This window comes from Nerophis lumbriciformis, linkage group LG18, assembly GCF_033978685.3.
Source record: "Nerophis lumbriciformis linkage group LG18, RoL_Nlum_v2.1, whole genome shotgun sequence".
Taxonomy (NCBI): Eukaryota; Metazoa; Chordata; class Actinopteri; order Syngnathiformes; family Syngnathidae; genus Nerophis; species Nerophis lumbriciformis.
In genome coordinates this window covers 19,404,957-19,477,045 of record NC_084565.2, presented here as the reverse complement: position 1 = coordinate 19,477,045, position 72,089 = coordinate 19,404,957, and the positions used below count along the sequence as shown (strand labels likewise).

At 38.6% G+C, this 72,089-nt stretch overlaps 2 protein-coding genes across 2 annotated transcripts in view; both read right to left on the bottom strand.

The window, feature by feature from the left end:
• Positions 1–19,614: 19,614 nt before the first annotated feature.
• On the bottom strand, positions 19,615–49,636 carry lhx4 (LIM homeobox 4). Its single transcript, XM_061977799.2, has 7 exons — positions 49,547–49,636; positions 42,890–43,213; positions 39,709–39,880; positions 35,036–35,238; positions 29,511–29,665; positions 28,025–28,196; positions 19,615–20,723 (listed from the first exon to the last, which is right to left on the bottom strand). The coding sequence occupies exons 2-7, from the start codon at positions 42,966–42,968 to the stop codon at positions 20,335–20,337; spliced, it is 1,170 nt and encodes a 389-aa protein (XP_061833783.1). The 5' UTR covers positions 42,969–43,213; positions 49,547–49,636; the 3' UTR covers positions 19,615–20,334.
• Positions 49,637–68,609: 18,973 nt separating this feature from the next.
• Positions 68,610–72,089, bottom strand: part of qsox1 (quiescin Q6 sulfhydryl oxidase 1) — an 88,084-nt gene continuing 84,604 nt past the window's right edge. The window contains exon 13 of the mRNA XM_061977798.2: positions 68,610–71,152. Within this exon, the coding sequence (XP_061833782.1) occupies positions 70,362–71,152 (791 nt within the window). The 3' untranslated portion in view covers positions 68,610–70,361. The remainder of the gene's footprint in view (positions 71,153–72,089) is intronic.

Below are 72,089 nucleotides of genomic sequence, written 5' to 3'. Positions count from 1 at the left end.
TGACTCATTTTCTTGTTGGTTGTTTCTTTATATAATTCAGCAAAACACACAGGAATCAATATCACTTAGGTTTGGGTTTGCTCTGGCCCAACCTAATGCTGCACATTCTCGCATACAAATGAGCATATACATATAAGTATGCTGCCAGGTCATTTCATTGGACTTTCATACGTTGTTAATCACTAGCATCTTTGCATCCAAATGGTGAATAAATACAAACCCCGTTTCCATATGAGTTGGGAAATTGTGTTAGATGTAAATATAAACGGAATACAATGATTTGCAAATCCTTTTCAACCCATATTCAGTTGAATGCACTACAAAGACAAATATTTGATGTTCAAACTCATAAACTTTTTTTTTTTTTTGCAAATAATAATTAACTTACAATTTCATGGCTGCAACACGTGCCAAAGTAGTTGGGAAAGGGCATGTTCACCATTGTGTTACATGGCCTTTCCTTTTAACAACACTCAGTAAACGTTTGGGAACTGAGGAGACACATTTTTTAAGCTTCTCAGGTGGAATTATTTCCTATTCTTGCTTGATGTACAGCTTAAGTTGTTCAACAGTCCGGGGTCTCCGTTGTGGTATTTTAGGCTTCATAATGCGCCACACATGTTCAATGGGAGACAGGTCTGGACTACAGGCAGGCCAATCTCTTTTACTATGAAGCCACGCTGTTGTAACACGTGCAGAATGTGGCTTGGCATTGTGTTGCTGAAATAAGCAGGGGCGTCCATGAAAAGAACGTTGCTTGGATGGCAACATATGTTGCTCCAAAACCTGTATGTACCTTTCAGCATTAATGGTGCCTTCACAGATGTGTAAGTTACCCATGCCTTGGGCACTAATACACCCCCATACTGGCTTTTGAACTTTGCACCTCGAATGGTTCTTTTCCTCTTTGTTCCAGAGGACACAATGCCCTCAGTTTCTAAAAACAATTTGAAATGTGGATTCTTCAGACCACAGAACACTTTTCCATTTTGCATCAGTCCTTCTTAGAGGAGCTCGGACCCACCGAAGCTGGCAGCATTTCTGGATGTTGTTGATAAATGGCTTTTGCTTTGCATAGTAGAGTTTTAACTTGCACTTACAGATGTAGCGACGAACTGTAGTTACTGACCGTGGTTTTCTGAAGTGTTCCTGAGCCCATGCGGTGATATCCTTTACACAATGATGTTGCTTTTTGATGCAGTATCGCCTAAGGGATTGAAGGTCACAGGCATTCAATGTTGTTTTTCGGCCATACCTTGATTTCTCCATATTCTCGGAACCTTTTGATGATATTACAGACCATAGATGGTGAAATCCCGAAATTCCTTGCAATAGCTCTTTGAGAAATGTTGTTCTTAAAGTGTTGGACAATTTGCTCACGCATTTGTTCAGAAAGTGGTGACCCTCACTTCATCCTTGTTTGTGAATGACTGAGCATTTCATGGAAGCTGCTTTTATACCCAATCATGGCACCCACCTGCTCCCAGTTAGCCTGTCCACCTGTGGGATATTCCAAATAAGCATTGTCTGTCTTTTTTGCCACTTGTGCCAGCTTTTTTGAAACATGTTGCAGGCATCAAATTCCAAATGAGCTAATATTTGCAAAAAATAACAAAGTTTACCAGTTCGAACGTTAAGTATCTTGTCTTTGCAGTCTATTCAATTGAATATAGGTTGAAAAGGATTTGCAAATCATTGTATTCTGTTTTTATTTACCATTTATACAGTGTGCCAACTTCACTGGTTTTGGGTTTTGTACCTAGACACCTCAACTGACCATGTGGTCAAAGAGAGCCACATTTTCCTTTCCGCTTTTTAATGCAATCTGAACCATTATTAAAGCTGAAAAATTAGTTTTGGAATATAAATAATAACAGCTTCCAATTAATTAGGGACCGCAATGTCCCTTTGGGACAGAGGACCCTATTGTAATTGTAAGGTTTTATTATTATTATTCCGCCGCCTCTTTGAGCTGTAATTTGACCCCCTTAACATGCTTCAAAACTCACCATATTTGACACACACATCAGGACTGGCGAAAATTGCCATCTAATAAAAAAAAAAAAAAAAAAAACACAAAATTGCGCTCTAGCGCCCCCTAGGAAAAACACATACAAAAGTGCTTGTAACTTAGACCTAGATTTCATACACTGACATCCTTCAGCAAAAATCAACAGGAAGTTGGCAATTCCCCCTTCAAAACAAAGTTTCGTAAAAACAGTAATTTTTGCAAAAATTGCGATCTAATAAAAAAACCCAACCCCAAAACTCAAAATAGCACTCTAGCGCCCCCAAGGAAGAAAACACAGACACAACTGCTCCTAGGAAGAAAACTCAGACAAAACTGCCTGTAACGTCCAGTAGGAATGTTGCAGAGACATTAAACGAAAACATCTATGTGGTATCATTCAGACCTACATTTCATATATTGACAACCCCCAGCAAAAATCAACATGAAGTTTGCTATTCCCCCTTCAAAACAAAAGTTTTGTAAAAACCGGTCACCTTTTTTCAAACATTATCTCCTCTGAGCGCGTTTGTCGTGTCGGCTTCAAACTAGCACAGGAGAGAGATTAAACCCTTCCGATTAAAAGTTGACCAAAGAGTTTTAATTACTGCTCCGGTTTGGATTTTATGTGCCGTCAAAGTCGGTCCCGTCCATTGCTGCTTGCAGCTTTAATTCTCCCTTCCTTTTTGTGGTCCACATCAATAAAAAGGCCAGTACCTGTAATTAGAGCATTTAAAAACAATGGCCAGTGTCTACACAACCATGTATTTCAAGTTCAGATGAGACGTACCAAATCTAGATTACTAACACGTTTTGTACAAAGCGCTTCACAATTATTTACCAGCACGGGGGATTAGCGATACAATCTGCTTTAAGAGTGACAGGATCAAGCATCTGTTTGTTTATTCAATCCTGTTTTTTTTCCTGCTCATGCGTCTTTGTGGTGGCCCCCGTCCTGAGAGAGCATCAATCACTGTTAACTGACCCTCCGCTGTCCGCCTGTGCTACTAAATGGATCCCCACAATTGAATAGAGCCCCTAAGTGTGTGGTAAATGCTCTCAATGGCTAAATGAATTTGCGGGTTAACTGTCTCTAAAGAGCGTTTCGATAAGGCCAAAATAGCACAACAGCACATACGCTATATTGCCAAAAGTATTTGGCCACCTGCCTTTACTCACATATGAACTTGAAGTGCCATCCCATGGTATTGTCCAAAATGTTTTGGTATCCTGGAGCATTCAAAGTTCCTTTCACTGGAACTAAGGGGCCAAGCTCAACTTCTGGAAAACCAACCCCACATCATAATTCCTCCTTCACCAAATTTCACACTCGGCACAATGCAGTCCGAAATATAGCATTTTCCTGGCAACATTCAAACCCAGACTGGTCCATCAGATTGCCAGATGGAAAAGCGTGATTCATCACTCCAGAGAACGCATCTCCACTGCTCTAGAGTCTAGTGGTGACTGGCTCTACACCACTGCATCCCACGTTTTGCATTGGACTTGGTGATGTATGGCTTAGACCAGTGGTTCTTAACCTGGGTTCTATCGAACCCCAGGGGTTCGGTGAGTCGGCCTCAGGGGTTCGGCGGAGGTCAAGACACACCCGACTCATCGTGTAAATACAAACTTCTCCTTATCAGCGTATTACGGATACTAGTAATTTGTTATGAGTTTATGCACTGTGTTGGTTTTGTTCTTTGAACAAGGTGATGTTCATGCACGGTTCATTTTGTGCACCAGTAAAAAAAACATGGTGACACTTTAGTATGGGGAACATATTCACCATTAATTAGTTGCTTACTAACATGCAAATTGGCAACATATTGGCTCTTAACTAGTCATTATTAAGTACTTATTAATGCCTTATTCGGCATGACCTTATTATAACCCTAACCCTCTAACCCTGACCCTAACCCTCTAACCCTAACCCTAACCAAATAACTCTAAATTAAGTCTTTATTACCGTATTTTTCGGAGTATAAGTCGCTCCGGAGAATAAGTCGCACCGGCCGAAAATACATAATAAAGAAGGAAAAAAACATATATAAGTCGCACTGGAGTATAAGTCGCATTTTTGGGGGAAATTCATCTGATAAAACCCAACACCAAGAATAGACATTTGAAAGGTAAATTAAAATAAATAAAGAATAGTGAACAACAGGCTGAATAAGTGTACGTTATATGATGCATAAATAACCAACTGAGAACGTGCCTGGTATGTTAACGTAACATATTATGGTAAGAGTCATTCAAATAACTATAACATATAGAACATGCTATACGTTTACCAAACAATCTGTCACTCCTAATTGCTAAATCTCATGAAATCTTATACGTCTAGTCTCTTACATGATTGAGCTAAATAATATTATTTGATATTTTACGGTAATGTGTTAATAATTTCACACATAAGTCGCTCCTGAGTATAAGTCGCACCCCCGGCCAAACTATGAAAAAAACTGCGACTTATAGTCTGAAAAAGACGGTACTTAGAATATGTTCCCCTAGTGTCCAAATAACTCTAAATGAAGTCTTTGCTACTTACAATATGTTCCCCATACTAAAGTGTTACCAAAAACATATAACTTTGTCTTGAATTTGAAAAAAACCAAAAACTATTTTTCACTAAAGAAGGGTTCGGTGAATGCGCATATGAAACTGGTGGGGTTCGGTACCTCCAACAAGGTTAAGAACCACTGGCTTAGATGCAGCTGCTCGGCCATGGAAACCCATTCCATAAAGCTCTCTGCGTACTGTACGTGGGCTAATTGGAAGGTCACATGAAGTTTGGAGCTCTGTAGCAACTGACTGTGCAGAAAATCTTTGCACTATGCGCTTCAGCGCCCGCCGACCCCTCTCTGTCACTTGGTGGCTGAGTTGCTGTTGTTCCCAAACGCTTCACTTTTCTTATGATAAAATTGACTTTGGAATATTTAGGAGCGCGGAAATTTCACGACTGTATTTGTTGCACAGGTGGCATCCTATGACAGTTCCACGCTGGAAATCACTGAGAGCGGCCCATTCTTTCACAAATGTTTGTACAAACCCCGTTTCCATATGAGTTGGGAAATTGTGTTAGATGTAAATATAAACGGAATATAATGATTTGCAAATCATTTTCAACCCATATTCAGTTGAATATGCTACAAAGACAACATATTTGATGTTCAAACTGATAAACTTTTTTTTTTTTGCAAATAATCATTAATTGCCAGCAACACGTGACAAAGAAGTTGGGAAAGGTGGCAATAAATACTGATAAAGTTGAGGAATGCTCATCAAACACTTATTTGGAACATCACACAGGTGTGCAGGCTAATTGGGAACAGGTGGGTGCCATGATTGGGTATAAAAACAGCTTCCCAAAAAATACTCGGTCTTTCACAAGAAAGGATGGGGCGAGGTACACCCCTTTGTCCACAACTGCGTGAGCAAATAGTCAAACAGTTTAAGAACAACGTTTCTCAAAGTGCAATTGCAAGAAATTTAGGGATTTCAACATCTACGTAAGCGGCATGGCCGGAAACCAACATTGAATGACCGTGACCTTCGATCCCTCAGACGGCACATCAATCTCTAAAGGATATCACCACATGCGCTCAGGAACACTTCAGAAAACCACTGTCACTACATACAGTTTGTCGCTACATCTGTAAGTGCAAGTTAAAGCTCTACTATGCAAAGCGAAAGCCATTTATCAACAACATCCAGAAACGCCGCCGGCTTCTCTGGGCCCGAGATCATCTAAGATGGACTCATGCAAAGTGGAAAAGTGTTCTGTGGTCTGACAAGTCCACATTTCAAATTGTTTTTGGAAATATTTGACATCGTGTCATCCGGATCAAAGGGGAAGCAACCATCCAGACTGTTATCAACGCAAAGTTCAAAAGCCAGCATCTGTGATGGTATGGGGGTGCATTAGTGCCCAAGGCATGGGTAACTTACACATCTGTGAAGGCACCATTAATGCTGAAAGGTACATACAGGTTTTGGAACAACATGTGCTACCATCTAAACGCCGTCTTTTTCATGGGCGCCCATGCTTATTTTAGCAAGACAATGCCAAGCCTCATTCAGCACGTGTTACAACAGCGTGGCTTCGTAAAAAAAGAGTGCGGGTACTTTCCTGGTCCGCCTGCAGTCCAGACCTGTTATGAAGCGTAAAATACGACAACGGAGACCCCGGGCTGTTGAACGACTGAAGCTCTACATCAAACAAGAATGGGAAAGAATTCCACTTTCAAAGCTTCAACAATTAGTTTCCTCAGTTCCCAATCATTTATTGAGTGTTGTTAAAAGGAAAGGCCATGTAACACAGTAGTGAACATGCCCTTTCCCAACTACTTTGACACATGTTGCAGCCATGAAATTCTAAGTTAATTAGTATTTGCAAAAAAAAAAAAAAAAGTTTATGAGTTTGAACATCAAATAGCTTGTCTTTGTAGTGCATTCAATTGAATATGGGTTGAAAAGGATTTGCAAATCATTGTTTTCCATTTAACATCTAACACAATTTCCCAACTCATATGGAAACGGGGTTTGTAGAAATAGTCTCCATGCCTGAGTGCTTGATTTTATACACTGGGCCAAGTGATTAGGACACCTGATTTTCATCATTTGGATGGGTGGCCAAACACTTTTGGCAATATAGTGTACATTTCATGTAGTGCTCCTCTCTGAGCTGCCACCTTAACGTGGTAGAGGAGTCTGCGTGTCCCAATGATCCTAGGAGCTATGTTGTCCGGGGGCTTCCATGCCCCCTGGTAGGGTCTCCCAAGACAAACAGGTCCTAGGTGAGGGATCAGACAAAGAGCAGCTCGAAGACTTCTATGGAAATGCAAGAACCGAGACTCAGATTTCCCTCGCCCGGACGCGGGTCACCGGGGCCCCCCTCCGGAGCCAGGCCCGGAGTTGGGGCACGATGGCGAGCGCCTGGTGGCCGGGCCTGTCCCCATGGGGCCCGGCCGCGCACAGCCCGAAGAGGCAACGTGGGTCCCCCCTCCAATGGGCTCACCACCCATAGCAGGGGCCATAGAGGTCGGGTGCAATGTGAGCTGGGCGGTAGCCGAAGGCAGGGCACTTGGCGGTCCGATCCTCGGCTACAGAAGCTAGCTCTTGGGACGTGGAACGTCACCTCGCTGGGGGGGAAGGAGCCTGAGCTAGTGCGCGAGGTAGAGAAGTTCCGGTTGGATATAGTCGGACTCACCTCGACGCACAGCAAGGGCTCTGGAACCAGTTCTCTCGAGAGGGGCTGGACTCTCTTCCACTCTGGCGTTGCCAGCAGTGAGAGGCGACGGGCTGGGGTGGCAATTCTTGTTGCCCCCGGCTCAGAGCCTGCATGTTGGAGTTCAACCCGGTGGACGAGAGGGTAGCTTCCCTCCGCCTTCGGGTGGGGGGACGGGTCCTGACTGTTGTTTGCGCTTACGCGCCAAACAGCAGCTCAGAGTACCCACCCTTTTTGGATTCACTCGAGGGAGTACTTGAGAGTGCTCCCCCGGGTGATTCCCTCGTTCTACTGGGGGACTTCAACGCTCATATTGGCAACGACAGTGAAACCTGGAGAGGCGTGATTGGGAAGAATGTCCGCCCGGATCTGAACCCAAGTGGTGTTTTGTTATTGGACTTTTGTGCCCGTCACGGATTGTCCATAACGAACACCATGTTCAAGCATAAGGGTGTCCATATGTGCACTTGGCACCAGGACACCCTAGGCCGCAGTTCTATGATCGACTTTGTAGTTGTGTCATCGGATTTGCGGCCTCATGTTTTGGACACTCGGGTGAAGAGAGGGGCGGAGCTTTCTACCGATCACCACCTGGTGGTGAGTTGGCTGCGATGGTGGGGGAGGATGCCGGACAGACCTGGCAGGCCCAAACGCATTGTGAGGGTTTGCTGGGAACGTCTGGCAGAGTCTCCTGTCAGAGAGAGTTTCAATTCCCACCTCCGGAAGAACTTTGAACATGTCACGAGGGAGGTGCTGGACATTGAGTCCGAGTGGACCATGTTCCGCACCTCTATTGTCGAGGCGGCTGATTGGAGCTGTGGCCGCAGGGTAGTTGGTGCCTGTCGTGGCGGTAATCCTAGAACCCGTTGGTGGACACCGGCGGTGAGGGATGCCGTCAAGCTGAAGAAGGAGTCCTATCGGGTTCTTTTGGCTCATGGGACTCCTGAGGCAGCGGACAGGTACCGACAGGCCAAGCGGTGTGCGGCTTCAGCGGTCGCGGAGGCAAAAACTCGGACATGGGAGGAGTTCGGGGAAGCCATGGAAAACGACTTCCGGACGGCTTCGAAGCGATTCTGGACCACCATCCACCGCCTCAGGAAGGGGAAGCAGTGCACTACCAACACCGTGTATGGTGCGGATGGTGTTCTGCTGACCTCGACTGCGGAAGTTGTGGATCGGTGGAGGGAATACTTCGAAGACCTCCTCAATCCCACCAACACGTCTTCCTATGAGGAAGCAGTGCCTGAGGAATCTGTGGTGGGCTCTCCTATTTCTGGGGCTGAGGTTGCTGAGGTAGTTAAAAAGCTCCTCGGTGGCAAGGCCCCGGGGGTGGATGAGATCCGCCCGGAGTTCCTTAAGGCTCTGGATGCTGTAGGGCTGTCTTGGTTGACAAGACTCTGCAGCATCGCGTGGACATCGGGGGCAGTACCTCTGGATTGGCAGACCGGGGTGGTGGTTCCTCTCTTTAAAAAGGGGAACCGGAGGGTGTGTTCTAACTATCGTGGGATCACACTCCTCAGCCTTCCCGGTAAGGTCTATTCAGGTGTACTGGAGAGGAGGCTACGCCGGATAGTCGAACCTCGGATTCAGGAGGAACAGTGTGGTTTTCGTCCTGGTCGTGGAACTGTGGACCAGCTCTATACTCTCGGCAGGGTCCTTGAGGGTGCATGGGAGTTTGCCCAACCAGTCTACATGTGCTTTGTGGACTTGGAGAAGGCATTCGACCGTGTCCCTCGGGAAGTCCTGTGGGGAGTGCTCAGAGAGTATGGGGTTTCGGACTGTCTGATTGTGGCGGTCCGCTCCCTGTATGATCAGTGTCAGAGCTTGGTTCGCATTGCCGGCAGTAAGTCGGACACGTTTCCGGTGAGGGTTGGACTCCGCCAAGGCTGCCCTTTGTCACCGATTCTGTTCATAACTTTTATGGACAGAATTTCTAGGCGCAGTAAAGGCGTTGAGGGGATCCGGTTTGGTGGCTGCAGGATTACGTCTCTGCTTTTTGCAGATGATTTGGTCCTGATGGCTTCATCTGGCCAGGATCTTCAGCTCTCACTGGATCGGTTCGCAGCTGAGTGTGAAGCGACTGGGATGAGAATCAGCACCTCCAAGTCCGAGTCCATGGTTCTCGCCCGGAAAAGTGGAGTGCCATCTCCGGGTTGGGGAGGAGATCTTGCCCCAAGTGGAGGAGTTCAAGTACCTTGGAGTCTTGTTCACGAGTGAGGGAAGAGTGGATCGTGAGATCGACAGGCGGATCGGTGCGGCGTCTTCAGTAATGCGGACGCTGTATCGATCCGTTGTGGTGAAGAAGGAGCTGAGCCGGAAGGCAAAGCTCTCAATTTACCGGTCGATCTACGTTCCCATCCTCACCTATGGTCATGAGCTTTGGGTTATGACCGAAAGGACAAGATCACGGGTACAAGCGGCCGAAATGAGTTTCCTCCGCCGGGTGGCGGGGCTCTTTCTTAGAGATAGGGTGAGAAGCTCTGTCATCCGGGGGGAGCTCAAAGTAAAGCCGCTGCTCCTCCACATCGAGAGGAGCCAGATGAGGTGGTTCGGGCATCTGGTCAGGATGCCACCCGAGCGCCTCCCTAAGGAGGTGTTTAGGGCATGTCCGACCGGTAGGAGGCCACGAGGAAGACCCAGGACACGTTGGGAAGACTATGTCTCCCGGCTGGCCTGGGAACGCCTCGGGATCCCCCGGGAGGAGCTGGACGAAGTGGCTGGGGAGAGGGAAGTCTGGGCTTCCCTGCTTAGGCTGCTGCCCCCGCGACCCGACCTCGGATAAGCGGAAGAAGATGGATGGATGGATGGATTTCATGTAGTGGACAAAACCTGAGCAGCGTTTAACCCAAAAGACAATCCAGCTTTATTTTCCTCATATAGATTTGACTGTACACAGTTCATACCATTACACAGAAGGCATAAATGAATCATTTCAGTGCTCTCCTTTACATCTTTTGCAAAGACACATGGCAATAATAATAATAATAATCATAATAATAATATTAAATAGCACTCAGCAAACAAGACCATCAACACATTGTCAAACTGTACACCATTTACAACAATTTAGATGCAAAAAATGTTGAGGCAGACTTACTGTAACGGAAGAAAAACAAATCAACGGATGTGGTGATGATTTTTTTTTTTTTTTTTTTTTGAGGAGATCCGCCCCAAAAAATAAGTGAAAGTACAAAATGATCTTTTTGATTAATCTCTCTTTGGGTGTCAAAATAAACAAGAAGTTGCAAAGTTTCCGATTAGAAACGTGATTACACTGTAGTGTAACCAAATCTCACCTTTAATCTTTAAATAATATTTCTGAACATACAACGTGTCAAAAGAAGCCTTGAGCAACGCAAATAAGTGCAATAAAAAGCAGTTTTGTTATAATAATAATAATAACGGTATACAGTACCAGTCAAATGTTTAGGAACACTTCCCCATGTTGTTAAATGAGAGGGTTTGTCCAAACTGGTCTGTGTACATTCCCTTCATTCTATTTAATGCAAATTAAAAAACTAAATTAGGGCCGTTTTTCCATTTTTATTATATACTGCATATTTGAAAACAAACAAAAAAGGGTTGATTTTTTATTAAAATCCTGCCATAAAATTGGATATTGTGCTGTTTTACTTTTATGGATTTTTGTTTTTCCAGATTAACAGAAAAATATGTTCATCCAAAATGCAAAAATGCACCTGTGTGATGACAAATTGAATCAGAAGCAGTATTTTAGCTTTTCCTTTGGCATGTTTTTAGTATAATCTTTGTTGAGCATCTTTGTTGTTTTTAAAAAATAGAAAAAATGGCCCGAAATTAGTTTTTTGATTTGAATTTCCATCCATCCATTTTCTACCGCTTGTCCCTTTCGGGGTCACAGGGGGGGTGCTGGAGCCTATCTCAGCTGCATTTGGGCGGAAGGCGGGGTACACCCTGGACAAGTCGCCACCTCATCACAGGCATTTAAAAATTGGAAATAGAACCCGTGTACCTTCCGAAGAACAAAGATGTTAGCCTTATGCTAAAAAAAAAACAACATGCTAAACACAAAGGGAAAGCTGAAATACTGCTTCCGGTTCAATCTGTCATCACACAGCTCAACACGCATTTTTGCATTTTGGATGAACATTTTTTTCGATTTTTGTGTTTATCTGGAGAAATTAAAATCCATAAAAGGAAAACAGCACAAAATCCAATTTTATGGCAATATTTTAATGAAAATCAACCCCTTTTTTGTTTGTTTTCAAATCTGCCGTATATAATAAAAATCGAAAAATTACCCTAATTTTGTTTTTTGATTTGCGTTTCAGAATTGGAAATAGAATGAACAGACCTCAAATGTTCAGGAACACTTCCCCATGTTGTTAAATGAGAGAGTTTGTCCTTCCGTTCATTCTATTTCCAATTCTTAAATGCAAATTAAAAAACAAATTTTGGGCCATTTTTTTCATTTTCATTTCTGAAACAAAAATTGGACAATTATTTAATTACACTTTTTTAAAAGCGCAATAGGACTCCTGCTGAACAAAGATGTTAGCGTTATGCTAAAAACATACTAAACGCGAAGGAAAAGCTAATATACTTCTTCCGGTTTGTCATCACACAGATAACCACGCATTTTTGCATTTTGGATAAACATAAATTTGATTTTTGTGTTTACCTGGAAAAATAAAAATCCATAAAAGGAAAACAGCACAAAATCCAATTTTATGGGAATATTTTAATGAAAATTAACTGTTTGTTGTCAAATTTGCCATATTTAGTAAAAATCGAAAAACGGCCCTAATTTAGTTTTTTTATTTGCGTTTCAGAATTGGAAATAGAATGAACGGAAAGGTACACGGACCTCAAATGTTTAGGAACACTTCCCCACGTTGTTAAATGAGAGGGTTTTGTCCAAACTGGTCCGTGTACCTTCCCTTCATTCTATTTCCAATTCTGAAACGCAAATCAAAAAAATTAAATTAGGGCCGTTTTTCGATTTTTATTATATATGGCAGGTTTGAAAACAAACAAAAAGGGGTTGATTTTCATTCAAATATTGCCATTAAATTGGATTTTGTGCTGTTTTCCTTTTATGGATTAATTTTTTTTCAGATAAACACGAAAATGTGTATTATCTGTGTGAGGACAAATTGAACCGGAAGCAGTATTTTAGCCTTTCCTTTGCGTTTAGCATGTTTTTAGCATAACGCTAACAGTTTCGGACCATTTATTCTATTTTCATTTCTGAAACAAAAGTTGGACAACTATTTAATGACACTCTTTTATACATAGGACTCAATAGGACTCCTGCTAAACAAAGATGTCACCGTTATGCTAAAAACTAAAGCTAAAATACTGATTCCGGTTCAATTTGTCATCACAAAGATAACCACAAATTTTAGCAAATTTTTTTGCGTTTATCTGGAAAAATTAAAATCCATAAAAGGAAAACAGCACAAAATCCAATTTTATGGCAGAATTTGAATGAAAATCAACCCTTTTTTGTTGGTTTTAAAATCTGCCATACATGATAAAAATCGAAAAACAGCCTTGATTTAGTTTTTTGATTTGCGTTTCAGAATTGGAAATAGAATGAACACGGACCTCAAATGTTTAGGAACACTTCCCCATGTTGTTAAATGAGAGGGTTTGTCCTTCCGTTCATTCTATTTCCAATTCTTAAATGCAATTTAAAAAACAAATTTTGGGCCATTTTTTTCTATTTTCATTTCTGAAGCAGAAGTTGGACAATTATTTAATTACACTTTTTTAAAAGGGCAATAGGACTCCTGCTGAACAAAGATTATGTTAAAAACATGCTAAACGCGAAGGAAAAGCTAAAATACTGCTCCCGGTTTGTCATCACACAGATAACCACGCATTTTTGCATTTTGGATAAACATAAATTTGATTTTTGTGTTTACCTGGAAAAATAAAAATCCATAAAAGGAAAACAGCACAAAATCCAATTTTGTGGCAATATTTTAATGAAAATCAACCCTTTTTTGTTTGTTTTAAAAACTGCCATAGATAGTAAAAATCGAAAAACGGCCTTGATTTAGTTTTTTGATTTGCGTTTCAGAATTGTAAATAGAATGAACGGAAAGGTACACGGACCTCAAATGTTTAGGAACACTTCCCCACTATGTTAAATGAGAAGGGTTTTGTCCAAACTACCTTCCCTTCATTCTATTTCCAATTCTGAAACGCAAATCAAAAAAATTAAATTAGGGCCGTTTTTCGATTTTTATTATATATGGCAGGTTTGAAAACAAGCAAAAAGGGGTTGATTTTCATTCAAATATTGCCATTAAATTTGATTTTGTGCTGTTTTCCTTTTATGGATTAATTTTTTTTCAGATAAGGACAAAAATGTGCATTATCTGTGTGAGGACAAATTGAACCGGAAGCAGTATTTTAGCCTTTCCTTTGCGTTTAGCATGTTTTTAGCATAACGCTAACAGTTTCGGACCTTTTTTTCTATTTGCATTTCTGAAACAAAAGGTGGACCACTATTTAATGACACTCTTTTATACATAGGACTCAATAGGACTCCTGCTAAATAAAGATGTTACTGTTATGCTAAAAACTAAAGCTAAAATACTGATTCCGGTTCAATTTGTCATCACAAAGATAACCACAAAATTTAGCAAATTTTTTTACGTTTATCTGGAAAAATTCAAATCCATAAAAGGAAAACAGCACAAAATCCAATTTTAAGGCAATATTTTAATGAAAATCAACCCTTTTTTGTTTGTTTTAAAATCTGCCATATATAATAAAAATCAAAAAACGGCCTTGATTTAGTTTTTTGAGTTGCGTTTCAGAATTGGAAATAGAATTTAAGGAAGGTACACGGACCCAAACTGGTGCACAGCAGCATTAATGTGCAGTGCTTTTCTCCCAGCATTCACACAACCAGTAGCTCCTATCTAGATGACGATTGCCATACTTTACTTCTGGTCCAGAACCTTCCAAAAGGAAGCCCCGGAGTGAAGCGAAAGGTGTCTGTGATGCACCAGCGTGTGCTAATCCCTCTGACACAGAGGCCGGCCCGTTAGACAACAGGCTGACCACACATCTGGCCTCCCAGTAAGTAGGTTGATACTGCAGATAGCGCAGAGTAGATTACCCAGAGAAGCCCTCGGATCAGACGGGAGAGAACCACACAAAGGCAGAGACATTTTTCATTAAAATAAGTGAGAACTTTTGAGGTTTTCGTGTTATGCGTCACCATGAATACTGTTTCGTCTCAGCAACACCATCAGCCTGATCACTCTGTTCCTCAGAAACAACCAGGCAAGAGGTCTAAATCTGGCCCACTGAGTCATTTTGAGGGTGTCTTGCCAAATTGAATACAGTCCAAATTCATATTGACCTCTTTCAATTCAATCCTTGATGGTCTGTCATGTTATCGCCACATTTCTGAATATGGTGACATGGGGCTAAACTCCCCACTCATGGTGTTGCTGTATACCTAAAATCGCTGTTTTGGGCCTGAAGACCATTGGTATATTTTCACCTCAGCATCAAGGGTTGGGATTGGGGGTTTAAATCACCTAAAATGACTCCCGAGCGTGGCCACTGCTACTGCTCACTGCTCCCCTCACCTCCCAGGGGGGTGGAACAAGGGGACGGGTCAAACGCGGAGGGTAATCTCACCACACCTAGTGTGTGTGTGAGACTATCAGTGGTACTTTAACTTCACTTTAACTTCGGCCCTCAAAGGCAAAAAGTCTGGGCAGCCCTGAACTCAACACATTTGTTTTGTTTCCAATTATCTGACAAGTAGTGTTTTTTGTTTTCTTGTAATACCAGATGAATATAAATATATATATATATATATGTTTGGATTATATTGCAACATTTTTACTTTTACGATCTTTTTATTCTTGTGACATTGCAAGTTTTTACTGCAATTTGTGTGTTATTTCCTACTCTTTTATTACCGTAGTAATATGGATTACCCGGAAATTATTTTTTTAATACTTCACTTTTTTTCGTGTGAGTGCTGAGAGATCACTGTGAGTCACCAAGATGAAATTCCAAAGAAAGTAAGACATTTGTCAGAGACGGGTTTATTGATCGTTTAATTGATTGTTGATCATTTGCTGATCAAGCATGTCTTAAAGTTAAACTAAAAGTTTTTTTTTCCTTTTTTTTTTTTTTTAATTGAGACAAAGATTATTTATGTATTGGCCTAGTGGTTAGAACAAGGGTCCCCAAACTACGGCCCGCGGGCCAGATCCGGCCCCCCAGCATCCAAAATCCGGCCCACAGGAAGTCCCAAGTTAAAAAAATTATTATTATTATTATTTTTTATTTTTTTATTTTTTAATCTTTCCTTTCTAATCCATTTTCTACCGCTTGTTACTCTCGGTGTCTCCTAGCCGCTCAGGCAAATCATATCGTCTAAAAATGAATTTTCCCATCGATAACGTGACAATGTTAAATGTTGATGGACATCAATGTTAATTGATGTTAAAGGCCTACTGAAACCCACTACTACCGACCACGCAGTCTGATAGTTTATATATCAATGATGAAATCTTAACATTGCAACACATGCCAATACGGCCGGGTTAGCTTACTAAAGTGCAATTTTAAATTTCGCGCGTAATATCCTGCTGAAAACGTCTCGGTATGATGACGTCAGCGCGTGACGTCACGGATTGTAGAGGACATTTTGGGACAGCATGGTAGCCATCTATCAAGTCGTCTGTTTTCATCGCAAAATTCCACAGTATTCTGGACATCTGTGTTGGTGAATATTTTGCAATTTGTTCAATGAACAATGGAGACAGCAAAGAAGAAAGCTGTAGGTGGGAAGCGGTGTATTGCGGCCGACTGCAGCAACACAAACACAGCCGGTGTTTCATTGTTTACATTCCCAAAAGATGACAGTCAAGCTTTACCATTGGCCTGTGGAGAACTGGGACAACAGAGACTTTTACCAGGAGGACTTTGAGTTGGATGCACAGACGCGGTACCGTGAGTACGCATGCAGCTGCGGCTTCCAAACATTTGATCGCTTGCCCGTACGTGCGTGCCGCTATGTGCATGTCACGTACGTAACTTTGAGGACTTTGGGGAAATATATGTGCTGTATGAACTTTGGGGAGGTGAACGGTACTTTGGGCTGTGGGATTCAGTGTGTTGTGCAGGTGTTTGAGTTGTATTGGCGGGTTATATGGACGGGAGGGAGGAGGTGTTTGTTATGCGGGATTAATTTGTGGCATATTAAATATAAGCCTGGTTGTGTTGTGGCTAATATAGTATATATATGTCTTGTGTTTATTTACTGTTTTAGTCATTCCCAGCTGAATATCAGGTCTCACCCGCCTCTCACAGCATCTTCCCTATCTGAATCGCTCCCACTGCCCTCTAGTCCTTCACTCTCACTTTCCTCATCCACAAATCTTTCATCCTCGCTCAAATTAATGGGGAAATCGTAGCTTTCTCGGTCCAAATCGCTCTCGCTGCTGGTGGCCATGATTGTAAACAATGTGCAGATGTGAGGAGCTCCACAACCTGTGACGTCACGCTACTCGTCTGCTACTTCCGGTACAGGCAAGGCTTTTTTATCAGCGACCAAAAGTTGCGAACTTTATCGTCGATGTTCTCTACTAAATCCTTTCAGCAAAAATATGGCAATATCGCGAAATGATCAAGTATGACACATAGAATGGACCTGCTATCCCCGTTTAAATAAGAAAATCACATTTCAGTCGGCCTTTAAATGACAAAACGGATTATAAAGACAATGTATATATGTATATATACATATATATATATGTATACATATATATATATACCGGTATATATACACAGCCTGGCCCCCGGCCACATTTTTTTAACCCAATGCGGCCCCCGAGTCAAAAAGTTTGGGGACCCCTGGGTTAGCGTGTCTGCCCTGAGATCGGTAGGTAGTGAGCTCAAACCCCGGCCGAGTCATACCAAAGACTATAAAAATGGGACCCATTACCTCCCTGCTTGGCGCTCAGCATCAACGGTTGGAATTGGGGGGTTAAATCACCAAAAACTATTCCCGGGCGTGGCCACCGCTGCTGCCCACTGCTCCCCTCACCTCCCAGGGGGTGATCAAGGGTGATGGGTCAAATGCAGAGAATAATTTCGCCACACCTAGTGTGTGTGTGACAATCATTGATACTTATTATTATTATTTAATATTTGTTTGCTTACTATGGTCAATTATTTATTAATTATGTATTTCTTCGCTGTTCTGTTACAGAGAGCAAGGAAATGGGATAAAATGACTATGGTATGAAAAGGGGTAGGATTAAATAAGCTCTGTTTCTTCCTACTCCTTTTCGGGTGTGCTGTAATGAAACAACTGGAAATATGCGATGCGTTACATTGTATCGTATGCATAAACTGAAACCGAAGTGAACTGAACTGAAAAGTGGTTGAGGCTAAACGGGGTGCACTACTGGACTGAAACCAGCAGAGGCGCTGTTGTTGATTCATTCTCCACGACGACCAACATGGCGTCGGCAGACCTCATTACCCTGCTCAATGTAACACTGAAAGTGGAAACAGGAGTTCAGAAAGTTCATGATCCTCCGTCCTGATAAAAATCATGTTGATATAAGCAGCATCCAGGGTTGGAATTGGGGGTAATAAAGTTGATTTGATTTGATTTGATAAATCACCAAAATGATTCCCGAGTGCGGCCACCGCTGCTGCTCACTGCTCCCCTCATCTGGGTCAAATGCAGAGGGTAATTCCACCACACCTAGTGTGTGTGTGACTATCAGTGGTACTTTAACTTTTTAAAAGTAGATTTAGTCAAAATGCCCATTCTATTGTACAAACCCCGTTTCCATATGAGTTGGGAAATTGTGTTAGATGTAAATATAAATGAAATACAATGATTTGCAAATCCTTTTCAACCCATATTCAATTGAATGTACTACAAAGACAAGATATTTGATGTTCAAACTCATAAACTTTTTTTTTTGGCAAATAATAATTAACTTAGATTGTCATGGCTGCAACACGTGCTAAAGTAGTTGGGAAACGGCATGTTCTGCACTGTGTTACATCACCTTTTCTTTTAACAACACTCAATAAACGATTGGGAACTGAGGAAACTAATTGTTGAAGCTTTGAAAGTGGAATTCTTTCCCATTCTTGTTTTATGTAGAGCTTCGGTCGTTCAACAGTCCGGGGTCTCCGCTATCGTATTTTACGCTTCATAATACGCCACACATTTTCGATGGGAGACAGGTCTGGACTGCAGGCGGGCCAGGAAAGTACCCGCACTCTTTTTTTATGAAGCCACGCTGTTGTAACACGTGCTAAATGTGGCTTGGCATTGTCTTGCTGAAATAAGCAGGGGCGTCCATGAAAAAGACGGCGCTTAGATGGCAGCATATGTTGTTCCAAAACCTGTATGTACCTTTCAGCATTAATGGCGCCTACACAGATGTGTAAGTTACCCATGCCTTGGGCACTAATGCACCCCCATACCATCACAGATGCTGGCTTTTCAACTTTGCGTCGATAACAGTCTGGATGGTTCGCTTCCTCTTTGGTCCGGATGACACGATGTTGAATATTTCCAAAAACAATTTGAAATGTGGACTCGTCAGACCACAGAACACTTTTCCACTTTGCCAGTCCATCTTAGATGATCTCGGGCCCAGAGAAACCGGCAGCGTTTCTGGATGTTGTTGATAAATGGCTTTCGCTTTGCATAGTAGAGCTTTAACTTGCACTTACAGATGTAGCGACCAACTGTAGTTACTGACAGTGGGTTTCTGAAGTGTTCCTGAGGCCATGTGGTGATATCCTTTAGAGATTGATGTTGGTTTTTGATACAGTGCCGTCTGAGGGATCGAAGGTCACGGTCATTCAATGTTGGTTTCCGGCCATGCCACTTACGTGGAGTGATTTCTCCAGATTCTCTGAACCTTTTGATGATATTATGGACTGTAGATGTTGAAATCCCTAAATTTCTTGCAATTGCACTTTGAGAAACGTTGTTCTTAAACTGTTTGACTATTTGCTCACGCAGTTGTGGACAAAGGGGTGTACCTCGCCCCATCCTTTCTTGTGAAAGACTGAGCATTTTTTGGGAAGCTGTTTTTATACCCAATCATGGCACCCACCTGTTCCCAATTAGCCTGCACACCTGTGGGATGTTCCAAATAAGTGTTTGAGGAGCATTCCTCAACTTTATCAGTATTTATTGCCACCTTTCCCAACTTCTTTGTCACGTGTTGCTGGCATCAAATTCTAAAGTTAATGATTCTTTGCAAAAAAAAAAAAGTTTATCAGTTTGAACATCAAATATGTTGTCTTTGTAGCATATTCAACTGAATATGGGTTGAAAATGATTTGCAAATCATTGTATTCCGTTTATATTTACATCTAACACAATTTCCCAACTCATATGGAAACGGGGTTTGTAGAAGGCCGCTTAATACGTCCCATAGCAATCCCTGGGTGAATGATTTTCATTTGTAAAAAAAAAATAATAAAAAATAAAGACATTTTTTGTCTGTGCGTTTTATGAGAATAAATACTTCAAATAAATAATTTGGCCTGTGGACAGCGATAATGAAATACTGACGCATTACACATGAAGTCAAGCACCCATAAACACAGAATGAAAACATCAGCACTCATGGACGAGCCAAACATGGACTTTCCCGATAGAAAAAACCTCCGTTTTTTTTGTTGTTTTGTTTTTTTTCTTTAACTAAACGCTTGTGCCAGAGTTCTTGTAAAATTCTCTCCCAATGCAACACTGTCTCAGCCTTGTGCATACGTCTCCGTTTTTCCCTTCCGCTTGTCCAACTCTGCCTTTGTGTCCTGGTGTGCAGCAAGTGGGGAGGAGAGTAAAGTGCATGGTCAACGTAAAAAAAAAAAAGGCTCGTCATGATCGCTCAGAAGCATGCAAGGCGCCTCCGGATCAACACTTTAGCCCTGACGTTGTTGAGAAGTCGGGTGAAGTTGGTACGGTGCACTAGTCGGAGTTCCTTAAGCAGCTGTTTCCTCTTCATCACACATAGAAACATGTAAAAAGACGTGTGTGTATGTGTGTGTGTGTGTGTGTGTGTGTGTATGTTGTCCTCTCAGTGGTTCAGAACTGGGAATGGTCCATCTCGTCAAGCCAGGACGCGGGGCTGGTGGGGAAGTCGGGGTATCCCGTGCTGCTGCCCGTTGAGAGGTCTGAGGCGGGGCCCCCCGCCATGGCCCTCAGGGCCTGTCCCACGCCGCCTGCTCCGCCCTGCGCTCCCAGACTGTCCATGCTGAACGCCAGGTTGTTGAGTAGAGGGGTGTGACCCGGCAGGGAGGCGATGGAGGAGGGCGACTGCGGGAGGCCGTAGGGGCTTCCGGCGCGGATGTCGTGGTACGGTTGCCCCGCCGCGTCCACCGAGAAGCCGCCGTTCAGGACTGCGCTGTTTGTTATGTCGCCCACGCTCCCGTAGAGGCCGTTGGCGTGGCCCAGGTCTGACAGCACCTGGTCATCTGCGGAGGAGAGTTGGGTTGAGTTTGTGTTCATTTGGAACATGCATGCATACAACATGATGCATCACAAGATCCAGTTTCTCTATTCAACATGTTCGAAAAGGAGTAGGAAGAAGCAGAGCTTATTTAATCCTGCCCCTTTTCCTTGACATAGCAGTTGCTAAAACTTGTGTTCACTTGTGTTCACCCCTATATCAGCGTCCCTTCACTGGCTCCCTGTGCGTTACCGAATCAATTTTAAACTCCTTCTATTTGTTTTTAAATGTCTAAACAACCTTGCATATACTGATATACTAAAGGTTTTAAGCCAGTGGTTCTTAGCCTTGTTGGAGGTACCGAACCCCACCAGTTTTATATGCGCATTCACCGAACCCTTCTTTAGTGAAAAATAAATAAAAAATGTTTTCAAATTCAAGACAAAGTTATATAACAATACTAATAATAATATATTTTATTTGTAAAAAGCACTTTGCATTGAGTAAACAACCTCAAAGTGCTACAGTGTATTAAAAATAAATAAATAAATAAAATAAAATAAATTAAAATAAAAAGATAATAAAAAATAAAAAATAAAATAAAAACTAGAGCAGCCAAATAGCTAAAACTAGTATGCATACATCTAAAAAAAAAAAGAAAAGGCTTTTTTTTAAATGAAGGGTTTTTAAGCCTTTTTTTAAAAAGCATCCACAGTCTGTGTTGCCCTCAGGTGGTCAGGGAGAGCGTTCCGCAGACTGGGAGCGGCGGAGCAGAAAGCCCGTTCTCCCATTGTTCGTAGCTTTGTCCTCGGAGGTTGGAGGAGGTTAGCCTGTCCGGAGCGGAGGTGTCGTGTGGAGGATTTGGGGGTGAGTAGTTCTTTGATGTAGAGGGGGGCATTTCCATGAAGGCACTGGTGGGTTAGTAGGGAGACTTTGAATTCAATCCTATATGTTTTGGGTAACACTTTAGTATGGGGAACATATTCTAAGTAACAAAGACTTAATTTAGAGTTATTTGGTTAGGGTTAGGGTTAGAGGGTTAGGGCCAGGGTTAGGGGGTTAGAGTTATAATAAGGCCATGCAGAATAAGGCATTAATAAGTACTTAATAATGACTAGTTAAGAGCCAATATGTTACTAATTTGCATGTTAATAAGCAACTAATTAATGGTGAATATGTTCCCCATACTAAAGTGTTACCATGTTTTTTTACTGGTGCACAAAATGAACCGTGCATGAACATCACCTTGTTCAAAGAACAAAACCAACACAGTGTATAAACTCACAACAAATTACACACCTGCAAATCAGTCTGACTTCTGCTCTTGCCGTATCCGTAATACGCCGATAGGGAGAAGTTTTTATTTACACGATAAATCGGGCGTGTCTTGACCTCCGCCGAACCCCTGAGCCCGACTCACCGAACCCCTAGGGTTTGATCCAACCCAGGTTAAGAACCACTGTTTTAAGTGTTGTGCATGCGTACAAATGTTTTAAATGACATTTTTCTCTAAGATTATAATTCTCCTTTTTTGTTGAGAAGAAGAGACGAACGCTGAGCATGAACGGAATCAGGTGCACTACACTCCCCGCTGTCTTGTGGGTTAGTCTGGGAAGACAAAAGACTAGGGGAGCACACCCTGAGAGACAAGCAAGTGCTGGTAGGCGCACCATAGGCGGTCCTCCGACAGACCGGAGCTCCGGCAACCTCCTGCAGCTGTGAGGAGGTGCCGGTCGTCCTGGGTTTCCCTTGCCACCGGATACAGCTCCCCACAGCGAATAAGTGACGTTGGAGTCTGCGCGTCTCCCTCATCGAAAAAGACCTCAACGGCGGAGTGGGCGGATGATGGTTGCATAGAACCTCCACAACGGTCACAAAGGCGGAAGAAGGCTGCAGCAAAGATGGGCCCCCAATTGTCTTGGTCTCCATGCCATTGGACCCTGGCCTTCTCTTTGCCAAGGACAGTGTGGGGGCTGTCTGTGCACCAGTCTCCCCACTTTGCCTGAAGGCAATCCCACCAACAGGAGGATAATCATACTCGTTTCAAGTGATCGCCGACGACACTACGCTGCAAGTTGAGCGGAGATGAACTGGGGCAAAAATCCGGCCCTGGACTTGATGGTGCAGTGTTTCTACTTAGCACGTGCAAACTGACACACGACTGTGGGAAAGATTGCGCAGCAGCTCTGTCCTGTGTGTGCTTGTCAACATGTATGGACTGTCTACATTAAAAATATCTGACAAACAATTGTATTGTTGATAATAGAGGTAAATTATTGTTATTATTCATTATCAATAGTTCTATTTCTATTGGTATTTGTATTGCTCCATTTGTAGCGTATTAATGCTCATTGTCATTTCTGCATTATTATTTATTTCACTAACTGCTTCTTTGCTATCACTTTTACCATCATATTTGTACACATCCTTTTTGCTGATGCTGTTCTGTTGTTGTTGTTGTTGTCTCTTTGTCTTGTCCCTGCAATTTCCCCCTCTGTCCTCCTTTTGTGCTCTTTCTATCCCCTCCTGCTCCGGCCCGGCTGCACCAAATAATAATATAAATCCACTTAATAAAGTCAAATACAACTAACTTCTCTTGTGAAAAGTAAATCTGAACAGCCGACATGGGCATCTACATCAACTATATGATTTGACTGAGTAGCTGGACTGGACAAAAAAATAAATAAAACATTTCTGACAAATTGACTTTTCAGTAATATAATTTTATAATTTTATAGCTGCTGGATGAAACATTATGATTTTTTTTCTACATTTAAAACACTTCCTTGTGGTCTACATAACATGTAATGGTGGTTCTTTGTCAAAATGTTGCATAGATTATGTTTTACAGATCATCTTCAAGCCTTTTTCTGGGCGATGCGGCGTTTTGCAAATCATATTAATTAATGAGTTGTTAAAGTAACTTTTGGTGATGAAAGTCTTTATTAGTAAAGAATTAGCTATTAGTTTTTCTTTGGCTTTTTTTGTATTTTTTGTGATGGCAAAGCGTAAAAGTGTGACGATAACTGCGGCATATGAACAATACAATCAATACAAAAAGAAATGTAGGCGTAATAATTCCACCAATACTTAAAATAACACTTGTTAGCAATATTGGTATGCAAGCACCTCTCAGTTCCCTCTTATTTACTTCTGAGGGTGATTTGAGTTACTTTACTTTGTTGTACAACTTCATCTCTTTATACTTGTCTATTTATCAAAATGTAACATTCCTAGTTGACTTTTATTTATTGTATTTGATAGACAAATACAGTACAGGCCAAAAGTTTGGACACACCTTCTCATGTTAATGCGTTTTCTTTATTTTCATGACTATTTACATTGTAGATTGTCACTGAAGGCATCAAAACTATGACACCTGTGAAGTGAAAGCCATTTCAGGTGACTACTTCTCGAAGCCCATCGAGAGAATGCCAAGAGTGTGCAGGGTGGCTATTTTGAAGAAACTAGAATATAAAACATGTTTTCAGTTATTTCACCTTTTTTTTTGTTAAGTACATAACTCCACATGTGTTCATTCATAGTTGTGATGCCTTCAGTGACAATCTACAATGTAAATAGTCATGAAAATAAAGAAAACGCATTGAATGAGAAGGTGTGTCCAAACTTTTGGCCTGTACTGTATATAAAATAATACGTATAATTATATATAAATTATAATCATATATAAATAGGCCCCTGGGGTGAGGTGGCGACTTGTCCAGGGTGTACCCCGCCTTCCGCCCAAATGCAGCTGAGATAGGCTCCAGCACCCCCCGCGACCCCGAACGGGATAAGCGGTAGAAAATGGATGGATGGATGGATGAATGGATATATAAATAGCCTATGAATTAAGTAGTACACATATATAATATATAGTATATACTTAGGTGCATGTGAATTAATCCTACCATCGTTAATAATACAAGTAAATGTATTTCATTGGTGTAATTCAAAATTAAAACTATAGATTCACTTCACAATAATAATAATAAATACTTCTTTTTTTTCATGTTTTTCCTAATAAATTCAGTTTACAAAAAAAAGATAACATTTGAGGCACAGTGGCTTCATTTTAATAATCATAGCTGAAAGCTAATAAAACCTCAGGTAAGATTAGTAAAATTGTCAAAAAGTTCTATATTTTGCTAATTAGCAAATCAAGTGCAAACACTTGAATTGAAAAATGAAAAAAATGTTAGCACATTCAGGACCTGCTTATATATACGATATGTAGTATAGGAACAGTCATGTTGTCATACAAATAGGACCTTCTCGAATCAGTTTCCACAAAGTTGGAAGCATGCAAATATCTCAAGTTTTGTATGCAAACCATGAATCTTCCTAAGATGGTAAAACATGCAGTACATACTGTGTAGTACTACATACTGTGTAGCGATGTTCCCTCTAATTTTTCATGTGTGTGAGCAAACGCAAAAACTCCCTGAGAATTCAGTGGAGCCCATGTGAGCAACATCAGACATGCACACTGTGGCTACACCAGCAGCACACCTGTCCCAAACCTGACTAAATAACAAGTTCAATCTCCATCCATCCATCCATTTTCTACCGCTTGTCCCTTTCGGGGGCGCTGGAGCCTATCTCAGCTGCTTTCAGACGGAAGGCGGGGTACACCCTGGACAAGTCCCCACCTCATCGCAGGGCCAACACAGATAGACAGACAACATTCTCTTATTATAAGAATCAAATGACAGCAGTCATTTCCATGAGGTTATTTTCTAATATAAGTGTTTAGGCCCACTTACAATGACAATAACAAAAAATATAGTTTTTTTTCATGAACTGTGTACTTGTAATGTTTGCCTGGGTGGAGGTCCTGCTTTGGAAATAACTTGTACCCCTTTCAGACATTGCATTTAGTTCCCATTAAAACATTCCCATGTTGCACAATGAGATGTAAGCAGGGGATCATGTGTACATTCCTGCAACTTCCTGTTTGTAAAAAATACATTTGTATTAGTATTTATTCAATATACTAACAGCATTTCATGATTAATATTTATAAATTAAGATTCCTAATGAATGGCACTAGAATAAGCACACATTTGATTGGTAAATCATAGTGTAACGACCTGGAATGACACTTTATGTGTGGTGTTGGAGTTATCCGACTTTTTGTGTGGCTGTGAAACGCATCACTGGCTAAGTGTCATATGTGCATGTGTTGGCGCAAGTGAGAAAGAGCGAGCGGGTGCTGTTGATATAACAAAGTTGGTTTTGGTCTGGTTTGTACTGCAGAAAATGACCAGTTTTGCTAGATATAATTTTTTTTACTAATATTTTGGTGATGTGTTTGTGGCCGACAATAAAGAGTTTTGCTCAGTAAAGTGATGGATGGAATTCATGTCCTCAAAGCGTCTCGACAGACGCTGCAATATTTGAACAATGATGACGAAAACTGTTTTCTCTGTCGTGTCCGTGTTGTGTCGAAAATTGTTATGCGCTTATTTTTTTATTTGATTTTGTGCGTGGCATAGATTTGCCGTGCGCAGAGGACGCTTGAGCACTGCACAATTGCACAGGCGTACACCTTAGAGGGAACGTTGCTGTGTAGTACTACATACTGTGTCGTACTGAATGTGCTATAGCACAGGTGTCAAACTCAAGGCCCAGGGGCCAGACTTGGCCCGCCACTTCATTTTATTTGGCCCTCAAAAGCCTGGAAATAATATGTATCAATAAAGTAGTGTAACTTTTCTTTCTAAATGTATTCGTTCTATTTTGGGAGAAAAAAAAAAAATTTACTCCATGCAATCGCAAATTATGTTCACAAATATTGTCTAATTATGCAAAAATATATGATCAAACATTCAAACCATTTATAAAATAGAAATAAAGAATAATAATAATAATGCTTTCAAAGCAAGTGTCATGATCCGTGTTTTTGTCATATTCTGTTAGTTTTGGACTCCCCCGTTGTGACAGAATGGTTTATTGTCGAAATCCAACAAGTACAAAAAACTGAAAACAAGTCAGAGGAGAAAGGTGCCGATCACACTGGACGCTAAAGCTAACACTTGGCATAGACTAGAGATAAGGACTACTCACGTAACTATGGCAAGAAGCAAACAAAGAAGCCAGGCCGACTGATCGGCAAAGGCAGGCTTAAATAGTCCCTCTGATTAGTGCTCGGAAAACATTTGAGCGTCCTGAGCACCAATCAGAGACAGGTGGAAACAATAAGCACCCATGGTAACTAAAAACAAACAAGGGTGCACAAAAACAGGAACTAAGGGAGTCCAAAACTAACAGAATATAACAAAAACATGATCCGGGCCACGGATCATGACAGCAAGTTATCCATCAAATATAAAAGTAGCAATAGATTTTATGGTAAAAATTTAGAAATTTACTGTGGTTTTTACAGCATTTTTCTCTAAATGAAAAAAACAGTACTTGTTTTACTGTAATAAAGTGTGGTGCCGTACAGTTGTTGATTTCGCTGTAAAAAAAAAACAAATGAACAAACTGGCAGCTCAGGCGCAAAAAAATAACTGTAAAATTGCAGTTTTTTTTCATCCATCCATCCATTTTCTACCGCTTGTCCCTTTTGGGGTCGCGGGGGTCGCTGGAGCATATCTCGGCTGCATTCGGGCGGAAGGCGGGGTACACCCTGGACAAGTCGCCACCTCATCGCAGGGCCAACACAGATAGACAGACAACATTCACACTCACATTCACACAATAGGGCCAATTTAGTGTTGCCAATCAACTTATCCCCAGGTGCATGTCTTTGGAGGTGTGAGGAAGCCGGAGTACCCGGAGGGAACCCACGCAGTCACGGGGAGAACATGCAAACTCCACACAGAAAGATCCCGAGCCCGGTATTGAACTCAGGACTACTCAGGACCTTCGTATTGTGAGGCACATGCCCTGCAGTTTTTTTTGTTTGTTTGTTTTTTTTTGTTTTGTTTTTTCTAAGTTTTTTTTATTTGCAATAAAAAAAACTAATAAAAAAACTAGTAAAATTCTGGATTTTTTTTTTACCATAAAATATACAATATTTTAAAATTGAGTGAAATTTTTTTTTGAAAAAATGGAAAAACAGTACTGCGGTCAGTACTGGTTTTCCATTGACAGTAATATACACTCAATTTTGAGGTGAAATTATTGCAATTTACCATATTTTTTTCCATTTTGGTTTAAAAAAAATCTACTAATAAAATGCATAAAAAATAGTGTAATAATAGTATTCACTGTTAGTTATGTTTGGCCCTCTGGGGGCAAACATAACTGCGATGTGGCCCTCAGTGAAAAGGACTTTGACACCTGTGTACTATAGGATGACCAGGGAGCAGTCGTTACCTCTGAAGCTCAGCTCGCTGTCACTCAGTCCTGCGTCGTCTGCCGAGCTCTCCTTCTCCACCTTTGACCCCCCTCGGCTGCGTTTAACACTTTTATAGAACTGAGTCCAGCGATGGCGGCCGGCGTCTTTTTTTAGACGCTTCTCTTTTGCTCTGCGGTTCTGGAACCACACCTGCAAAATACATGGGAATACATGATAAGTTGTGATAGTTTCTTATAAAAGTGCATTCAAATGAAGGATTGTCGTACTAAGATCGCAAAAAGCTGCTACCGGAGATCGCAAAAAGCCGCTGCCTGACCAGGGCTCAGAAAATCTGCAAAGACTCCTCCCACCCCCACCAAGGACTGTTTTCACTGCTGGACTTTAGAACAGTGGTTCTTAATCTTGTTGGAGGTTCCGAACCCCACCAGTTTCATATGCGCATTCACCGAATCCGAACCGTAATCAAAAAATTATGTTATTATATTAAAGAAATACTAATATACTAATAGATATATATTTTACAAACAGAAAGATACAGGAATGTACACATAATCCCATGTTTACATCTCATTGTGCAACATGTGAATGTTTTAGTGGAAACTAAATGCGATAACTGAAAGGGGTACACATTATTTCCAAAGTAGGACCCCCCAGCCAGACATATAATACTAGTACACCGCTCATGAAAAACAATATGTTATAGTCATTGTAAGTGGGCCAAAACACTTATATTAGAAAATAATCTCATGGAAATGACTGTTGTCATTTTATTACAATAATAAAACCTTTAACTTGTTATTTAGTCAGGTTTGGGACAGGTTTGCTGCAGGTGTGACCACATGTGCTCCATCGAATGCTCAAAGAGTTTTTGCGTTTGCTCACACATTGTTTGGGGGTATCCATAATACGCCGATAGGGAGAAGGTTTTATTTACACGATGAGTCGGGCGTGTCTTGACCTCCGCGGCGGAGGCTCTGCCGAACCCCTGAGGCCGACTCACCGAACCCTTAGGGTTTGATCGAACCCAGGCTAAGAACCACTGTTCTAGAAAGAGGTTCCGCAGCTTCCGAAGCAGAACCTCCAGGTTCTGTAACAGCTTCTTCCCTCAGGCCGTAAGACTCTTGAACGCATAATAATTAAATTAAATTATCCCCTCAACTCCCCCAAAATGGATTAACTCGCTGGAATAAAAAAGACAATATAACATACATCCATAAATGTGGACGCATGTGGAAAAGTGCAATATATTTATCTGTACAGTAATCCATTTATTTATTTATATGTATTTATATATATTTATTTATTTTATATATATATTTATATATTATTTATATATATTTATTATTTATATATGCACCTTATTGCTTTTTTATCCTGCACTACCATGAGCTTATGTAACGAAATTTCGTTCTTATCTGTGCTGTAAAGTTCAAATTTGAATGACAATAAAAAGGAAGTCTAAGTCTAAGTCTAGTCTAAAAGTATTGATGATGTCATGTCTACCTGCACGACTCTCATGTCCAGCCCTGTCTCGGATGAAAGCTGCTCTCTGACGTGTCGCGCAGGTTTGGGGGAGTTTTTGTAGGCACTTTTGAGGGTCTCAAGCTGCTTGGCTGTGATGGTGGTCCTCGGTCGCTTGGTCCCTGCCTCCGAATCATCTTAAAAAGCAAAGCACAAGCAGATGAGTGGTTGTTTTTGTCCTTTGTGTTGAGCAGTCTGCCCTGCTCAGCCTGGTGCACACACTGTCTTCTATGGTGAGAACCTTGTTGTGCATTATTGTCCTTGTGCCACTGCCTTGGCCCACGCTGCTGCTTAGGACATAAATCTGACAGGACAACACACTCTTTGGGACTGCAGCGCACACACACACACACGCACACAAGGAAGTGTTGCTTCACTTTACATCCACAATGAGGGCAAACATATTCACATTCATATCAGTGTGTGCTTTTTCACACAACCCTTTTCTTATTTCCCATCTATCATCCATGCACTTTATTTTGAACTACACTCTTTCAGGTTTTTTGTTTTTTTTTGCTGTGAGGTACATATGTAAACAGTCGCACTCGAAATGATTCAACAACATTTTGTAGAAACATTTAAATGATGCCCCCATTTTAAAAAACGGCATACCTAAAACTGTTTGAATTGTAACTGCATGGGATTCTGGGTATTTGTTCTGTTGTGTTTATGTTGTGTTACGGTGCGGCTGTTCTCCCGAAATGTGTTTGTCATTCTTGTTTGGTGTGGGTTCACAGTGTTGCGCATATTTGTAACAGTGTTAAAGTTATTTATACGGCATGACCTGTATGGCTGCTGACCAAGTATGATTGCATTCACCTTTGTGTGTGTTAAAGCCGCATATATTATGTGACTGGACCGGCCCGCTGTTTGTATGTAGGAAAAGCGAACGTGACGACAGGTTGTAGAGGACGCTAAAGGCAGTGCCTTTAAGGCACACCCCTAATAATGTTGTCCGGGTGGAAATCGGGAGAAATTCGGGAGAATGGTTGCCCCGGATTTTCGGAAGGGGCACTGAAATTCGGGAGTCTCCCGGGAAAATCTAAAGGTTGAAACCGATACCGATAATTTCCGATTTTACATTTTAAAGCATTTATCGGCCGATAACATCGGCAGGTCGATATTATAGGACATCTCTAATACATACATATGTATATATGTGTATAAATATATATATAGGGACGGCGTGGCGCAGTGGAAGAGTGGCCGTGCGCGACCCGAGGGTCCCTGGTTCAATCCCCACCTAGTACCAACCTCGTCATGTCCGTTGTGTCCTGAGCAAGACACTTCACCCTTGCTCCTGATGGGTGCTGGTAGCGCCTTGCATGGCAGCTCCCTCCATCAGTGTGTGAATGTGTGTGTGAATGGGTAAATGTGGAAGTGGTGTCAAAGCGCTTTGAGTACCTTGAAGGTAGAAAAGCGCTATACAAGTACAACCCATTTATTTATTTATTTATATATATATATATATATATATATAAATATATATGTATATATATATATATATATAGGACAAAGTTTGGACATACCTTCTCATTCAATGCGTTTTCTTTATTTTCATGACTATTTACATTGTAGATTGTCACTGAAGGCATCACAACTATGAATGAACACATGTGGAGTTATGTACTTAACAAAAAAGGCAAAATAACTGAAAACATGTTTTATATTCTAATTCCTTCAAAATAGCCTCCCTTTGCTCTGATTACTGCTTTGCACACTCTTGGCATTCTCTCGTTGAGCTTCAAGAGGTAGTCACTTGAAATGGTTTTCACTTCACAGGTGTGCTTGAAGCTCATCGAGAGAATGCCAAGAGTGTGCAAGCAGTAATCAGAGTAAACGTTCGGCCTGTATATATATATATATATATATATATATATATATATATATATATATATATGTCTTAATAAGGTTATCCAAAAAATAGTGCTCGATACCGTGGTAGAGCGCAATATATGTATGTGTGGGAAAAAAATCACAAGACACAAGGGTCTTGTGATTTTTTTTCCCACACATACATACATACATATACATATATATATATATATATATATATATATATATATATATATATATATATATATATATATATATATATATATATATGTGTGTGTGTATATGTGTGTGTATATATATATATATATATATATATACATATACATATATGTGTATATATATATGTGTGTGTGTATATATATATATATATACATATATATATATATATATATATATATATATATATATATATATATATATATATATATATATACATACATATGTATTTATATGTATACATACATACACATATGTATATACAAATATATATGTATATACAGTATATATATATTTATATATACATATATGTGTATATATATATGTGTGTGTGTGTGTGTATGATTAATACTTTTTTTTGTATTTATCACTTGATTAATGCATTACATTTAACAGAATTTTTTTAACCTTTAACCTTGTATCTGAAGCAAACTATCCTCCATGAAAACATCCATCTTACCACATACTTTGTATAATCACCTCAGTTTTGTCAAAAAAAAAAAAAAAAATATATATATATATATATATGTATATATATATATATATATGTATATATATATATATATGTATATATATATATATATATATATATATATATATATATATATATATATATATATATATATATATATATATATATATATATATATATATATATATATATATATATATAGGCTCCAGCACCCCCCGCGACCCCAAAAGGGACAAGCGGTAGAAAATGGATGGATGGATACATATATATATATATATATATATATATATATATATATATATATATATATATATATATATATATATATATATATATATATATATATATATATATATATATACACACACATCCATTTTTTACCGCTTGTGCCTTTTGGGGTCGCAGGGGGTGCTGGAGCCTACCCCAGCTGTATTCATTATTAATCATACTTTTAAATTGAATTTTTAGATCACTTTAAAAAATATCTCAATATTTCGGAATGTCTTGCACAAACATGCACAACATCCATCCATCCATTTTCTACCACTTGTCCCTTTTGGGGTTGCGGGGGGTGCTGTAGCCTATCTCAGCTGCACATGGGCGGAAGGCTGGGTACACCCTGGACAAGTCAACATAATTTACTTATTTTCTCAAAGCTTAGTAACAGTTTTATCTAAAGTCCCAGTGGAGTTCCATTTGAAGCTAAATTTGTCAGAGAGCACATTAGTTGTAGTGTGGTCACTCATCTTTGCACTGGTGTATGCATGGCCCTAATTACTGACCCCACTACAACCCACGCTGCCTTTCAGTCAAAGCACGTGGGGTCAAAATATATCTGGTGATAAATCTGCATCGATATAACAATGTTTCATGCGGTATTTTTTTGTATGTGCAGTAACTCTTTACATTTGACAGGCCAAGAATATACAGTGTGTATATATGTACAGTGTACATACAGGATGTGTATGTACACTGTATATATATGCGCACACACACACACACACACACACACACACACACACACACACACACACACACACACACACACACACACACACATAAATTAATATGTATGTGTGTGCTTGTGTTTTCTTATACTTGTTTAAATTTAATTATATATTTATTATTATAATTTTTTATACATATATATCTTGTCATTTTTATTTATATTTTTTGCTTTTTGTGAGAAGGGAAATTTAGGGGGTAATAATTTCACAACTCACCACCAAAGTCCGTTGTACCAATCGCAAAATATTTTGCCTCTCAATAACAGCAAGTTAAGGTATACTTTATGAAGGTATGCTGCACCCAGCCATGTTTTAACGCTTTTTAGTCCATTTCAAAGCATACATCTTATGTATTATTTCTTAAATCATTGTCATATATTGTTGAGTTGTGTATTGGTTTTTTTAATAGTTCTATGTCATTGTTACATGTTGCTTTATTTTCTTTAGTTGGAATTTCATTATTTTTAATTGATTTTTCTCACAACATCATCATTATTATTATTATTATTATTATTAGTAGTAGTAGTAGTAGTCATAGTAGTATTATTATTATTACTATTATTATTATTATTATTATTGTTGTTATTATTATTATTATTATTATTATTATTATTATGATTATTATATTGTGTTAGCAAAGTACAAAACTTGTAGATCATTTATTATCCGTTGGAGCATAAATGGATGCTTTAAATCACTGATGTCAAACTCAAGGCCAAAACTGGCCCGACACATTATTTTATGTGTCCCTGGAAGCCTGGAAATAATATGCGTTAATAAAATGCTTAATCTTTTCTTACTAAATATATTTTCCCTTGTGACATTAAAAATCATGTACTGCATGCAATTGCATATCTTTTAAAAATTCAATATTATCTAAATCAAAGTATTAAATTATCATATATTCCAAAAATGTTTTTTGTTCAAATAAAGATAAATACTGTACTTATATATTTGCTCGACTTATGATTTCAAAAGAAATTATCAATCAAATTGTAGACTGTAAAATTGACAATAGATTTTACGGTTAAATTCCGCCGACTCAGTTTTTTTTACCGTAAAAAAAAATAAACTTTGGTAATGTGGGGCGGTATAGCTCGGTTGGTAGAGTGGCTGTGCCAGCAACTTGAGGGTTCCAGGTTCGATCCCCGCTTTTGCCCACCTAGTCACTGCCGTTGTGTCCTTGGGCAAGACACTTTACCCACCTGCTCCCAGTGTCACCCACACTGGTTTAAAAATGTAACTTAGATATTGGGTTTCACTATGTAAAGCGCTTTGAGTCATTAGAGAAAAGCGCTATATAAATATAATTCACTTCACTACTGTATTTTTCCATATACAGTAAGACGCTAAAACACTTAAAATTTTTTTTTTTTTTTTTTAAATTCACGGTAAAAAAAAACAAAAAACTGGCAGCTCTGTTGCTTGAATTTTACCACTAAAAACAGTGGTATTGTTTCTCCAATCCATTCTATTTATTCCATTTTTTTATATGCTGTAAAAAACACGGCTTTGACTGTAAAATTCTGGTGACTGAGCTGCCAGTTTTTAAAGTAAAATGTTGATTTTTTTTTTTTTTTTGCAGATTATGTAAAAAAATATATTGTTAATGTATTTATATATATATATATATATATATATATATATATATATATATTATATATATATATATATATATATATATATATATATATATATACATGTACCGTATTTTTCGGAGTATAAGTCGCACCGGAGTATAAGTCGCACCTGCCGAAAATGCATAATAAAGAAGGAAAAAAACATATATAAGTCGCACTGGAGCTCGGCCAAACTATGAAAAAAACTGCGGCTTCTAGTCCGAAAAATACGGTATATACTGTATATAATGAGGGCAACCATAACTGCAATGTTATTATCTTGGTTTTCTGCTATTGCGTGTCAAATATCCACTGTGACATAATCTTTTTGTTATCTATCATCACCTGCACTCTCACCGTTCTGTTTGGCCGTCTCGTAGTCCACCTTGCACACCAGCCTGCCATCCTCCATGAGGTAAAACTCATCCCCGGTGGCCAGCTGCCTGCTGCACATGATACAGGCGAAGCAGTGCAGGTGATACACAAAGTCCTGGGCCTTCCGCACCACCTGTGTGGGAGGGATCCCCTGTTGGCACGATGCACATTTTGTTCCAAAACGCCTGCAAAGGGGGGGAGAAAATAAGGTCAGAAGTGCTCAAAGTAGACCTGCTGAGGTGAGTTCCTTGTGCTGCACTTCCAGTATTTTTCATCTCAAGTGCAAGAGTGATGGTGCACACGTCTGTGTTAATAGGAGCTCCAGCTGTTGAAGCGGGAAAATCAGCACTGGAATGCATTTCTGTTAACGATAGACCTGTCTGCAGCTTGATGGATGGACGAGATCAATGCACTGCGGCCTGAGCGTGTGCGTGTGTGTGTGTGCGTGTGTGTGTGTGTGTGTGTGTGTGTTTGCAGAAGAAGTGTACTGAGAGGAGGAGAAGGTGGTGTTCACAGTAAACACACCCTCAGGAGAAGCAATAAAACACTGACTCAGGAGAGGCTTTAAATCACACCAGCAACCCTCAGGAAATAAAGCAAGGTGAAACCTCCACACACACACACACACACACACACACACACACACACACACACACACACACACACACACACACACACACACACACACACACACACACACACAGTGGATGTCCCTGTTATTGTACACCCACAAGCCACAACATTATAGGCACAACATTTTTAGTGATGCAAAGCTGCTGCAACTGAGGGCAGCTCAGCCGGGTTGTTCAGCGACATTACAGGGTGGAAATAGTAAGAACAGCTGCTCGGTGTGGTGCAAAGCAGTCGTGCACCGCAGCAAAATACAATACCGTGACCCAGGGATCCTCAACATGTGGCTCCATCAAGTGCAGCGACGTCAAAACTGGTTTGCATTGAGGGCCACAAGGCAGTTATGGCTGCCATTAGAGGGCCGATTGTAAGAGTGAATAATGTATGAATTTGCCTCTATTTCATTATTAATTGTATAAATTGTTTTAAGTAGACTGTCGATTTTACAGTAACAACTTTACATTTACAAAATGTTACTGTAAAATAGTGTTGTTGTTTTTTTCGACAACATTTTACAGTAAATGGAAAAACAGAACCACTGTTTTTTGGGGGGGTTTACGGAAAAAGCTGGCAGAATTGCCAGAATTTTACTATTAAAGTGACATTGGTTTTTACAACATTATATTGATAATGGAAAAACTGTACAAGTTCCTTTTTTTTTTATTCTGGCAATTTAGCTGCCAGTTTTTCTACCGTGAAAACAGATGTATGGTTTTTCCCATTTACAGTAATTAAAAGTTAATTCAAAACAATATTTTACAGTAAAAAATATGGCAGCTCAGTCAACAGAATTTTAACGCAAAAAACAGTAGTATTTTTTTTTTTTTTCCAATTTAGACTTAGACTTAGACTTAGACAAACTTTATTGATCCACAAGGGAAATTGTTCCACACAGTAGCTCAGTTTCAAAGGATGGAAAGAATAATGCAGGTATTAAGTATACTAAAAATGTACCATAGTAGCAATATAAAAATAACATATATGTAATATTTACATATTATATATACAGTATATAATATATATTGATATATCATATTATATTTTATATAATATATACAATATATAACAAATAACAATTACCCTGTACAATATTACAGTATATGTAACAACTGCAGCAAAAAAAAAAAAAAAAAAAAAAAAAGAAATAAATTTAAAAAAAGAAAGGGCAACATAAAATAGAGAGTAGATCCAGCAGAAAATAGACATTATAAACAAAGAGAGGTAGCTAACATAGAAGGTGTCAGGTAATAGACAGATATCATGTGACTATACAGCTGGATGGAGTGCGGAATGAAGGAGTTCTGTAAAGAACAACGTAAAGTTCATCGTCATTTTTATGAATTTGATGGGTAGTTTGCTGTAAAGTTAAGTATTTTTATTTAGACAAAAAATGTTTTGGGAAAGTATGATAATATACTGTGATATTTGTTGCAATATTGGATACTATTAAAGTTTAAAATGCATGCAATTTCAAGCAGTACATATATTTTTTCTGTCAAAATGGGAAAAAATACATTACATTTAGTGAGAAAATATGAAGTACTTTATTGACACATATCGTTTCCAGGTGTTTGCGGGCCAGATAACATAATGTTGCGGGCCAGATCTGGCCCCCGGACCTTGAGTTTGACACCTGTGTTCTAGTGGTATGCAAAATCTATCCGTTTTCTACGCATGTCCCTCTCGGTGTCGCGGGGGGCGCCAAATAATCACTGAAATATTATTAATTATTAATTATATTCAAACACAGTGTTACTGTTCACACTGTGTGTAATGTTTGAGTGACCAAAAATATTGAATATATATATATATATATATATATATATATATATATATATATATATATATATATATATATATATATATATATATATATATATATATATATAAAGGTGTGTGTGTGTGTGTGTGTGTGTGTGTGTGTGTGTGTGTGTGTGTGTGTGTGTGTGTTAAATAAAACCTTTGCTTTTTTAAATAAATGCTTAGGCCTACTATGCTCCTGTATTTTAATGTTGGTCATTGTGGTGGTATTGGAGAGCCAAGTGTTCTCTGAGGAGGTACTTGGTGAAAAAAGTGTGAAAACCACTAAAATAACTCAAATCATGCATTGATATCTTTGGAAAGTTGTTGTAGAACCCCATTTTAGCTTGTGCAGCTGTGCTCATTATGTGGCCTTAAACACGACCCCTGACCGCATGCTGGAGGTCAAACAAACACTGTTTAAAACCACCTGTGTCAAACTCAAGGTCAAAGGGCCAGAATTGGCTCGCAACATTATTTTATGTGGACCGTGAAAGCCTGGAAATAAAATGCCCTAAATGTATGTCCTTTCCACTTTGACATTAAAATAAATACATGCACTGCATGCAATTGCATATCTTTTAAACGTTAATATTATTTAATAATGCAACAAAATATTACATCATCACATAATCCAAAACAATTATTTTTGTAAAGTAAATATAAATATTTAAATATCTGCTTGACTTATGATTTCAAAGCAAGTTATCCATCAAATTGTACACTGTTAAAATGATAATACATTTTACGGTCAAATTAGGTTTTTTTTGTGTTTTTTTTGCGTAAAATCAACTTTGCTACTGTTTGTCCATATATAGTAATACACTATCAAAACAACAGCCGTAGATTTCACGGTAAAGAAAAACAAAAAACTGGCAGCTCTGTTGCATGAATTTTTCCGTTAAAAAAAACAGTGGTACGGTCTTTCCTTTTCATTCCAGTTATTTTATATATATGCAGGAGACAAAACTCAAGAAATTTTAGAGTAAAATTCTGGCGACTGAGCTGCCAGTTATACAGTATAATCACTTTTTTTTTTTTTTTTTACAGTGTATATATAAAATAATTATATAATAATCAAATACATGGGAAAGTATATATATGTATGTGATTATTATATAATTATTTTTTACATACACTGTAAAAAAAAAAAAATAATATTTTTTTTTTAATATAATTCACTGTTACAAGCAGCCCTCTGAGGCAACCATGACTGTGATGTGACACCCCTGGTTTAAACCATCATCCACTGAGCTTAGAGCAACAAAACCTTATCTCGATTCTTGCTTTCAAAGGATCTGTATTTACTCAGAAATCTAATAAAAAAATCTAAGCAATTTATATAAGTTATGAAGTTATGTCTAAAATATAGTGTGTCATTTGTATGGAAATCATCTAAAGAGCAGGCATGTTATCTTTGCTAAATGATCTATTATTACAAGAGAAACAAAGAAAATTGTAAATTTGTGCAAAAAGGTGAAAGGAATATATGATAGTCTAGTAACATGTAACTCAAGATAGTTCAAGCCTTCTTTTGATATCATTTTGATGATTATGTCTTACAGCTTATGAAAACCTTTTTTTCTGCAGCTGTTACATATACTGTCATATTGTACATGGTATTTGGGATTTGTTATATATTGTATATATTATATAGAAATATAATATAATATAGCAGTATATATTATATACTATATGTAAATATTACATTATGTTATATTTATATTGCTACTATGGTACATTTTTAGTCTACTTTATACCTTTTGTTTTCGCCCTCTTTTTGTGCCCTTGTGTGCATTATCCTTTCCATCCTTTGTAACTGAGCTACTGTGTGGAACAATTTCCCTTGTGGATCATTAAAGTTTGTCTAAGTCTAAGGATTGAGAACATTTTGGTTTTTCAAAAACTGCAGGCCATGAGCATCAAAACTATAACAAATAAAAACTTGACATATATCACTTTATATGTAACGATGTTATATTAGTTACATATTTGAAGTTAAATTACTGAAATAAAAGAACTTCTGCACATTATTGACATTTTTGAGTTTCACACAGCCTGCATGCATTCAGATATAAATATTACATAAACAACATTCTGCTTTAAATCTATGTATTCTTCTCGGTTATGATTAGTGTTCTCTCAGGAAGGTCACATTCACTCTCAGCTCATTGAGTGTGTTAGTAGGTCAAGAGAAATGCCAAAGGTCAAAGGTGAATACTGACTTAAAGAAGTCCTCCTTGCAGTAGACGCTGCCGGCCCGAGAGAAGCACTTTTCGGCCAGCGGCGTGTGGCAGTCGGCGCACTTCAGGCACTTGGAGTGCCAATGTCTGTCCAGAACCTTCAGGATGAACTTGTCCACAATGTGCTGACTGCAGCCGGCACACTGGGGGATCTCTACGGGGTGACACAACACACACACACACACACACACATAAACACACACACACACACACACACACACACACACACACACACACACACACACACACACACACACACACACACACACACACAACATAAATCCCCATCTTGTCCTCACTTTTTAAATTGATCAAATCCATCAATGTATGATATTATGATACTTTAATATAGCAAAATATTACAGGATTTGTCACTTTTTTCCATTAATAACAAGAAATGAACACTTTAAGTATAAAGAGTCACATGGTGATTCACTTCAATGGATGCTTTAAATCACAGGTGTCAAACTCAAGGCCCGGGGGTCCAAATTTGGCCCCCACATTATTGTATGTGAAATAATGTGCGTTACTAAAATGCTGAATCTTTTCTTACTAAATATATTTGTTCTTTCCATTTTGACATGAAAAATCGTGTACTGCATGCAATTGCATATCTTTTCAAATGCAATATTATCAACATATTATATTATCATGTTTTCTAAAAATGTTTATATATCTTATATAAATGTTTATTTATTATATATTTTTTGTTAAAATAAAGATATATACTGTGCTTAAATATCTGCTCAACTTATGATTTCAAAACAAATTATCAATCAAATTTTAGACTGTAAAATTGACCATAGATTTTACCGTCAAATTCCGCCGACTGAGTTTTTTTTAACCGTAAAATTAACTTTGGTACTGTTTTTTTCCCATATACAGTAAGACACTCAAACATTAAAAAACATTAAAAACAAGATTTACGGTAAAAAAACAAAACTAAAAAAACTGGCAGCTCTGTTGCTTGAATTTTACAGCTAAATACAGTGGCATTGTTTCTCCATTCCATTCTATGTATTCCTTTTTTTATATGCTGTAAAAAAACAACAACACTGCTTTTACTGTAAAATTCTGGTGACTGAGCTGCCAGTTTTTAAAGTCTATTTTTTATTTATTTTTTTGCAGCTAATGTAAAAAAATATGTAATTTTATATATATTCATATATTAATCATTGTTAAAATCGGCCCTCAGAGGGCAACCATAACTGCGATGAAACCAGTTTGACACTGCTTTAAATGGACATAGGCCTCGCTATGACCCGGTAGAACCACGTGATTTCATCCAGCCAATCAGCATCAATAAGAAAAAAAAAATAAGCGCACAATGAAACGTGAAATATTGATCGATTTTAATTAAATATCGCAAAATGTTAATTCAAATGCCACTTAAATGACAGCTCAATAATGTTTCTAAATGTAAGCATTTTTTTTTTTTATTATTAGACTGTGCAAAATATTTGATATTGATACACAAATTATTCCCCGATCCTAGAATATTAAAATTGACGTTTTAGTTTATTCGGAATGACACTAACACGGGACAGACTGACACGTGGATGTCACTGTCCACGGTGCTGATGTGTCCTGCGTTCAATTTGACGTCATCATATGAAGTAATATAAGTATATATATATGTATGAATAAATATATGTGTGTTTGTGCGTGTTCGTGTGTAGGTGCGTGCGCGTGCACACGTGTGTGTGTGTGTGTGTAATATTTCCATTTTGTGTGTGTTTTATTGTGATTTTCAGGAAAATTCTATGGAAACATTTTTATGACGAATAAGGAAGGAAAAAGCAACATTAAAAAAAAATGCAAAAAAACAACAAATTGGCAGGAACCTACAACCGGAAGTAGACTAAAACTAATACATTTGGGAAGATTAGCCCTTAATTAAATACAGTCGCAGTTATAATTGCATCATATTCTGTTGTTTATGAATAAAACCACACAACTATTTATATTATGAATCCAAAGTTCAGCCACTTCCAATTTTGCAGCATTTTTCTCCTTTATTGCGAAGGAAAACATTTAAAAACGAAAAATATTCCATGTTGGAGATTTTTGCTTTACGTTTAGTATACTTGGGAAAGATGATTTATTTATTTATTTATTTCTAACACACGTTGAGAATATCTCCAAATGACACCTGTAGTAATTTAGCGCCCTGTTATGGGACTTTAATCAAATAGGATTTAGGCCACTTTAATAACGAATAATGAACAAATATTTCAACAGGCAAGACAAAATAAGAAGATGCTGAGTTTCTCATCCGTTGCCATGACTACCCTCCTCATCATTATCTCCATCATCATCATCATTTCATTGAGCCTTATCATCTTCATCACGTCCACAAATCACTCGTGTCTCCAGCCCACTTATATGTATATAACACGTCCAGTTCCTTTAACAGTGGCCTAAAAATACAAAATCCTTTTTATTCCTAGAAAAAAAAAACATGTTTTAAATCCACGCGTGCAGGATGTCGGCACTGCGGGGGGGCTGAGGGGTTGGATCTTTATCCAATCTTTTAATCTGCTTCGATTTATACAATTAAATAGCATAATCCTACCTTATATTGGCTATTTAGATATTTCAAAAATGTAACATTTATTATTTACCAATCGTAATTCACTAATGAGCGCTTTTTTGTTGGTTATTTTCCTACCTTTATTTTGAAATAATTAGCAATATTTGTATATATGTTTTGTCCTAATTAATATAAAATGCATGCATTTTATATTAATAGTTCTCACTGTGGGATTATGAACGAAATATATTCGTTAATAAAATAAGTAATATGCATCTTTATGCAACACACCTTTATAGTGTTTATATTGTATATATAACAAACACAATAAAGCGTTCGATCGCCGTTTTCAACATTAAACATATTTAAATTGTATTTCACGCACTGAACATGTCGGAAGCCAAATTAGTAAAAAAAATAAAAATAATAAAAAGTAAAATATTTCAATTAGAATAAGATTAAAATGCATATGTTTTTATTCGCGGCCTTTTGCTGCGTTCAGGTGCATCAGGAAAGATGCATTCCCAATATCTCGTGTCTGCGTGTCCGCCATCAAATAAACACGCAACTGTTGCAAGAAAATGTTTCTTTAAAAATGTACAAATGTTGATTAAAAAAAAGGTGTCTTACGTTGCAGTGGCACTCCCAGGATGTCCGGTAAACTCTTAACGGGACTCTCTGTGGGAAGGATCGCCGCACTTTGCATCATCGTGATCCGACACGCAACACGGTGGGCCCCCCTCTCCTGCCTCCTGGATCTTTACACCGAGACGTGGGCGATTCTTGCTCTTATGTCCAACAGCGATGGCGTCCGGTCAGTGCCGTGCCGGGTCGAGCCGCGCGGAGCTCTTTTTTGGGGGGGGGGAGAGGATCAGACAGCCTTGCTGGGTCCATTCGGCGCTGCGGGCCGTGACGTCATCATGGCAACAGGCTCCAGGAGGACCAATAGGAGAGCTCCAATAAAAAATAAAGGGGGGGGGGCAGTTATCGTCGTCATCGAAACTCCTCCTTCGAGCATCCTCGGGAGGAGGGGAGGCGGGACACTGAAATGGTGGAGCCCATAAATAGCCCACTGCAGTGTGCGTGGCCCCCAGTTCCTCTGGGGGCCACGCACACTGGGGGCTACATGGAGGATGACCCACATGTTTCATATATATATCTATATATTGATATAGATATATATGATTTCGAATTAACCTTATTATTATTTTAGTAATTCTGAGGCCTTTTCAGTTCAGTTTTAGTTTCAGTTTCAGTTTATTTGAAACATGCATACACTGTAAAAAAAAAAAAAAATCCTATTTTTATGGTTAATTTAGTCTAAATTTCTACTGTAATTGTTCTATTTTTTTTAAATAGTTTATAAAACTGTCGAATTGAAGACATTATCTGTAAATAAACAATCCACCTGTTATTTTAAGTAATATGCCAATAATGACAAACTATGTATATTTCTATTTTTTTTTTTACAGAAAAATACCAAATTAATTATACATAGCATTTTCTGTTTTCTTAAATTACTTTCAAATTCATGTAAAATTACAGTAATTATCTTTCATTAAATATGTAGCTTGTTATATAAAAGTCTATGTCCGTACTAACAATCTAACACAGGGGTGTCAAACTCAAATACAGAGTGGGCCAAAATGTAAAACTGAACAAAGCCGCGGGCCAAGGTTGAACAAATTAACCTTTTAATAGGGACCCAAACAAGTTTTGCATTGAATATTGAACAAGCAAGGCTTATATAACTTTATAGTGACATGCAAAATCGAGTTTCAAATAATAATAATGATAATTAAAAAATATCAATGGCATATCAAATGCAATTTAAATAAAAATGGAATGCCTCTTTTCTATTTGCAGCCTTCTGAGGTAAATATCAACATTAACTTTTTCCACAGGCTAATAAATTTGAAAATAAAATAACAATGAATAAAACAACCATTCAGGACTTTAAACTGCTCAGTTTGCAACACACTGATCTTGTCTGATGTGCCCAAGCCAGATACCTGCCATCTTTTCTTGGATGCTAGTTCATTAATGTCGGGGCTCAGGCTTTGAGCTGAGGCAACCTTCATTATCCAAACAAGGTGTTCATCAGTCATTATATCTCGTCCACCCGGACCACAGTCTTGGAAGCACACACGAGTGAATGCAACGCATACTTCATCAACAGCGATACAGGTTACACTGAGGGTGCCAGTATAAAAAACTTTAACACTGTTAGAAATATACGCCACACTGTGAATCCACACCAAACAAGAATGACAAACACATTTCGGGAGAACATTCGCACCGTAACACAACATAAACACAACAGAACAAACACCCACAATCCTTTGCAGCACTATCTCTTCCGGGACGCTACAAAATACACCCGTGCTACCACCAAACCTCCCCCCCTACACACACACACCTTGTGAAATTGCACGGCGGGCCAAATTTGGCCCGCGGGCCAGAGTTTAATAATAATAATTTGGAAAAACTCTGTAGAATAAAGGTATTTTTCTGCAGAACTGTTTGCATCGTCACTTTATTAAAGGTGGTTGATCTTAACAATTCAGAAAAAATCTGTAAAATAATGATATTTTTCCGTGGAACTGCCAGCATTGTCACTTCATTAAAGGTGTTTGATCGTAATAATTTGGAAAAACTCTGTAGAATAAAGGTATTTTTCTGCAGAACTGTTTGCATCGTCACTTTATTAAAGGTGGTTGATCTTAATCATTTAGTAAAAATCTGTAAAATTACGATATTTTTCCGCAAAACGTTTCATGAAAATTTCTGTAAATATAATGTTTTTGATCATTATTTGGTTTACAGTGTTTTACTTTAATTTTATGGTTTTCGTTTGGCAGCCGTAGCTGCCAGTAGATGACCGCTTTTTTACATAATTTTTTTTTACAGTGTATTTTTTGTTTTCATTACGCATTAATTATGTTACTGTGTGTAAAAACCTGCACTGCAACAACGTAATTTCCCCATTGTGTGATAAATAAAACTTTATCCTAGTATGTATTACATATATTATATTTTACATTCCTTTGCTTTAGACAGCATAATATTATAATATGGGGCTCCGCTATTCATCTTATTTATTGGTAAGCAATATGTAGGTGAGTGCCTCAGATACTTCTTTTTTTTTTTTTTTACTTTATCTAATCATATGAGACTTTTCTTCTATTTAGGAGAGTAATAAATGGATGTTGGACTACACCAGTGTTTTCTTAACCTGGGTTCGATGGAACCCTAGGGGTTCGGTGAGTCGGCCTCAGGGGTTTGGCGGAGGTCAAAACACACCCGACTCATCGTGTAAATACAAATTTCTCCCTATCGGCGTATTACGGATACGACAACAGCAGAAGTCAGACTGATTTGCAGGTGTGTAATTTGTTGTGAGTTTATGCACTGTGTTGGTTTTGTTCTTTGAACATTAAAACATTAACGAGATTGTTGCGTTCAAATGTCTATTAAGTACATCAATAGTAAGAATGTTGTGTTCAAGTGTTTACCAAGTAAAACATAAAAAGGAGTGTTGCGTTCAAATGTCTATTAAGTACATCAATAGTAAGAATGTTGTGTTCAAGTGTTTACCATGTAAAATAATAGTGGGGGTGTTGCGTTCAAATGTCTATTAAGTACATCAATAGTAAGGATGGTGTGTTCAAGTGTTTACCAAGTAAAATAATAGTGTTGCATTCAAATGTCTACTAAGTACATTAAAAGTGAGAATGTTGTGTTCAAATGTTTACCAAGTAAAACATAAACGAGAGTGTTGCGTTCAAATGTCTATTAAGTAGATCAATAGTAAGAATGTTGCGTTCAAGTGTTTACCAAGTAAAACATTAACGAGATTGGCGTTCAAATGTCTATTAAGTACATCAATAGTAATAATGTTGTGTTCAAGTGATTACCAAGTAAAATAATAGTGGGGGTGTTGCCTTCAAATGTCTACTAAGTACATCAATAGTAAGGATGGTGTGTTCAAGTGTTTACCAAGTAAAATAATAGTGTTGCATTCAAATGTCTACTAAGTACATTAAAAGTAAGAATGTTGTGTTCAAATGTTTACCAAGTAAAACATAAACGAGAGTGTTGCGTTCAAATGTCTACTAAGTAGATCAATAGTAAGAATGTTGCGTTCAAGTGTTTACTAAGTAAAACATTAACGAGATTGTTGCGTTCAAATGTCTATTAAGTACATCAATAGTAAGAATGTTGTGTTCAAGTGTTTACCAAGTAAAACATAAACAGGAGTGTTGCGTTCAAATGTCTATTAAGTACATCAATAGTAAGAATGTTGTGTTCAAGTGTTTACCAAGTAAAATAATAGTGTTGCATTCAAATGTCAACTAAGTACATTAAAAGTAAGAATGTTGTATTCAAGTGTTTACCAAGTAAAACATTAACGAGATTGTTGCATTCAAATGTCTATTATGTAAATCAATAGTAAAAATGTTGCGTTCAAGTGTTTACCAAGTAAAACATAAACGAGAGATGTGATGTTCATGCACGGTTCATTTTATGCACCAGTAAAAAAACATGGTAACACTTTAGTATGGGGAACATATTCACCATTAATTAGTAGCTTATTAACATGCAAATTAGTAACATATTGGCTCTTAACTAGTCATTATTAAGTACTTATTAATGCCTTATTCGGCATGGCCTTATTATAACCCTAACCCTCTAACCCTGACCCTAACAAATAACTCTAAATTAAGTCTTTATTACTTAGAATATGTTCCCCATACTAAAGTGTTACCAAAAACATATAACTTTGTCTTGAATTTGAAAAAAAATAACATTTTATTTTTCACTAAAGAAGAGTTCGGTGAATGCGCGTATGAAACTGGTGGGGTTTGGTACCTCCAACAAGGTTAAGAACCACTGGTCTACACATTGTGGTACTGTAGAACAAGGGCCTCTATTTACGGGCTCAGAGCATATTGTTTCAAAAAAATCATACAAATAAATAAAAAAAATTTTTTTTTTTTTTTACAAAATAGAAAAATATCAAAATGGCCCTGCGTACGTTGTCTTTTCAATATGTGGCTCTTTATGGAAAAAAATGTAATTGTGCATGATATGGATCCTTGGATGTACATGGTTCATGTTAAGCAAGGATCACTGCATAGTTGCATTGTTGCTGCTGTTCTCCATAACCCTTTTTCTTGTCTTGTGTTTGGTTGAGGTGCCGTGACGTCACTACAAGAAGACAAGGTGTGGCATCACACTGACACATCTCATTTGTGGGCTGTCTCCTCAAAGAGACCCCCGAGCCCAGGAGGACTGTGAGTTCAACCTAGATGAACTCAATACTCGCTTCCAATTTACTTCAAGTGTGCAAGGAAAGAAAAGCAAGAGGAGGCGTCTAACAATGTGCACGTCTGATAAAAACAAATAATTATCTTCAAAAAACTCTAACGCCATATTGAAAAGTATATTACTATAATAATAATAATAATAATATGATTTGCGTTATTGCAAACGATTGTTTGAAATAAAATTTGCAGTTGTCCTACGCCCTCAAACGCAACACAGTCAAACGTTGCTGTTCTATTTTCCTGTTTGATGGATCTGCTGAAAACGACAGACAATTCATTATAAATGTCAAACGAGCCCCCCAAGAACTAATATAAATGCAACAAATGTTTGAATGACGTGTCATATAATGCACACATAAATAAACATGGGAAAAAATAATAATAATAATAATAATTATGGAGCAGTGGTGTCCAGACATTTTCCACCAAAGGGCTGTATAATGAAAAGTCAAAGTATAAGGGAGCATTTTATTATTTTGTAAAAAACAAACAAAAAAACCCAGACATATAATATAAAGATAGAATAAATATATTTATATAAAAAGCTTAGTGTCTGCTATGTGTTACATGCAGCTGACAAAGGGGTATTATTTGGACATCCCTGTAATAACTATTACAGGGGTGTCCAAAGTGCGGCCTCGAGTTTTATTAGCCCACAAAATATTGTGGGAAAAACAATAAAAAATAAATAAATAAATAAATAAAACATTTTAAAAAAGGATAAAAACAGACATGTTACATATAGAGAGAATACGTACATTTATATACAAAACTTAGTGTTATATATAGCTGACAAAGGGCTGTTATTAGTTATTACAGGGGTGTCCAAAGTGCGGCCTCGACTTTGATTAGCCCACAAAATACTGTCGGAAAAACAGTAAAAATTAAAAAATTTAAAAAAACAACAAAAAGACAATGTAATGAGAAAAAGCTGAAAAGTTGATACTATCCATCCATCGATCCATTTTCTACCGCTTGTCCCGTTCGGGGTCGCGGGGGGTGCTGGAGCCTATCTCAGCTGATACTAATAACAATTAATACAATTTGTCACATATAACAATGCTGACTCATTTTTAGACTTAGACAAACTTTAATGATCCACGAGGGAAATTGTTCCACACAGTAGTCCAGTTACAAAGGAGGGAAAGGGTAATGATGGAAAGGACAATGCACACAAGGGCACAAAAAGTGGGCGAAAACAAAAGGTATAAAGTAGACAAAAATATGTACCATAGTAGCAATATAAAATATAACATATATGATGGATGGAATAACTACATATTATATATACACTATATAATATATACTGATACATTATATTATATTATTATATAATATATAAAATATATATAACAAATCCCAATTACCATGTACAATATTACAGTATATGTAACAGCTGCAGCAAAAAAAAAAAAAATAGAGAGTAGATCCAGCAGTAAATATACATTATAAACAAACATAGAAGCAATCAGGTAATAAACAAAGATCATCTATTGCTGTATGGCGAGTGATTATACTGAATATCAAAATTCCCCCACGTTCTTTGACTTTCTATTTTACTTCAATCAAATGTTCAGCTTTTTTCTCATTACATTATTTATTTTTGCTCTTACATTTTTACGGTTTACATGTTGCGGGCCAACAAAACTGCAGCTGCAGGCCCCAAATGTCCCCCGGGGGCCACACTTTTGGACATCCCCGTGTTAGAGGTGGACAAGGTGTCATTTAAAGAAAACAAACAGCAGTAAAGAAGGAAGCACTCCTTTGCCACCTGTGACCCCCCACCTCTAATTATGGCTCTTTATTGACATCACATGAATACCCCAAATAATATTCATGCTGCCACACTTCATGCAATGATATTAAATTGTACATGAATTATCTTTGCACAAAAGCTAAAATGCATCATTACTATATTCCTCTCCAAGAAATAGCCTGATCCTTCCTGCAGACCTACCTCATCTTCCTCCTCCTCCTCCTCATACTCCTCATCATCATTCCTCTGCATCCTGCAGGTGAGTTGGCTGCAGGGACAAAAACGGTCCAGTCGGTCCAGGATGAGAGCAAAAAAAGAAGCGGAACAGAGAAGAGAGAAGTGAACCAGAGAGAGGGAGAGAGCAAACCCTGCAGGATCTGCTGCTGCTGCTGCGTGGGAGAAAATTAAATTGCACTTGGGGGGCAAATTGTATTAAGGGGGAATAGTTATTGTCTCCTGACAGCTCCTGTCCATTTGGGTAATTAGTCGGAGGGATCACTCCAACAGTCCAAATGTTGTGACGTCACAAATGATATTTTCTCATTCCATAATTGAACATGAAACCTGCGCGCGCTAATTGGCTCATTGGGAGCAAATAACAAGGAAGTTCACGCACTTTGTCAACCACTCAGGGCTTTTTTCCCACTACACACTTATGTCAAAACACACCATTATTACTATAGTTGTATCAATTATTGTCATTTATTATTATTGTTAGCTTTAACGCAGTAATCTAATAACAAACTATATATTACATTTTGTACACAAATATGCCTACCTATCCATCCATCCATTTTCTACCGCTTGTCCCTTTTGATGTTAACATATTGTTAAAAGTAGTATATAGGTATATTTATATGGGGTATATGAGTATGCCTTTAAGCATAATACACACATGTGAATATTACTGCAACAACCTCTGTACTAGTATACTAGTACAACTTGCACTATAAATAATTTACACATACTTTACTATTACTGATAATTGTTATTTGATAAATCAATGAATTCAAACAAATACTATTTACTTATGATGATAATGAAAACAGTAAGAATTTAAGAAAACATGCATGCAGCATTACAATATATAGAATAGTGGTCCCCAAACTCTGGCCCGTGGGCCGGATACGGCCCGCCAGCGTCCAAAATCCGGCCCGCGGGAAGTCCCAAGTTTAAAAAAAATAAAAAAAATAAAAATATATACATATGCTGTATATAAATATATATATATATATATATATATATATATTTTTTTTTTTTTGAACTTTTTTACAGTATATATATATATATATATATATATATATATATATATATATATATATATATATATATATATATATATATATATATACACATATATATATACATATATATATATATAAATATATATATATATATATATATAAATATATATATATATATATATATATATATATATATATATATATATATATACACATATATATATATACACACACATATATATATATATATATATATATATATATATATATATATATATATATATATATATATATATATATATATATATATATATATATATATATATATATATATATATATACATACACACACATTTTTTATTTTTTATTTTTTACATCTGTCCTTTCTAATCCATTTTCTACCGCTTGTTACTCTCGGTGTCTCTGAGCCGCTCGGGTAAATCATATCGTCTAAAAATGCATTTTTCCATCGATAACGTGACATCATCGTGTTCTGAATATATATATAGCCAGGCCCTCGGCCAAATTTTTTTAACCCAATGCGGCTCCCTAGTACAAAAATTTAAGGACCCCTGATGTAGAATATTAATGACATGCATGTTGATTGTTTTACTACACTATATGAAACCAAGTACAGTGTATATGTTAATAATAATAATAATAATAATAATAATAATAATAATTAAAACAGTAACAATTTAAGGAAACATGCATGCAACATTGCACTATATAGAACATGAGTGATTGTTTTACTACACGAAATGAATCCAAGCACTAACTACAATTGTAGATGCTCCCCAACAAATAAGAATGTATGCTGGTGAACGAAATAAAACACACATAGTAAAAATGCATATTTAGAAGAAAAAAAAAACATCCAACATGTTTTATACCATTACATGTTTTTAACGTTGGTTAGATTTGGAGTCATTTGAGTCTTTTTTCCAAAAAAATCATGACGTGGCCTGCTCTCACTGGACTTTTAATCAGGTACACCTGCAGTCTACAGTGAGAGTCAGTGCGAGAGCCAGAGCCGGCCCAAGGCATAAGCGTACTAAGCGCTTGCTTAGGGCCCCGCGGCCACCAGGGGGCCCCCAAAAGCAATTAACAAAAAATTCTTATTTTTTATTTTGTGCATGTACGAGTCTGACTGATGATTTCTAAATGATCAAATATATATTATTGTACAAAAACACAATTTTAGGTCAACAGAGTGCTGCTGCTGATCTAGGCTTAGTGATTCTTCCTGCCTCTCTTTAAATGTAAAGCTGCCTCTGCTGCACCTGTGACGTTTGCCGCCTGCTATGGCGTCACATTAGTGCCAAAAATCCGAGCGCATAAAAACTGTTATCGCGCGCTGATTCTCCACTTCGTGCGTGCGCGCGACACCCTTTTGCGCGCGCGTGGTGCCTTTTTGCGCGCGTGCCGTCTCGGTCTGTGCGCTGGCATGTTTCGTTTTGGCACTTTGGGGGTGGGTATGCTTAGCCGGCCCCTTCTTTCTGATTGGCCAGGCGAAAAATGCTCAGAGATAATCAGAAGTATAGCAGGGCGGGTCATCGTCAATATGTATCAAGCTTGTTATAGGCGCAAAGTTTTCACTTCTTCTTGAACATTTGTTTTCTAATTTATGGAATTTCTTTTGATTCAGCCATACAATTAATGAAATCATCTTTGAATTTTGTTTTTAAAATGTTAAAAATAGCCTTTTAATAATGTATTCTGAAACAGTTTAAAATAATCAGAGAACTGACTAACACTGACCCTACACAACTATGTTGCACAATTAAGTCATTTTTTTTTATAGCGAAAGAGGTGATTTCAACAGGTGCAGCATCCTATGTCATATCTACATGTAATAAGATTTGTAACAAGGCAAACCGTTTGTAAATTGGTCGAAAATCGAGCAAGTTATGGTAATTTAATTGGTACATGTACTAATTAAATTACCATAACTTGCTTTGACATCAATGTAATGATTGAGGCTAGCTGTCCGAGGTAAGATGGCTACAACGTTGCTACGCTGGAGAATGATTGGTCTTATGAAAAATGCTAAGAGCCAATCAGAAAGGAGGGGCCGTCTAAGCATACCTGCCCCCAAAGTGCCAAAAAAAAACATGACAGCGCGAGGAGAGATGCCAGGAGTACACAGAGAGCGCACAGACCGAGACGGCGCGCACGCAGAAAGGCACCGCACGTGCGCAAAAAGACACCACGCGCGCGCAAAAGGGTGTCACGCGCGCGCAAAAGGGTGTCGCGCGCGCACGAAGTGGAGAATCAGCGCGCGATAACAGTTTTTATGCGCTCGGATTTTTGGCACTAATGTGACGCCATATCTTTCCTCTCAGATTCAGACAGGACTGAGCAGGTGATCAGAGGACCACTGTCTATTAAGGAGAACTTTTCATTCCCCAAACGGCATGATGGCCGAAGTTTTCATTATCATTATACCTACAGACAGCTAGTCAATGGGGAAAAAGTCAAGCGTAGCTGGCTGACTTATTCAAGAAGTAAAGATGCAGTCTATTGCTTTTGCTGCAAATTATTTTCCAAAAAGTCCTTAAAACTGGCAGCCGAGGGACAGCGGGATTGGGTCAACATAGGTGCACTGCTGAAACAGCATGAAAACAGTGAAGATCATTGTAGCAACATGGTGAAATGGAAGGAATTTGCCTTGCGTCTTTCAAAGGGGAAAACTATTGATGAATTTAACTTCAGTAGACTGCGCTCTCTTTGTACAAAGTAAACATTAAATATGAACAATTAACTAAAAATGTAAACTAGTAATTAAAGACTAATAAATACAAGACTGATGAGACAAGATGACTCTTTTACTGTAAATACAAAGCTTTATCACTTGGACTGTTCAACCCCAGGCCACTCTTGTAGCTGAATGTTTTCTACATTTTAAGATTAGGAACCATATGTGGCACTCTGGACATCATTCGGTCATTCATTGGTATTATTTATGTTCTTAACTGGGCCACCCCCATATCTTTATAAATGACATGTCATTTGTAAAGACATGCCAGGCTGACAATAGGATAATGTAAACAACACTGCCAGAGCCGCAATGAGTTTATAGTAGGTGTGTGAATGATCAACAATCAATATTATTGGCAGAAATAGAGGGCCCCAAAATCAAATTCTGCTTAGGGCCCCATGGAGGCTTGGGCCGGCACTGGCGAGAGCCGTATCAAAAATGACAAAATGATAATAGAGATGATAGAGAATAGTTTTGGCAGGATAGTTTAACTCACATATTTCAAACTCGAAAGTCGAGTGCATTATCTTTTCTTTTTTTTACTAAATTAAAAAAACCCAACTTGTACCGCATGCAATTGCATATGTATTAAACTTGATTATTATCCAATAATGTAAGAACTATTACATTTTATTGAATACTTTGAATAATATGAATTTAGAAAGGGAAAGTACTTATCAATGAATCTGTAATAATAATAATTAGGGATGTCCGATAATGGCTTTTTGCCGATATCCGATATTCTGATATTGTCCAACTCTTTAATTACCGATACCGATATCAACCGATACCGATATCAACCGATATATACAGTCGTCGAATTAACACATTATTATGCCTAATATGGACAACCAGGCATGGTGAAGATAAGGTACATTTAAAAAAAATGTATAAAATAAAATAAGATAAATAAATTAAAAATATTTTCTTGAATAAAAAAGAAAGTAAAACAATATAAAAACAGTTACATAGAAACTAGTAATTAATGAAAATTAGTAAAATTAACTGTTAAAGGTTAGTACTATTAGTGGACCAGCAGCACGCACAATCATGTGTGCTTACGGACTGTATCCCTTGCAGACTGCATTGATATATATTGATATATAATGTAGGAACCAGAATATTAATAACAGAAAGAAACAACCCTTTTGTGTGAATGAGTGTGAATGGGGGAGGGAGGTTTTTTGGGTTGGTTCACTAATTGTAAGTGTATCTTGTGTTTTTTATGTTGATTTAATAAAAACAAAACAAAACAAAAAACAACAACAAAAAACGATACCGATAATAAAAAAAAAACGATACCGATAATTTCCGATACTACATTTTAACACATTTATCGGCCGATATTATCGGACATCTCTAATAATAATGTTAATAATGTAATGTTAGTTCACTTGGTATGAACTTAGGTGTGAATTGTAATTCACCATGAAACAACAACAACCGTGTGTATGAAAAAAATGGCCTCTCAATCGCCAGAATTTTAACGTTAAAACACAGTGGTACCATTTTTCCATTTGTAGAAATTTGCTGTAAAAAAAAGCCCCATTGTCAAGTCTACGGTAAAATGATGGCGCCTGAACTGGCTGTCTACAGAGAACATAAAAAAATTATAAAATTGTGATGACACCATGCCATACTTGCCAACCTTGAGACCTCCAAATTCAGGAGATTTTTTTTTGGGGGCGTGGGGGCGGGGAGAGTATATTTATAGCTAGAATTCACTGAAATTCAAGTATTTCTTATATATATATATATATAATATATACTTGACTTTCAGTGAATTCTAGCTATATATCCATCCATCCATCCATTTTCTACCGCTTATTCCCTTTTGGGGTCGCGAGGGGCGCTGGAGCCTATCTCAGCTACAATCGGGCGGAAGGCAGGGTACACCCTGGACAAGTCGCCACCTCATCGCAGGGCCAACACAGATAGACAGACAACATTCACACTCACATTCACACACTAGGGCCAATTTAGTGTTGCCAATCAACCTATCCCCAGGTGCATATCTTTGGAGGTGGGAGGAAGCCGGAGTACCCGGAGGGAACCCTCGCAGTCACGGGGAGAACATGCAAACTCCACACAGAAAGATCCCGAGCCCGGGATTGAACCCAAGACTACTCAGGACCTTCGTATTGTGAGGCAGATGCACTAACCCCTCTTCCACCGTGCTGCCCTTCCAGCTATATATATATATATATATATATATGTATTTTATTATATATATATACATATAAACAAAATAAATACTTGAATTTCAGTGTTCATTTATTTACACATATACACAAATAACACTGCTCTCTACTCATTGTTGTATTTGAAAGTGCAATGCTTTGCAGCCAGTAGCACAGCCTTTAAAGTAGCATAGGTATGGGCAGTGTAATATTCTGGGTTGGAGTCAATAACCAGGCGAGGTGACAAAGTTACGTCTCTTTACTTCATACTTCAGAACCACTATGGCAGGCCATCTGTCGCTTCATCCTGGACAATATTATGACAAATTTGTGCTTTGTTTTAAAGATGTGATATGTGGATTTACACTATATGAAAAAACATTTGGAAAGCAATTTTACCTTTGCAACCTCATTATACTATTGGCTAAGTTTTATATTCATAAATGTAAGTTTCTCAATACCCGACCAGTTTTTTTGTGCCTTTAAAAAATATTTAGAACTCTCTACCTCTAACAACCAAAAATCTGTGAAAACGATGATGCTGTGTTCCAAATTTAAGTTATTTACTGAGATTGAGTGAGCCTATGGCTTTGCACTTTGTTTATTATATATATATATATATATATATATATATATATATATATATATATATATATATATATATATATATGTTTTGCATTCTATTTTAGTTACTTTGAATTTACAACCCCCTGGTGCTGCTTTGTACTGTTTTTGTATTTACTTTGATTATTATTTTCAACTGTGTGTAAATGTTGAAATGTATAAATAAAGGTTTATAAAAAACAACAACTTCAGAGCCGACTCCCACACTTGCGTCAGGGTGCGCAATACAACGTAAACCGTTGGCCAACCAAAAAGTAACCACAGAACACTATACGGTAGTGTTCTGTGGTTAGTCTCCCGGAAAATTCGGGAGGGTTGGCAAGTATGCCCGATGCCCGGATCATGTTTTGCTTTAGTTTAAGACTCCCTTAGTTCTGTTTCAGCACCACTTTGTGTGTGTTTCTTGATTGCCATGGGTGCTGATTATTTTTTACCTGCCTCTGATTGGTGTCCGGGATGCTCACCTGCTCCCGGGCACTAATCAGAGGTCTGATTTACACTCGGTCTGGATGTTTTGTTTGCTTCCATGCAACACGTTACGCCGTCACCTTTTCGATTCCTACGCTTGTTTTCCTTTTGCTAAGCTTTAGGTTTGCTCCCCGTGCAATCGGCGCGCGTTGCTTTTGTTTGTATCCTGTCCGATTTATGGACATCAAATCATTTCCTTACCTTCACTTTGCCTCCGGAGTTCCTGCTGCATCTTGGGAGAACGATCCGCTCAGTAAAATGCTGCAATGACCCAGGCTGACCCTTGCTTTTAAAAAGGCTGAATATGGAAACCGAGAGGGCTTTATATTTGGATGTGATGTACACCAAAACAATATATTAACCTTCTTTTCTTCATAATTTATTCACCCTCTGCCTCCTCCTCCTTCTTCTCCACTCCGGGAAGCTTTATAGTATTATTAAAGTCAGAAAGAGAGACGAGAGAAAAATGCATCAAGGTTGGGTCCTGCATCCTAATATCAATAGCAGAGAGGCTCATAAAAATGGAGGCAGGGCTGGCGGTGCTGAAGAGCCGCTATAAAAGCTTACATCTTCTAATTTATGGAAGACAACAAGAGGGCCAGCAAGGTGAAGTCGCTTCCCTTCCGCCTGCGCTCGGGGGAATATTTGCCGACGTAAAGAAAAGATTAGGCGGCAAACTTTTTCCCATCATGACTCCAATGTACTGTATCTCAATGTACAATTGAGATAGAATTAGGAACGCATTAGGAAAGGAAAATCTCTGCCAAACTACAAACCCCGTTTTCATATGAGTTGGGAAATTGTGTTAGATGTAAATATAAACGGAATACAATGATTTGCAAATCTTTTTCAACCCATAATCAGTTGAATGCACTACAAAGACAAGATATTTGATGTTCAAACTCATAAACTTTATTTTTTTTTTGCAAATAATCATTAACTTAGAATTTCATGGCTGCAACACGCGCCAAAGTAGTTGGGAAAGGGCATGTTCACCACTGTGTTACATGGCCTTTCCTTTTAACAAGACTCAGTAAACATTTGGGAACTGAGGAGACACATTTTTTAAGCTTCTCAGGTGGAATTCTTTCCCATTCTTGCTTGATGTACAGCTTAAGTTGTTCAACAGTCCGGGGGTCTCCCTTGTGGTATTTTAGGCTTCATAATGCGCCACACATTTTCAATGGGAGACAGGTCTGGACTACAGGCAGGCCAGTCTAGTACCCGCACTCTTTTACTATGAAGCCACGTTGATGTAACACGTGGCTTACATAAGCAGGGGCGTCCATGGTAACGTTGCTTGGATGGCAACATATGTTGCTCCAAAACCTGTATGTACCTTTCAGCATTAATGGCGCCTTCACAGATGTGTAAGTTACCCATGTCTTTGGCACTAATACACCCCCATACCATCACAGATGCTGGCTTTTCAACTTTGAGCCTATAACAATCCGGATGGTTCTTTTCCTCTTTGGTCCGGAGGACACGACGTCCACAGTTTCCAAAAACAATTTGAAATGCGGACTCGTCAGATCACAGAACACTTTTCCACTTTGCGTCAGTCCATCTTAGATGGGTGTTGTTGATAAATGGCTTTCTCTTTGCATAGTAGAGTTTTAACTTGCACTTACAGATGTAGCGACCAACTTTAGTTACTGACAGTGGTTTTCTGAAGTGTCCCTGAGCTCGTGTGGTGATATCTTTTACACACTGATGTCACTTTTTGATGCAGTACTGCCTGAGGGATTGAAGGTCCGTAATATCATCGCTTACGTTTAGTGATTTCTCCAGATTCTCTGAACCTTTTGATGATATTACAGACTGTAAATGGTGAAATCCCGAAATTCCTTGCAATAGCTCGTTGACAAATGTTGTTCTTAAACTGTTCGATAATTTGCTCACGCATTTGTTGACAAAGTGGTGACCCTCGCCCCATCCTTGTTTGTGAATGACTGAGCATTTCATGGAAGCTGCTTTTATACCCAATCATGGCACCCACCTGTTCCCAATTAGCATGTTCACCTGTGGGATGTTCCAAATAAGTGTTTGATGAGCACTCCTAGCTTTCTCAGTCTTTTTTGCCACTTGTGCTAGCTTTTTTGAAACACGTTGCAGGCATCAAATCCCAAATGAGCTAATATTTGCAAAAAATAACTATGTTTTGCACTTCGAACGTTAAATATATTGTCTTTGCAGTCTATTTAATTGAATATAGGTTGAAAAGGATTTGCAAATCATTGTATTCCATTTTTATTTACGATTTACACAACGTGCCAACTTCACTGGTTTTGGGGTTTGTAGAAAGATTGTTGACTCTTACAAAAGTGAAATATATTCTTTAACAACAGGCTTGGTGCTCTGCCTCAATTTAGTAAAGGGTCATCAAAGAGTAAAGATGCATTTCCTTCAATATGCATCATAACAAAAAGGGTAATATTAAACAAATGGATAAATGTTGATAGTCCAACTCATACTGACTAATATACACAAGCTATAAAGATGACAGTAGAAAAAAACTGCATTTATTTTAGATAATAATGAGTCATGTATTGGAATATGGGATCATGATTTAAGTTTGTTTTAACTTTTAAATGAACCTAAAATATGACTTATTTTATCTTTGTGGAACATATTGGACACAATGTGTTGTCAAGCTTATGAGATGCGATGCAAGTGTAAATGTTTAAATGTTATCATTTCATTTTTTTTTTTATAAATGGCTGTGATGATAATGTCAATGAGGGATTTCTAATAACTGCTATGTTGGAATTCTTATTAATATTGATACTGTTGTTGATATTATTATTTTTTTATTTTACTACTTTTGGATTGTTTTGTCTCATGTTTGTGTGTTTGCTCTGTTGATTGTTATTCTGAATGTTGCCGGGTTTGGTTTTGGAATTGGAATTGTTTTATTATGGAATTATTGTGTATTATTTTGTTGGACCGATTAATCAAAAACAGAAACAACAACAACAACAGGCTAAGTCAATTTGTGGGTGATTCATTTATTTACATATTTATTTCATCGGCCCACAAAAGTAACGAAGCCTGTATTTTTTATTTTACGTTACGCAAAGTAAGAATGTCCGATGATAATTTTGGGCCTTAGTTCCGGTCTAATTTCGAGCCCCAATCTGGCAATAAATGATAGAACTACCAATGGTTTATAACAAGTAACTGAAGTAAACACAATAACACATTTTCATCAAGCTTATCCTAGTAAATATAGAGTTTGCTAGTATCCCCAAGGACAAGCGGTAGAAAATGGATAGATGGATACTGTAAATCAGGCTATGTACATTCTACAGTACAACTTCAAGCACACCTGGGAATTAAAAAAAACATTTCAGGTGACTACCTCTTAAAGCTCATCGAGAGAATGCCAAGAGTGTGCAAAGCAGTAATCAGAGTAAAGGGTGGCTATTTTGAAGAAACTAGAATATAAATTATGTTTTCAGTTATTTCACCTTTTTTTTGGTGAAGTACATAACTCCACATGTGTTCATTCATAGTTTTGATGCCTTCAGTGACAATCTACAATGTAAATAGTCATGAAAATAAAGAAAATGCATTGAATGAGAAGGTGTGTCCAAACTTTTGCCCTCTATTGTACTTGTGGTCTTGAATGCTACATATATCATTGTGGAGGCAGATGTTGTCAGCGCTGCCTGCAGGAGCAAAGGTCACCGCCTCTGTCCATGGTGCTGAGGAGAGAGCACCATCAGACGGGGGCGTGGCAGTGCTGACGGCGAGACACAGCTGGCAGGTGATTAGATTTTGCAGGTGGTACGTGTTAATCCAATCATCTGTTGTCTTTAACAGTAAGCGGCCGGGAACAGGAGGAGAGAGAGGATACGGACGCGACTGAAAGGTCACGGTCTGCGAAACGAAAAGACTTTGATAAAAACCTATGAGCATTAAACTTTGTTAAAATGGCACGCTTGGCTCCTGTGGCGTGTCTGTCAGTGGGACCGCGAGGAAGCGACTTCCGCAATCATTTTTAAACAAAATAAAGTGGCTAATGCACAAAAACTAATAAACACAAGCAAAAAGTACTATTGACTCCCATTTCAGTCATTTGGGTTTTGCCCTCATGCATCCAGAAACTAGAAACTATAACAACAATGACCCAAAAATTATTTTGTAATAAGAAGAATCTAAATAAAAATATCGATCTAATCACTTTAGTATTGTTAATCTACTGATACTATACAAGCGATCAATAGTATCGACATCTGGATCGATCACCCTTACTTTACATTGAAGCTTTGGTGGTTAGCTTCTTGTGTTGTCCCGCTTCGTTTGTGTGTTAGCATGTAGTCGTAGCATGGTTATCGTGACCAAAATGATCACTATTATCATTATTATCGCGGTATTGTTGAATGTGCTCAAAACTACTTAAACACACACTGAAATCTGTTGACTAAGTATTGTTTTTAAATAACTGAAATTAGAGATGTCCGATAATATCGGCCGATAAATGCATTAAAATGTAATATCGGAAATTATCGGTATTGTTTTTTTTTGTTTTTTTTTAAATTAAATCAACATAAAAAACAGAAGATACACTTACAATTAGTGCACCAACCCAAAAAACCTCCCTCCCCCATTTACACTCATTCACACAAAAGGGTTGTTTCTTTCTGTTATTAATATTCTGGTTCCTACATTATATATCAATATATATCAATACAGTCTGCAAGGGATACAGTCCGTAAGCACACATGATTGTGCGTGCTGCTGGTCCACTAATAGTACTAACCTTTAACAGTTAATTTTACTCATTTTCATTAATTACTAGTTTCTTTGTAACTGTTTTTATATTGTTTTACCTTCTTTTTTATTCAAAAAAATGTTTTTAATTTTTTTATCTTATTTTATTTTATAATTTTTTTTTAAAAGTACCTTATCTTCACCATACCTGGTTGTCCAAATTAGGCATAATAATGTGTTAATTCCACGACTGTATATATCGGTTGATATCGGTATCGGTAATTAAAGAGTTGGACAATATCGGAATATCGGATGTCGGCAAAAAGCCATTATCGGACATCCCTAACTGAAATAAATAGGCACACTGTTAGAAAACCCACTGTTTTGCATGTTTTGTGTTTGTTATGCTTCACTGAAATTGTTTTCGTATTTTATCTGTTTTAATAGCTAAGCTTTTCTTGTTTTAATATTGGTTTTTACTTTTAAGATTTATAAAAATAAAAAGTGCATAACAAAATCTATTATCGTTTATTATTTCTGTCAGACGTTGTGGCATCCTACTCTGCTCAGCAGTCCTTGAACGCACCTTAAAAACACCTCCGTCTCATAGTCACAGAACGATCACTCTGGTCTAAGAGAGCAGACAGCGATTGGGGTAACGTTAATACCAACCATCTGGAGTTTTACCGCGGTTATCATCATTAGCGTTTAACGTTATATCCCTAGTGTGTAGCAAATTCCTCTAATTCTCCGGTGATAATGCTACTTGGATGAAATCTAGTTCATTTTCTGCCATGGTGGTGAATCTGTCTTCAGTAGGAGTGGATGTTTTTCACTCGGTTGTCGTGCTTGACCTGTCTTTATTTAATACATATTTTTGGGGAAATCCCCAATACAAATTCTGCTCCTCACGACTAGAGATGTCCGATAATGGCTTTTTTGCCGATATCCGATATTGTCCAACTCTTAATTACCGATTCCAATATCAACCGATACCGATGTATACAGTCGTGGAATTAACACATTATTATGCTAATTTTGTTGTGATGCCCCGCTGGATGCATTAAACAATGTAACAAGGTTTTCCAAAATAAACCAACTCAAGTTATGGAAAAAAATGTCAACATGGCACTGCCATATTTATTATTGAAGTCACAAAGTGCATTATTTTTTTTAACATGCCTCAAAACAGCAGCTTGGAATTTGGGACATGCTCAGGAGGAAGTTGAGGTGGGCGGGGTTGGGGGCGTGGGGTTGAGGTGTGTGTGTGGGGGTGGGAGGTTGCGGGGGGGTGTAAATTGTAGCATCCCGGAAGAGTTAGTGCTGCAAGGGGTTCTGGGTATTTGTTCTGTTGTGTTTATGTTGTGTTACGGTGCGGGTGTTCTCCCAAAATGTGTTTGTCATTCTTGTTTGGTGTGGGTTCACAGTGTGGCGCAGGGGTCGGGAACCTTTTTGGCTGAGAGAGCCATGAAAGCCAAATATTTTAAAATGTATTTCCGTGAGAGCCATATAATATTTTTTAACACTGAATACAACTAGATGCGTGCATTTTTAAGCAAGACCGACATTTTTAGAGTATAATACGTTTCTTATTCTTTTTAATAACATTGTTATTCTGAAGCTAACCAATGATAAATAAAATACTTCTTACCGTTAATGCGACTTCTTGAACAGGTGCGGTAGAAAACGGATGAACGGATTAAAATGCATGAGAATGTTTTATATTTTGAATGTTATTTTTAAGACTGTGATTACCAGCGGAATTATTCATTACTTATCATGTTAAGCAATGTCAGCTAAGATTGATCTGAGAGCCAGATGCAGTCATCAAAAGAGCCACATATGGCTCTCGAGCCATAGGTTCCCTACCCCAGGTGTGGCGCATGTTTGTAACAGTGTTAAAGTTGTTTATACGGCCACCCTCAGTGTGACCTGTATGGCTGTAGACCAAGTATGCTTGCATTCACTTGTGTGTGTGTGTGAAAAGCCGTAGGTATTATGTGATTGGACCGGCACGCAAAGGCAGTGCCTTTAAGGTTTATTGGCGCTCTGTACTTCTCTCTTTGTCCGTGTACCACTACGTACAGCGGCGTTTTAAAAAGTCATAAATGTTACTTTTTGAAACCGATACCGATCATTTCCGATATTACATTTTAAAGCATTTATCGGCCGATAATATCGGCAGTCCGATATTATCGGACATCTCTACTCACGACACATGCAACAACAAATCCTGGGTTTGGACCCGTACGCCGTGTCCTCAGAGTGAACCGCACCCCCGTCAGACTTGGCAGCGGACGCTGCAGCAATAACAGCAAACGGCTGCCAGCTTCCTCGTCATTAGTAATCATTAGTTTGCAGCTCAAGAGGCTCAAGTGTCAATCCTCAGACTTGCACAGGTAACGTTTAAACAGATTAACAGATCACTCGCGCGTAAGAAAAGTGCTTAAGGACAAGCCAAGACTGCATGAGGGTACTTAAGGAAACACCTTCAGTGTGGGACGACACGTCACCACAATGACCAACATTAAAACACAGTGGCGTAGTAGGCCTAAGTATTTATTAAAAACAAGGCAGAGGTTTTATTTAACATTGTTGGCCACTGTCACATCAAACACACAGTTTTAACATTAACACTGTGTTTGAATGTAAGAAAATAAACCATCCATCCATCCATCCATTTTCTACCGCTTGTCCCTTTCGGGGTCGCTGGAGTCTACCTCAGCTGCATTTCGGGCGGAAGGCAGGGTACAACCTGTACAAGTCGCCACCTCATTACAGAGAAAATAAACCACTATACTTTAATTAAGTGGTTCTTCAGCATACCATTAGATCAGGGGTGTCAAACTCATTTTAGCTCAGGGGCCGCATGGAAGAAAATGTGTGTGCACGCGGGCCGGACTATTCAAATCATGGCATTAAAACAAAAAAATAAAGACAACTTCACATTCTGAAAATATTACAATAAAAATACAGAAAAAAAACACCGGCAGCAGTAAAGTTTAGATCCATGAAGGAAAGAAGAAAGTGAATGAATGTTTATAACTGAATACATTTACATATGCATAAAAATGTGTTTTTTGTATTCTTTTTTTTAATGAATTAAGTATCGTTTATGGCAACCTTTTTCCAAAACACAATATAGAATGTGAGACATAACAGGATAATGCATACATTTATCATTTGTTTTCAAAACGCTTACAAAAAAGTGGGACCCCATTTTTATGACTTGATGGGGTCCCCAGGACCCCATCAAGTCATAAAAATTAATTTGAAAATTGAAAATTCCTAGCGCCAACACTGATGGAGTATTGGTGCGTGCAAAACAGCAGCAGGCGGCTGTGGCCTGCGGGCCGGATCTAATACTAGTCAAATATCCATACTTGCCAACCCTCACAATTTTCCCGGGACACTCCCGAATTTCAGTGCCCCTCCCGAAAATCTCCCGGGGCAACCATTCTCCCGAATTTCTCCCCCCGATTTCCACCTGGACAACAATATTGGGGGCGTGCCTTAAAGGCACTACCTTTAGCGTCGTGTCTCACCTGAAAAGGAGACTATTATATATGTCTCCGTTATCTATAGGTTTATCTATAACCCATAAAGTACACAGGCACGGAGCTATTTCTCAGCATGGGTTTATTCCAGCCGGCACGTTAATACACTGGCACACAACATCCGGATTCCCATCATGCATTGCTTCAAAACTACGGCAAGTAGTAATGTCCAAAAACATAACAGAGACGAAGCAGAAGACCGAAGATGAGACATGGCGACGACGAGTAAGAAGAAGAAGTACGCTTGCAAGTTCCAAAATGATTGGAAAAAAATAATTTCAGTTCATCCAGGACAGCTCGAAGGGGAAGGGGTATGCTGGCTGCACATATTGTAGATCAGACTTCTCCATTGAACACCGTGGTCGAACGGATATACTCATTCATGAACGGATTATTTATATATATATATATATATATATATATATATATACAAACCCCGTTTCCATATGAGTTGGGAAATTGTGTTAGATGTAAATATAAACGGAATACAATGATTTGCAAATCATTTTCAACCCATATTCAGTTGAATATGCTACAAAGACAACATATTTGATGTTCAAACTGATAAACCTTTTTTTTGCAAATAATCATTATCTTTAGAATTTGATGCCAGCAATACGTGACAAGGAAGTTGGGAAAGGCAATAAATACTGATAAAGTTGAGGAATGCTCATCAAACACTTATTTGGAACATCCCACAGGTGAACAGGCAAATTGGGAAAAGGTGGGTGCCATGATTGGGTATAAAAGTAGATTCCATGAAATGCTCCGTCATTCACAAACAAGGATGGGGCGAGGGTCACCACTTTGTCAACAAATGCGTGAGCAAATTGTTGAACAGTTTAAGAAAAACCTTTCTCAACCAGCTATTGCAAGGAATTTAGGTATTTCACCATCTACGGTCCGTAATATCATCAAAGGGTTCAAAGCATCTGGAGAAATCACTGCACGTAAGCAGCTAAGCCTGTGACCTTCGATCCCTCAGGCTGTACTGCATCAACAAGCGACATCAGTGTGTAAAGGATATCACCACATGGGCTCAGGAACACTTCAGAAACCCACTGTCAGTAACTACAGTTGGTCGCTACATCTGTAAGTGCAAGTTAAAACTCTCCTATGCAAGGCGAAAACCGTTTATCAACAACACCCATAAATTCGCTGGGCCTGAGCTCATCTAAGATGGACTGATACAAAGTGGAAAAGTGTTCTGTGATCTGACGAGTCCACATTTCAAATTGTTTTTTGGAAACTGTGGACGTCGTGTCCTCCGGATTGTTATAGGCGCAAAGTTGAAAAGCCAGCATCTGTGATGGTATGGGGGTGTATTAGCGCCCAAGACATGGGTAACTTACACATCTGTGAAGGCGCCATTAATGCTGAAAGGTACATACAGGTTTTGGAGCAACATATGTTGCCATCCAAGCAACGTTACCATGGACGCCCCTGCTTATTTCAGCAAGACAATGCCAAGCCACGTGTTACATCAACGTGGCTTCATAGTAAAAGAGTACGGGTACTAGACTGGCCTGCCTGTAGTCCAGACCTGTCTCCCATTGAAAATGTGTGGCGCATTATGAAGCCTAAAATACCACAACGAAGACCCCCGGCCTGTTGAACAACTTAAGCTGTACATCAAGCTAGAATGGGAAATAATTCCACCTGAGAAGCTTCAAAAATGTGTCTCCTCAGTTCCCAAACGTTTACTGAGTGTTGTTGAAAGGAAAGGCCATGTAACACAGTGGTGAACATGCCCTTTCCCAACTACTTTAGCACGTGTTGCAGCCATGAAATTCTAAGTTAATTATTATTTGCAAAAAAAAAAAAAAGTTTGAGTTTGAACATCAAATATCTTGTCTTTGTAGTGCATTCAATTGAATATGGGTTGAAAAGGATTTGCAAATCATTGTATTCCGTTTATATTTACATCTAACACATTTTCCCAACTCATATGGAAACGGGGTTTGTATATATATACATATATAAGAAATACTTGAAAATATATACACCCCCCCCCCCCCCCCCCCCATCTCCCATTGGCAAGTATGCAAATATCATAGATAATTCATTCGTGGGCCGGATCTGGCCCGCTGGCCTTGACTTTGACACCCCCCTGGTCTAGATCCATGAAGGAAAGAAAAAAGTGAATGAATGTTTATAACTGAATAAATGTACATATGCATAAAAATGTGTTTTCTTCTGTATTTTTGAATTTTTTTTAATGAATTAAGTAACGTTTATGACAACCTTTTTCCAGAACACAATATAGAATGTGAGATATAACAGGATAATGCATACATTTATCATTTGTTTTTAAAACGATTACAAAAAAGTGGGACCCCAAAAATGTACTGTGGGACCCCATTTTTAATACTTGATGTGGTCCCCGGGACCTCATTTTGAAAATTCCTAGCGCCAACACTGATGGCAGTATTGGTGCGTGCAAAACAAATATCATCCCCGGGGGCCATAGATAATTAATTTGTGGGCCGGACACCCCTGCACTAGATAAGAGCCCGCATACATTTCATTTTTCATTTCATTTATTTCAGGCAATGACACAGAAAAGACAACAAATAATATTAATTCAGAATTAAGAAATGAGCTCCACCAGCATTGAAGCGAGGTATTACAACTTTCTCACTACTTAGCAAGCAGCAAGTGTGACATCATCACATCGACACGCCCACTTTCCTTCAATCAAAGACAGAACGGTGGAGTCCGACCTGGTGCGAGAAGCGACCAGGTGTGTCTGGGAGGGTCCACTTCAACGTGAGCAGCTGTAAAGTGCCGCCATTAATCAACCTCTTGCTGCTGCTGTGTAAGTCAAGTGGAGCGTTCCTCCAGCCATCACGCTGCTCATGCTGAAGAATTGGATGAGTGTGTTTGTGTTTTCACTTGAACGCAATTCAATCCAATGTTCCAGGAAACACAAAGCTCAAGATCACAAACGCCTGCCTCCCCCCACTTCAGATGAGTCTGTTGTAATCCCACCAACATCAAGACCGTCATCCATTTATCCCCTCGTGCACCCTTTCATCCACCTCGCCCTGTCTCCTGTCCAAAGGGGAGGGGTCCTGGCGGGCCCCAGCGGAGTCCACCTCCAAGTGTGTGTGAAGGGAAGAAGGCCCATGAAAGCCGATTGCGTTTTAATAAAGTTTATTATGTGCAGGGGAGCTAATCCTTAAGGGTAATCTCTCCCCCTAAAGGAAAGCTGGATTACTCACTTGCTTTAATCCCAATGAAATTGTTAGGATTTAGCCTGTGCTGCGCAGCAGATGGCAACAGGCTTTTTCCTTCAACCTTGTCATCGTTTAACCCCCCCGTTCAGCCATTTTTCTCGCTTTACTTCCTCATGCAACATCCGACAAGACTGAAAAGTCCTGAAAATACTTTTTAATGTCACATTAGCCAATATAATATGGATGAAGCTCTCTCTTTCAAAGTAACTGGCCTGACCAACAACATGTGTGGACTTCCTTTCCAAAACAAAAGGATTTCACCGATAAACATACAGTACAGGCTAAAAGTTTGGACACACCTTCTCATTCAATGCGTTTTCTTTATTTTCATGACTATTAGATTGTCATTGAAGGCATCACAACTATGAAGGAACACGTGGAGTTATGTGAAATAACTGAAAACATGTTTTATATTCTAGTTTCTTCAAAATAGCCACCTTTTGCTCTGATTACTTTTTCGCACTCTCTTGGCATTCTCTCGATGAGCTTCAAGAGTAGTCACCTGAAATGGTTTTCACTTCACAGGTGTGCTTGAAGCTCATCCAGAGAATGCCAAGAGTGTGCAAAGCAGTAATCAGAGCAAAGGGTGGCTATTTTGAAGAAACTAGAATATAAAACATGTTTTCAGTTATTTCCCCCTTTTTTTTGTTAAGTACATAACTCCACATAGTTTTGATGCCTTCGGTGACAATCTACAATGTAAATAGACATGAAAATAAAGAAAACACATTGAATGAGGAGGTGTGTCCAAACGTTTGGCCTGTACTGTGTATATATATATATATATATATATATATATATATATATATATATATATATATATATATATATATATATATATATATTTATTTCATAGAGGTGGATTCCTTTTAGAATTGCCCACTGAAGAGCAGCTAAACCCTTGTGTACTTTTGTGTACTAATTTTTTAATGATAACAATTTTGCATTTAAGTAAGACACGTTTATTTTAATTATTTAAATAAGTACACAAGAGTAGTTGCTCTTTAGTTGGCAATTCTAAAAAGAATCCACCTTTATGAAATATATACACAGTACAGGACAAAAGTTTGGACACACCTTCTCATTCAATGCGTTTTCTTTATTTTCATGACTATTTACATTGTAGATTGTCACTGAAGGCATCAAAACTATGAATGAACACATGTGGAGTTATGTACTTAACAAAAAAAGGTGAAATAACTGAAAACATATTTTATATTGTAGTTTCTTCAAAATAGCCACCCTTTGCTCTGATTACATTTTTTTCGCACACTCTTGGCATTCTCTCGATGAATTTCAAGAGGAAATGGTTTTCACTTCACTGGTGTGCTTGAAGCTCAATGAGAGAATGCCAAGAGTGTGCAAAGCAATAATCAGAGCAAAGGGTGACTATTTTGAAGAAACTAGGATAAAAAACATGTTTTCAGTTATTTCACCTTTTTTTGGTGAAATCTACACTGTCATGAAAATAAAGAAAACACATTAAATCAGAAGGTGTGTCCAAACTTTTGGCCTGTACTGTATATATAATACAAGCAATGTAGACAAGATGACAGTAAAACTAAATCCAGTCCTGAAGAACATATAAACTGCCATGCGCGTTTCTTGAAAATCTGCAGCCATCTTTACAAACTCAGCAGGATGATGTCATCGTCTCACAGCATCAGTGGATCATAGAAAAAATATAATCTTCAAATAATCAACAGAAGTCACGATTACTTTGAATGGTTAGGAATCACTTTTCCGGGTAGTTTTTAAATATTTACACACACCTAGCCACTTTAGGTACAGTACAACCAATCAGCTCCACAACATGAGCTGTAACAAAAATAGCCGACTTTTATCTTTTTCATGACTTCATATTGTAACCTGTGAAACTGTTGCAAAACTTAAAAAAAAAAGAAAAAAAAAGTAAAAGTTCTTCATGGAAATCACAGTAGAGAATTTCTAGTAGTTTGATTCACAGCAAATGTGTTAAAAAAAAAACGTCCTTCATGCAATATCAAAAGTTATGAAAAGCGAATTGTCCTTCATCAGGTCCACTTTCTAAAATAAACATCCATTTGCTTCAGTGGGGTTACAAGCTCTACAACCAGTGTACCACAACTGACCTGAGCAGCAGAACCAGACCAGCAGGTGACTAGCGAGAACTCAAGTAGGGAGCAATTAAGTGGGCCGGGCTAATCCCGACACATCCCCTTTAACGCGAACCAGAACACACCTTGGATCAGGGCAGTGATACTTTGGCTCGCCTCAGTCTGAGCCGTGTTTTGAAGAAAAGGTACATGGCCAGGAGACACATGGAGGACAGGAAGTAGAGGATGACGCACAGGCTGATGTCCACTCTGGAGAAGCCGATGTTTAGCGTGGACAACCAGTGGCCTCTCTGGACCGGGCTGGCCTCCTCGCGCCGTCCCGTCAGTTCTCGCTTTTGCACGTGCATCCTCATGTTGGGACTGAAGTCTGGCTGCGGGGGCTGCAGGCCCACCATGCCGAGCCCGCCGTCCAGTTCCATGCCGAGCCCAAATACCGGTCTGAAGTCTTGTTCTTCCTGGTTCCTCTGCAGGGTGCGCTGTTTGATGCGACTGGAGGTGGCCACCTGCTTGCCTTTGGCCTTATAGTGTTGATTGACAAACAAGTCCAGGTCCACGATGTCATCCTGCAGGTCCCGCATCTTCATCCCCACGATGCTCGGCTTCCTGCCGTTATGACGTCGATCTGAACCTAGCTTTGGTTGTACTCGGGCCCAGGGTGTCGGCTGCAGGATCTTACCTTCCTTCTCCATTCCTCCATCCACACCTTCCTCCTCTTCATCCGCCACCACCTCATTGTCTTCTTCCTCCTCCTCCTCCTCCTCCTCGTCTAGAAAGGCAGCTCGTGTTGGAGGAGGAAGAGTCTGAGCAGCGATGGCGTCTCGGGCTTTCCTGTCAGCACGCTTCTGAGCCTCTAAAAGTTGCTGTTGGCTGACACGTTTTTCCTTCTGTTTGGCCAGAACTACACTTTCATCTTCCAGGTAGTCTGATAGGGCACAAAAGAAAATATCACTGAATTTTGTATTTGGTAAACAGTAGAATATATGTACTGTACATAATATATTACAAGCTAGTAGAGCTACATTTCCAGTTTAGTTTGATTCAGCTTAGAGTAGAAGCTTTACCAATAAACATACGTATATACCCCACCTGCTCAGTGGCCTTGTGGTTAGAGCAGTGGTTCTTAACCTTGTTGGAGGTACCGAACCCCACCAGTTTCAAATGCGCATTCACCGAACCCTTCTTTAGTGAAACATAAAATATTGGGGTTTTTTCAAATTCAAGACAAAGTTATATGTTTTTGGTAACACTTTAGTATGGGGAACATATTCTAAGGAACAAAGACTTAATTTAAAGTTATTTGGTTAGGGTTGGGGTAAGGGGGTTAGGGCCATGGTTAGAGGGTTAGGGTTATAATAGGGCCATGCCGAATAAGGCATTAATAAGTACTTAATAATGACTAGTTAAGAGCCAATATGTTACTAATTTGCATGTTAATAAGCAACTAATTAATGGTGAATATGTTCCCCATACTAAAGTGTGACCATGTTTTTTTTACTGGTGCACAAAATGAACCGTGCATGAACATCACCTTGTTCAAAGAACAAAACCAACACAGTGCATAAACTCACAACAAATTACACACCTGCAAATCAGTCTGACTTCTGCTGTTGCCGTATCCGTAATACGCCGATAGGGAGAAGTTTTTATTTACACGATGAGTCGGGTGTGTCTTGACCTCCGCCGAACCCCTGAGCCCGACTCACCGAACCCCTAGGGTTCGGTCAAACCCAGGTTAAGAACCACTGGGTTAGAGTGTCCGCCCTGAGATCGGTAGGTCGTGAGTTCAAACCCCGAGTCATACCAAAGTCTATAAAAATGGGACCCATTACCTCCCTGCTTGGCACTCAGCATCAAGGGTT

Bases quoted from the DNA above. Each gene is read 5' to 3' on its own strand.
- lhx4 (XM_061977799.2), bottom strand. From the start codon at position 42,968: ATGATGCAAAGTGCGGCGATCCTTCCCACAGAGAGTCCCGTTAAGAGT. The intron at 29,666-35,035 runs GTGAGAGTGCAG...TTGCTTTTTAAG, and splicing joins CGAGACGGCCAAACAGAACG to ATGATTCGGAGGCAGGGACC. The intron at 20,724-28,024 runs GTAACGACTGCT...TCTCCTCCGCAG, and splicing joins CAGCGAGCTGAGCTTCAGAG to ATGACCAGGTGCTGTCAGAC.